Source organism: Mytilus galloprovincialis, chromosome 3 (assembly GCF_965363235.1).
Source record: "Mytilus galloprovincialis chromosome 3, xbMytGall1.hap1.1, whole genome shotgun sequence".
NCBI lineage: Eukaryota > Metazoa > Mollusca > Bivalvia > Mytilida > Mytilidae > Mytilus > Mytilus galloprovincialis.
In genome coordinates, this window is record NC_134840.1 from 100342020 (window position 1) to 100414108 (window position 72089).

Consider the following 72089-nt stretch of genomic DNA (forward strand, 5'->3'; position numbering starts at 1 on the left):
CTTTAAATTTATTCAAATTTATTTTTTATTTGTTTTTATATTCATTTTTGTATGTTTTTTGTTTCTTATTCTTTTAATTTCAGCTTGGTGACAATTTTGAATAGCAAAAAAAACAAAAAAAAGTTGAAGATAAAGTTATTGACTAGCATTTGAAAGACAACATATTTTTAATAATCATTTTTTAAGTAAAAAAATAATAAATGTACATGATGTTCATTATTCAATTGTTTGTTTGCATTATTTAATGAACTATTATTAATAATAACTAATAATCAAGCAAATGATATTTATAAAGAAACCATGAGGCTAGTAATTTTTAGCAAGCCGTTTTCTTAAGGTGGTACCTAACACTACAACGAGATAACTCTGTAAAATCAGTAGAACATTTTAATGATGTTGTGTTACTAAGGGAATAATAAGCTTCTCAATGATCAAAATAAGTTTGTCAAACTGCTATATAATCAGTGTATTTTTTCTGATTAAACCGTTGGTTCAAAATTTTTGATTCTTTTATATTTTTGTCAAAGGGAATACTTTGTCAAAATTTTAAGAAAATTAAAAGAGCCAAATTAATTTTAGTTGAGGTGTTGGGCACCACCTTAACAAAATAAACTGATCAGTAACAATCCTTTTACAATAAATTTTGATAACATCTATAATCATTCAAGAGAACTACAAAATCATTATACGGTTTAGGAAAAAACTATTTTTGTCTATCTTTATTTTTTTCAAATCTGATAACAGGAGTTGTGCATGAACAATTATTGTTGAAGAGGCTTATTTTCCAAATGCTAACCTAGTTATCATCAAATTTTGATAAAAACACATTAAAAATGCTAATCATAATGAAAAATGTTCCTATCTCTGAATAAAGTGAATCTAATGAAAAAAAATATTTAAAGAAAAATATTGTCTTGCTTTTTTAAACAACTATGAACTAATTAAATATGTTATCCACGGTTTGGCTAATTTCTGTCAGTTAAAGGCCAAAATTTGACAAAAGTACACTTATATAGATGGTGACACTTTTATGGTCTATTAATTAAATCTTTTTTTTTGTGAACATCATATTTTTGAAAGTGCTAGACTGGCATGATACATGTACATATTCTTGGTATACATTTGCAAAGAGTATTTCCGTCAACCCAGGCCTTTGAGATAAAGTTAATAATTGCAGAGACTTGAATGAATTAAACCTTTTTAAACCTGTTGATGAAAAATTAATTTAAAGAAAAATATAAGAATGTTTTTGAAAATAGATTTAAGAATAAAAACTTTGATAAAAACTGTATATACTCAAATGTGTCACTAAAGTAGAGAGTTAGTGGTCACAATTTAGAAATAGAAAATAGTGGACAATATATAATTCCTAGAAAGGATAGAATATGTAAACTGTGCCACTTGCTTGACAATGAAGAACACTCCTTCCTTAATGGTAAAATTAAAAAAATAACCTGAGATAATCTTTTTGAAAATTGTTTACCTTCTCATAATAAGGTCTCTTAAGAACAAAAAATGAAAGAAATGCTAAACCTCAATATATGAACATGTTTAAAATATTGGCTCCTTTATAAAATAGTCATAAATTAGAACTGAGGGCTGAAACCTAAAAAAACATTCCATGTGTTAATTTCCTATAGAATTGTTATTTCTTTGCATTATAATGGGTTTTTTGTCACAAACAATATGTTTATATGAAAATAAAAAGATTATGAAATTTTGTTGTAATGAATATTTCGGATATATTTATTCAATAGAGAAATAATGAATTGCCTAAATTTTATTTAGGATAAGTCATAAAAACATTTTTTAACTTTGTTAAACAGTGTTGAATGCAGATCAGTCTACAATGCTCTAATTATAAACCATTTTGAATTACGAAAATTAATTTGAGTAACACCTTTTCAATAGAAAAAGGCAGGCATTGGGAAAGTTTGCATTATATTAGAAGATGATACTCATTTATTCTACTTACCATTAAGTACATGTAAAAAATAACTTTTAAAATTGATTTAAAACTATTTAAAAGGTATATTGTCAAACAAATAGTCATGAGTCAATTAAAAAAATATAAAGCTATTTGTTCAAATAGTTTTATTATTTCATTTTGTTTTTGAATTTTCTTGACATAGTACTCTCAGATCTGTTCATTGTGTCTTTATGTGTCGGGATGTATAAGTATCCGGCCACGTCAACTTGTATGTTTGTCCATCTGATGAGTTGAGCCTTTTTCAACTGATTTTTATAGTTCGTTCTTATGTTGTACTGTTATACCACTGTCCCAGATTAGGGGAGGGTTGGGATCCCGCTAATATGTTTAACCCCGCCACATTATTTATGTATGTGCCTGTCCCAAGTCAGAAGCCTGTAATTCAGTGGTTGTCGTTTGTTTATATGTTACATATTTGTTTTTCGTTCATTTGTTTTATATAAATAAGTCCGTTAGTTTTCTCGTTTGAATTGTTTTACATTGTCTTATCGGGGCCTATTATAGCTGACTATGCGGTATGGGCTTTGCTCATTGTTGAAGGCCGTATGGTGACGTATAGTTGTTAATGTCTGTATCATTTTGATCTTTTGTGGATAGTTGTCTCATTGGCAATCATACCATTTCTTCTTTTTTTTTTATATATAATCACAGTTATTAAGTTTGACAAACACATATATGTATATTTTACCTGATACACATGACCTGTATGTTATATCATTTTAACACTTCAATGCACCCAAGATTTCCCTTTATCCTTGACTAGTTTATGATAAATACCTTGTGTATTGATTAAGCAACAGGGAGTATAATGATGGACATAAAGGGCCACCATGGTGGACAAAATGTTTAGGGCCACCATAAATAAGATAATGTCATAGGTAGTACTGTAAGAAGTAATTGCCCTTTAAAGACAAGTTTACACAACTTGCTCATCGTTTGCTAACATTTGAAAATCTTCTCCTCTGAAACTACTAGGCCTAATACTTTTAAACTTTAATTGAATGTTCCTTAGGGTATGTAGTTTATAAATTGTATCCGAAGTTTTGATCCATTAACAAACAAGGCCGCCATGGCTAAAAATAGAACATAAGGGTCAAATGCAGTTTTTGGCTTTTATCCCAAAAAATATAGCAGTTAGAGCAAAAGTGACATGGAGTTAAAGTGATGAATAAATCAAGATCTATCTGCTACGAAATTTTAAGAGCAATTGGAACACCCATTATAGGGTTACTGTCCGAAATAGTTTATTTTATGAAATTTTGCTTTTTTTGGTTATCTTAAATATTATAATAGAGAGAAAGAGCATATGGCAAAAATGTTCAGCAAAAAATCTTACGACTAAAATTGATCGTAAGTTATACTGAAATGTGTATGACGTACGAGTTTTTTTACTCTTAAGATTTTTTGTGAAAAGAGCCGCAGCTACATTTTAAAGTAGGATCTACATATATAAGTCAAATGATAGAAATAGTCAATTGACTCCTTAAGGAGTTATTGCCCTTGAAACGTTTTTTTTTTTACATTTTTTCGTGCAAGTTTGTTACTTTTTCAAAAATCTTCTTCTCTGAAACTACTGGGCCAAATACTTCCAAAAGGGCCACCATGGTGGACAAAATGTTTAGGGCCACCATGAATAAGATAATGTCACAGGTAGTACTGTAAGAAGTAATTGCCCTTTAAAGACAAGTTTACACAACTTGTTCATCGTTTGCTAACATTTGAAAATCTTCTCCTCTGAAACTACTAGGCCTAATACTTTTAAACTTTAATTGAATGTTCCTTAGGGTATGTAGTTAAATAAATTGTATCCGAATTGTATCCGAAGTTTTGATCCATCAATAAACATGGCCGCCATGGCTAAAAATAGAACATAAGGGAAAAAAACAGTTTTTGGCTTATATCACAAAAACTGCAGCAGAAAGAGCAAAAGTGAAGGGGAGTTAATATGATAAATGGACCATGATTTATCTGTTATGAAATTGTTAGACAAGATCGATAACTCTTTGTTGGGTAACTGTTGGAAATAATTTATTTTTATGAAATTTTACTGTTTTAGGTTGTTTTCTTTAATATTATAATAGATAGAGAGAAAGTATAAATGGCAATCATTGTTCAGCTAATTAAGATCTACAAATAAGTTAACATGATCCTGAAGGAGTTATTGCCCTTAAAACATTTTTTTTAACATTTTTTGTGAAAGTCTAATTACTTTTTCAAAAATCTTCTTCTCTGCAACTTCCTGGTCAAATACTTAAATACTTTAATGGAATGTTCTTTAGGGTATCTTATTCATAGATTGTATTCGGAGATTTGATCTGTTCAAAAACATGGCGGCAGTTTATAAAAATAGAACATAGGGGTCAAATAAAGTTTCTGGCATTTTACTTATTTGTAGATCTTACTTTGCTGAACAATTATTGCCATTTATACTTTCTCTCTAACTATAATAATATTAAAGAAAATAGCCTAAAACAGTACACTCGCATTAGCCTCTTGTTTTAATAAAAGAGGGACGAAAGATACCAAAGGGACAGTCAAACTCATAAATCTAAAACAAACTGACAACGCCATGGCTAAAAATGAAAATGACAAACAGAAAAACAATAGTAAACATGACACACCATAGAAAACTAAAGAATAAACAACACGAACCCCACCAAAAACTAGGGGTGATCACAGGTGCTCCGGAAGGGTAAGCAGATCCTGCTCCACATGTGGCACCCGTCGTGTTGCTTATGTGATTACAAAATTTTAATCCGGTAAATAGTCTAATTCGGTAAGTCACATTCATGAAAGGGAAGGGAATTGTAGTTACGACGTAAGAAACATATCCGATATCATTTGTGAAACGGTTATTCCATAACGGTCAACCAACTCGTGATGGCGTCCGTAAAATTTACGAAGGGATGATTTCAACTTCACCATTTGGAACTCTTGGTTTAATAGCTTCCTTGTGAGCAGTAACCCTCTATCAAGAAAATCATGATAGGAAATGCAAGCACGGGAATATCGTATCAATTGGGAGATATATACCCCGTATGCAGGTGCTGCTGGAAAGTTGCTACTTAGAAATGGAAAGTTCACAATTGGAAAGCTGAAATCATCTCTTTTGTCGTAAAGTTTTGTTTTCAACCCACCCTTATTGTCAATTTCTAGATGTAAGTCAAGATATGAAGCCGACTTAACTGTATCTTTAGTATCCTTTATCTCTAGTTCGATGGGATAGATGCGTTCCACATAGTCACCAAATTTTGAATTGTTTAGTGAAAGAACATCATCTATATAGCAGAAAGTAGAGTTAAAGGATATCGCTAACTTCTTATCTTTCTTCCTAAGAAGTTCCTGCATGAAGTCAGCCTCATAATAATAAAGAAACAAGTCGGCAAGTAGAGGGGCACAGTTTGTTCCCATTGGAATGCCGACAGTCTGTTGAAAAACACGTCCTCCGAACGTAGCATCTTGATAATATCAGTTTCAGAGAATTGTTTGTTTGAATCAGAGTGATTCTTTACAAAGTAGGATGTATCCCTCCCTAAGACAAGATCTACGTTGGCCATTCTTTTTTATGAAACAAAGTAATACCAACTCTTTCAATTTGTCTTTTAGTTTGGAATGTGGAATGTGGAATACTTGTGTAAAGAGAAGAAAAGTCAAATGTTTTAATACTGTTACAAGATGAAAGAGAGTTAGATTGTATGTACTCTAAAAGATCTTTGGAATTTTTAAGTATCCACATCTGATTCACGCCACCTCTAGAATAGGCAGTTTCACAATAACTTTGAAGCCCGTCTTTGATTGCTGATAAAATAGATGTTAATAATTTAGAAAGAGGTTTCGTGGAGCACTTGGGAGACCCAGCAATAAACCGTTGTTTGTAAGGACACTTATGTAGTTTAGGTATCCATTAATAAAGTATGATGTTTCGCTTCATAAAACAAGATATTTGTATTGAGTTGGCAATCTGTTTTTATGAAATAAAGCGGGACCAATTCTTCTAGGTTTTAGAGTTAGTACGAGTAATTCCTGTGTAAAGAATGTCGAATGTTTCAATATTGCATAACTAAAGGACCCATGATTGCATGTACTCCCAACATATCTGTTGAATTGTTTAGGGACTTTCCGTTTTGAATTTTCCTCGGAGTTCAGTATTTTTGTGATTTTACTTTTTAATATACACATCTTATATCTCAACATCCCGTGAGTAAGTAGCTTCTCAATGACTCTGAAGCATTTTTTATTGCTGATGAAGTAGACGCTAAATAAATTAAAAAGCGTTTTTTTTTTTTTTTTTTTTTTTTTTTGGAAAAGGGTTGGGGCGGGGGCATGTGGTAGACAAAATATAAAAAATCTAACCAACATGGTTGGTATAGGACATTTATGTTATTTTATGTGTTCAGTAAGGAAAGAAAAATTCAGCTCTTCATCTTTGGGAGAAATTCAAATTTTGAAACTCATAAATAATTTCATTATTTTTGCATAATAAAAAAACGCTTTTCATATCTTTCCTATGGAGATCTGATTTGTCTGTCAATGAACTGGTTTAAAAAAAATATGGAGAAATTTTACATACCAAAACCAAAGAAGCCGGTTGGTACCTATTTATTTATGAAATAACATTTTTGTTTGCATATTTTTACAGATAGACTGCAACTTTTGAAAAGAATTAGCAGTGCATATGAATTTAAGACAATTCTATCAAAGGGAACTTATGCTTCATATGAGAACCGGGTATATTTAGCAGGATCTGTTAAAACAGGCAAGAGCACTCTAGCAAGTGTCTTAATAGGTGAAAAAGTTCCAACCGATTGGAAGTCTACAGATGGCCTTATTATACATTTTGGAAAAAATGGGATTGATTTGACGGAAAGGAAAATGATTCCATTAAAAAAAGGTAAAGTTATATTTTACATTTTGTTGGTTTACCATAATATTTTCTTTAAGGAATCGATTAACTAAGGAACACATTTGGTCCAGCAGTACTGTTTGATGAAAATGTAAACCTCATGTTTGGCAACTGATTTTCAAATATAACAATGTAAATTAAGAATTTTAAATTGTTTTAAGATTCATACTCATTTCTGGTTTAAGACCACTCCTGAAAGATACCAGGCTTAATGTTAGATACATTAGACACACGTTCATATTCAAACTCACAAGTCGACAACAAATTCACAATGCCATTTCAAATAACCGAAAAACGACGAAAGGACAAACATAAGTATCCAAAACCCAACATGAAAACTAAATGCAACACGAAACTCACAAAAAACCGAGATTATCCCAGTTGCTGCGGAAAGGTAGGCAGATCTTGCTCCACATACGACTACCGTCGTGTTACTCCTATAAACTACGTTAACAGTTTAAAACGAAGAATTTTCATAATGAGTAACAACTGGCGCGATGCACATTTATTAGCTTGAAGTTGGCCTTAGATGGATTTGGCCATGATTTAGAGGTCCTCTCTTCCTCAGACACACTATTGTAAAATGTATTTAGAAATTCACCCAGCTTTTGATCTGTTGTGAACTTTGTCTGTGCAGTCGAATGAGCTGTGTTGGTTATAACGGCGTTTTTAGTTTCTTATTTTCTTATGCTTATAGATAGCTCGTTGTACCGAACTAATAAATTCGGTTGTTGCTGCCTTACTTCGCCATTTGTATGAGGCATATAATGTCAAGAATTGCATATTATGAATTGACTTTAATATAGTACGCCCAATTATACGTCAGTCTTTCGTTATATTAGAGCGTTCTTAAAATTTACAAAACAAACGTAAGACCTGTTGGAGGGACTTTTTTAAATTTGAATTCTTTTCTAAAATATGACATATTAATGTAATCTCATCTCGATCAAGGTTTCGCCTAAGTGTTTGCATATCAAGGACCATTGCATTGCAGACAACTACACAAGTTTGTTTTTTTTAAATCACAGTATTATTTAACAGTACCAAGGCAATTTTAATAGAGTAGAAATTTGGTCTAACAGTCAAAAAGTTGTGAATTTGCTTACATAAAAACATTGAATTCAGTGTTTCACAGTAGGTTGAACGTTACAAGTAAATCGAGACACCGAAAAACTCAAGGTAGTATTGAATACAACTACATGTTTAATTATGAAGTCCAATCATTGATCAATTCCAGTTTAAGCTGCTTTCTTGTACATTTGATTATCGTTGCGCATATAAAAGTAGGTGCTTGTTTTTTTAAGTAATGAATGTTACAATAGGCAGAAGGGATTGTCAAAGGATGAGGTATACCAGGGTTATTATTGTAATAAAAGATATTTGTCAAGGCCTTTCTCAAATGCATATTTAAAAATATAAAGCAAAAGACACTCTTAATCAAAATAAAGTTAATGTCATGGCTCTTATCTTAATCGCTATTGTAAAACTCAAAAAGAGTTTTCTTTGCAGTTGTTACTGTTGCATTTAATGCAACAACATATTAACCTTAATGCCAAATGTCTTCCATATTTGGTTTTCCTTTCATTGTTGTAGTCATTATCAGACCGCGGATTTTCTTTTTGAATTTTTTCTTAATAGGAGATTCGAATACTAACACGTATAATTCATATTTGTAGGTTCGGTGGTATGCGTTTTCATAGTGAAAGTTCATATGATGAGCTGTTATTGTTTGAATTGTTACTATTTGGTCTATGGATAGTTGTGTATTATAAGCACACATGCCACCTCTCTTTTTTAGTCCCCTTCAGACAAGGTCGAAGGAGACTGTATGTTTGCACTCTCTCTATAGTAAAGATCAAGTTTGAATTTTGTTCCGGTCTGATTATTTTGTGCAGAGTTATGATCCTTGAACTTAGAAAATTCACTCAGATATTCAGTTTTCCACATTTTTGTACGTCAGATGAAGATGTTGTTTTGATAATTGGTATATAGTTTTATTATGTTATATTATAGTTCGTTTCTGTGTGTTACAATTTAACGTTGTGTTTCCGTTGTGTCGGTTTTTTTTTTTCTCTTACTTTTGAGTGTGAATTCACATTACTATAAGACGTGTCACGGTACTTATCTATCCCAAATCCATGTGTTTGGTTTTGATGTTATATTTGTTATTCTCATATGATTTTGTCTAATGCTTAGTCCGTTTCTGTGTGTGTTACATTTTAATGTTGTGTCGTTGTTCTCCTCTTATATTTAATGCGTTTCCCTCAGTTTTAGTTTGTTACCCCGATTTTGATTTTTGTCCATTGATTTATGAGTTTTGAACAACGGTATACTTCTGTTGCCTTTATTTATGATGAAAAGTTACAGATCAAGTTCGAGTTTTGTTCTGGTCTGATTATTTGTACAGAGTTAGTAAATTCCCTGAAATAATCAGTTTTCCATACTTTTTTATCCTGCTTGAAGATATTTACGTGATATTTTGTATATACTAGTAGTTTACACCATGACAAGTTATAGATCAAGTTAGCATTTGGATCCAGAACAATGAAATTTAAAACCGTCAGGGGACTATGTATTGTCATGCAATACTCTCAGAATGCAACCATTTCTATTGTAAATTGTAAGATTAAGTTTTAAAAAACGGTCGTACAGTGTTGTGTCAATTAATTTATATTGACAATGAATAAAAATAGAAATGTTACAAATTATTATTTTTTTAATTCACTTGATATGTTTACAATCTAAAAATACAAAGCAAGAGAAAGGATTTATTTTTATAATTCATAGAATAATATTACACAGTTATTATTTGAATTGATCGTCATGATTGTAATAGTCGATCTATATGAAATCTGCCAAATAGTTTTAATCTTTTTACCAATAGCTTTCATTGCTGTTATATTTATATATCCCGACATTTTAATTTATGTTACTTTCTAATCTGTGTGGGTCCGGTGGTTCATTTTGTGTAGAGTTGTTGTCTCTTTATTCCGTTTGTGGTTTTAATTTATGTATTTTGGGAACATTTCAAATATGTCTTATTTGTCAATATAGTTATTTTAATTTTTTTTAAATTTAAATTATGTAAAAGTTTAGATAGAAAATCTACTTTTTTCGATTTATATGATTTTAAGATTAAAGCAACTATATGCACATGACTATTTTGTTTATACACAGTTTAGAAGAAAAACCGACAGGATGAGAAAATACGAATTTCCATTTTGATATTCTTGTCTTGGTTAGAAAATACATAAAATAACAACATTACACTCAATCCCAATTTAATATTCTTGAACGTGTCTATAAATAAAACAAATCTATTTTATTCATTTTTTTCTTAAAATGGCCTGTACCGAGTCAGAAATGTGGCAGTTGTTATCAAATAGCTCGTTTCTATGTATGTTGACGTTTGTTTTTGTTTCACTTCGGTGTTTTTATTGTTCCTTTGTTTTCTTCTTAAACATGTTTAAGTTTTAGTGTTTACCTCGGTTTTAGTTTATAACTTGGATTTGTTTTTTATCATCGATTTAGGACTTTTGACGGCGGTATACTACTGTTGGCTTCAATTATTTTTAAAGAATTTACCTGTTATAATAAAAACATCACAAGAAATATGTCCCTTTTTGTGACGTTGAATCATTCATGTGACTCACTGCGCAGTTTATATTTCATTTGTGGTGGTGTCCTGGTGTGCTGTCGTCAATTAATGGGAGGTGTCCGGTGTTATTCTGCGGTTTAATTTTTTATGTATTTCTCTGTGCTGAGTGTTCTTGCATTTGTTTGTACTATATTCCTGTCACGTGATCTTGTCATTTTAGCGTTTTTTTTACATTGCCATATAAGTTTGAGGTTGGGATAGCCATAAAACCAGGTTTTTATACGACCGCAAAAAAATTTTGGGGTCATATAATGCTATAATGTCGTCGTCTGCGTCGTCGTCGTCCGAAGACATTTGGTTTCTAGACATTAACTTTAGTTTAAGTGTATGGATCTCTGAGAAATTTTACCAAAAGGCTCAATACCACAAAAGAAAGGTTGTGATGGTCCCAACCGTTTTGGAATTAGGGGCCCAAAACAATATTTTTTCTAGTTTCAGGACAATAACTTGTGTATAAGTATTTAAATCTAAAATTGTATCAAGAGGTTACATTTTAATGTTTTGTTTCTGTTGTGTCGTTGTTCTCCTTTTATATTTGATGTTTTTCCCTCAGTTTTAGTTTGTAACCCGGATTTGTTTGTTTTTTTCTCAATCGATTTATGAGTTTCGAACAGCGGTACACTACTGTTGCCTTTATTCAATAGCACAAGTAAAAGGTTGGGATTCATTTTGGGGGTAATTGCCCAAACCGTTCTGAAATTAGGAGCCAAAGAGGGTCTAAAATAAGCATTTTTTTAGTTTGTAGACAATAACGTGTGTTAAAGTGTATTGATGTCTCTTAAATTCTACAACATTTTACAAAAAGAAAATTGTTTGGGGGGTGGGCGGTAATTTTTTTCCTCAAGATTTAAGAAATTCAAAAGACAATTTCTTCAAATATAATTTTTTTGGTAAAAAGAGGGGGCCAATTTTTTTCCCAAAGATTTAAGAAATTGTCAATTTTCCGAAGAAAAATTTGGGGTAACAATTTATTTTGGCATATTTTTGTATATAGTCTTAAAACATATTTACTAAGTATTGCGTAACACAAAAGCAACAAGTCTTCAATTGAATATAAATTCAAATCATATAACCAATTTCAAGTTCTTTGACTGTATTTATTCTGTCGCAGAAACCTATTATGTGTCAAATATTTAATTACAATCAAAATTCAGACCTGAACAACAATGTATCAAACTTGAAAATTGTGTCCATTTTTGCCCCAACTGTTCAGGGTTGGATCTCTGCGGTTTTATCCAGCTGCGCTCGGCGAAATATTATATTTTTCTTAAAATGTTATGTACCAAGTCGGGAATATCACAGTTGTTATCTTTAGTCCGTTTATATGTATGTTGGTGTTTGCTTTTATTTTAGTGCAGTGTTTCCGATGTTCCGTTGTTTTCTTCTTATAGGTGATGTGTTTTCCTCGTTTTTAGTTTGTTACCCGGAATTGTTTTTGCTTAATCGAAATTATGACTATTAAACAGCGGTATATAAATAAACTCATCAGAGATACCAGGACTAGATTTTGTATATACGCCAGACGCGCGTTTCGTTTACAAAATACTCATCAGTGACGCTCGAATCCAAAAATGTTAAAAAGGCCAAATAAAGTACGAAGTTGAATAGCATTGAGGACCAAAATTCCTAAAAGTTATGCCAAATACAGCTAATGTAATCTATGCCTGAGGTAGAAAAGCCTTAGTTTTATTTACTACTGTTGCCTTAATTTGGTTTGGTGACTCAATTAAATTATACTAAGTGGAAGTGGTACACTTAGGAGGTTGAACCGCAGTAAGCATAGTCAAAGGATTGGTTTAGAAAAACAATAAATTATAAATATAAAAGGCGTGTTAAAACATCTATCTAGTAGACATTTGTTTTGCCACAGAAAATAAATTGTATCAGATGAATTATCTGCGACTTATATATGCTGTGGGATTTAAAAGGAAAATATAGACAACCGTCAAACAGCAGTCAAAAAAAAAGACCCAGAAAAGATTTCTATTGTACATCACAAACCCCAACATTGACCTTACTTTAGGTACTTGAAGATCGAGTTTATTACCAGATACTGCTTTGGCAGTGGATATCTTTATGTAGTTCCTTTTGAATTAACAATACAAATCTTAAACAAGTCTTGTAAGTCTAGGTGGCAAATGACTTTTTATTATTTCAAAACCTAGTTTTAGAATGGCAGAATGTTATGTAATAACAGCCATATGTTATTTGTTTTAAATTCAACGATTCAGGTTTATAAAATTTCATCAAAAGGCTTAAAATTTGTCAGATCAACTTTTTGTCTGTAAACATGAAAATCATCAATGAAGCTTAATCACAACATTTGAAAACAAAAATGTTAATATAGGTAAAGTGCATCTAAACCCAAATCTCCAAAAATAGGCCAAAATACAATGGGCTACCTGTACCTTGGGACAAGCAGTCTTTGCTATTTCTACCCCGTGGTATTTAACATTTTATGAACAGTAAATTTACAGAAAATCACTCCATCAATTATATTTAACGAGAGCACGAATCTGCTGTTTACTCTGCTGATGATTCTGGTGAAACATCCGCTAGCCGTGGCATCGACCCAGTGGTTGTAAAAAGCATCACAGATACCTGAAGCATGATTGGTATTTCGTATTAATTTAATAAATCACTAACTGTTTAATTTTAGGTAGTGCAGGTCATGATGTGTTCGCCAAACTTTTTCGTGGAAATTTTCAACTTGAAGAACAGATTCAACCAGAGGCTTCGTTTAGCAGTAATTCATCCTATGTTGAAACAGAAGAAAGTGGCACTGCAGTCGTTCAGACAGGAAAGATAACAAAATCAGAAAAGTTGGAATTAGAATTTTCAATCCAGGAAGATATGCGCCAAGAAATATTAGAAGGAAATTACAAGATGGCTATTGCACCCTCTGACCTTGTTGATTTTGGAGGTCAAAAATCGTATGATATGACACATCAATTATTTATTCAATGCAAAGGAACCTTTGTGTTGATGTTTGATGGCAGATATGGTTTATACGATGCCCTGGTAGAATACAAACCGAAAAAGATAACAACTATGTGTATGTATAACTAAATTTGAATAACTTTTTTTTTCACTTGAGCATAATGGTGTTTGTCCTACGATTTCTCTAAATACTCGATATTAAGGAAGTTTGTTGCTCAGTTTCAAAATAAATATCTTTCCATAAAACAAGTATATATTGATAGGGGATTAATTGAGGAATAAAAAAAGCCAAAAAAATATAGGGGTCAATGTGCTTGTTTTCGAGATATAAGTCATTGAAATTTTGGCGGGAAAATGTTCTCTCTTGATTTTTCATAGCTTTATCATTGAACAGTTAAAGTTCTCAAAAACTATTAAAAAATAAATAAGATTTTATAAGACTTTTACAAATGGCTTATAATTAATTATACATGTAAAATATTTATAAAAAGAAAAAATGGGGGTTAATGGGAATTCAAATGGATAAAACCAGAAAATTACGAAAATCTGACAAAAATTCCTAAACTTGACAAGCAAACATCCTGAAACGAATTTTATTTAAACGGCTGTCAATCCGTCAGTTCATCGGTATTGTATTATATATCTGTCCGCTTGTCATTACAAAGTTACGGAAATTTGACACTTAGATTTTTCTTAAATCGGGCACTTACTTCGGTAATACTGATTTCCAGTTTGTCGTACCAGAGTTACGGAACCTTAATTGTGACTTTTCAGGCATTTTTTCAGAAATTGCGCACTTACTCTAATAATCCTGGATTGTTTTCCTCTAAACTTTTAATTTGTTCGGAGCGATTATTGAAAGAAGCTCTCTTTTCATTTTTGATATTTTCCGGTTTTTCGCTCAATTTTATTGGACTTAACTTGGGAGATTTGAGTATATATCTTACACATAATTGTTGGAATTGGTGCACATAACAACCTGTTCGATTAAAGAAAAGAATAGTATTCTCATGCATGTTTTTCTACGGCTATTGATTAAATGCCTTTAAAATATCCCATTATGTTCTTGCAACTATTTCAATATGCACAACAAGGGAGTATCATGCGTTCATTGTGCAGCTATTAGTGAGTCCCTAACAGGCAAATCAGTTTACCATACATTTGTTTCGTCATGCTTGACGATATTGATTTGATACTAAGTATGTAGTTTAAACCATGACAATTTACAGATCAGGTTCGAATTCTGTTTGGTGCGGATTGTTTTGTGAAAAGTTATGGTCCTCTGACTCATTTTTGATATTTGTTATATAGTTTAATTATAACAAGGTGTAACTCCAGATATCATTTTTTTCCAGTACAATGGATTTTAATCCGGTAGTGGACTATGTATTGCCATGCAATACCCTCAGAATATTTGTTTTTATACGACCGCAAACATTTTTTTGCGTCGTATAATGCTATGATGTCGTCGACGTCATCGTCGTTGTCAGCGTCGGGGTCGTCGGAAGACACATTTACTTTCCGCACAATTACTTTAGTTTCAGTGAATGGATCTCTGGGGGTAATGGTACCAACAGTTTAGGAATTCGGGGCCAAAACAAGCATTTTTGTAGTTTCCGGATAATAACTTGTGTGTAAGTGTATAAATCTATCTGCAATTGTACCACAAGGTTCCATATCACAAAAGGGAAGGCTGGAAATGAGTTTTGGGGTAACTGCCCAAAACGTTCAGGAATAAGAGGCAAAAAAGAGGCAAAAACAAACATTTTTCTAGTTTCCAGACAGTAACTTGTGTTTAAGTGTATGGATCTCTCTGAAATTCTACTGCAAGGTATCATACCATAAAGGGAAGGCTGAGATTAATGGATTGATTTTTTTTTCATAATTTTTTTTTCCCTTAAAATTTCAATTTTTCCATTGATTAATTCTGATCGATATATAAAAGCAAAAAAATACAGATATGGCAGGAGATACACACCAAACAGGATGTATGAATTGTTATATTTAGTATTGTGCAATAACACAGTATTGCTCAATAGCAAGAAATCTTCAATTGCATAGTATTGCATAATATCACAGTATTGCGCAATAGCAAAAAAATCAATTGCACAGTATTGCGCAATAGCCAGAAATCTTCAATTGCACAGTATTGCGCAATAGCAAGATATCTTCAATTGCACAGTAGTGCGCAACAGCAAGAAATCTTCAATTGGGTCAAGATGCGTATTAGTTTCTTCAAATGCGGTAATGGTAACGTTTTCTTCTGTTGTTCAGTCGATATCGTTAACTTGGATATATGTGATGGCTCGTTTCGAAGCTGAGACATTTTCACATATATGGTTAAATTTTTGGGGTAAGAAGTGAGATTACTTTTTCCCTAAATTAGCAAACCCCGAGTATCCTTTTGTGATGCGGCTCCTCGTGGAAAAAATTTCAATTTTTAACACAATAAGTTCTTTGAAAAATTAATACTTTGAACACATTTATTAGCTCCATAGATTTTACACATTTATTCTTTGTTCTCCTACTTTCTTAATTAACACAAATGGTTAAGCTCAGTCACTTGTTTATTATAGAAAAGTGTCAAATATCACTGCACAGAGATTTTTTGTTTACACGTGACTTTTGAGTTCCTCATTCCAAGGCGCATTAGTGATATTGTCCCAATTGCACAGTATTGCGCAATAGCAAGATATCGTCAATTGCACAGTTTTGCGCAATAGCAAGAAATCTTCAATTGCACAATAGCAAGTAATCTTCAATTGCACAGTTTTGCGCAATAGCAAGAAATATCTAATTGTACAGTATTGCGCAATAGCAACAAATATCCAATTGCAAAGTATTGTACAATAGATAGAAATCTTCAATTGCACAGTATTGAGCAATAGCAAGAGGTATGCAATGGCACAGTATTGCGTAAAAGCAAGAAATCTTCATTTGCACAGTATTGCGCAATAGCACAGTATTGCACAATATCACAGTGTTGCGCAATAGCAAGAAATCTTAAATTGAAAATGATTTCAAATATTTCAACCCATTTCAAATTTTAAAGATCTTTCACCAATTTATTTTGTGTCAGAAACCTATATGATGTCAAAAAAGTTATGACAATCAAAGTTCTGACAGTATGAAGCTTGGACAGTGTCTCCAAACTTGCACCAACTGTTCAGGGATCAACCTCTGCGGTCGTATCAGGCTGAGCTCGGTGAAGCATTTTATTCTTGTTATTTGCTAAAAGTGTCAGGTCAATGAGTGGCAAAAAAGTAGTTGACGTATGTTCAAACCACGTTACTCAATTTTAAATATGCGAACAAAGTGAAAACTACAGGAAATCGCAATAACAGGGTTAATATATGCAAAAGAAGTATACCGCTGTTCAAAAGTCATATATCGATTGAGCGGAATCAAATCCCGTTTACAAATCAAAACCGAGGGAAACACATCAACTATAAGGAAAACAACGGAAGAACAGAAACACTGAAGTGCAGCAAAAATAAACGCCAATGAAACATACATAGAAACGAACTACTTAATAACAACTGCCATATTCCTGACTTGGTACAGGACATTTTAAAAAAAACATGGTAGGTTGAACCTGGTTTTATGGCTAGCCAAACATTCCGCTTATATGACAATGTTAAAAATACCGTTAAAATGAAAACATTACGTGAATGGAATACAGTACAAATAAATGCAAGAACACTCATAGGGTGAAATACAAAAAACAAATAATAAATTAGTACATTTCGACATGTAAACCCAAAAATAACATCGAACACATAAAATTAATGTACGACAGTTCACAAATACAGCAAAAAAGAAATATATGAACAGTGCGTCACACAATAGTATCAACGCCACTACAAGTGACGTCGGATGTAAATTTCTAAAAATTGAATATAGAATCGGTATTAAGTTTGTAATTATATATTGAGTCACTGATAAGGTCTTTGCATCTGAAATAAACACATTTATTCTAAAACCAGTTGTTGGCATGATACGGGTTATGTTCGTCTCATATATTTTATGATGGTATGATACTAAACCCCTAACGGGAGGGATTATACTTGATTTTCATATGATAAAGACGTAATCTTTCAATCAGTTTAATTGAGGTCTGGAGCTGGCATGTCAATAACTGCTAGTAGTCTTTTGTTAATCAATGTATCATTGTCATTTTGCTTAGTTTCTTTTGTTACCTATTCTGACATCGGACTCGGACTTCTTTTAAACTGAGTTTTACTATGCTTCTTTCTATGTGTTTCTTTATTCTGCATTGGCTAGAGGTATAGGGGGAGGTAGAGATATCACAAAACATGTTTAACCCTGCCGCTTTTTTTGCGCCTGTCCCAAGTCAGGAGCCTCTGGCCTTTGTTAGTCTTGTAAGTTTTATTTTATTTTAGTTCATTTATATGTTTTTGGAGTTTAGTATGACGTCTATTTTTACTGAACTAGTACACAATTTTATTAAATGGACCAGCTGAGGCCCACCACCGGGTGCGGGATTTTTTTCGCTACGTTGAAGACCCATTGGTGACCTTCGACTTTATCTGCTCTTTGGTCGGGTTATTGTCTCTTTGACATATTCCCCATTTCCATTCTCAATTTTATTTGATGTATTTTCTAACAATTACAAGAATATTAATATAGCGTCTTGTTATGAACGATCACCCGCAATGGAAATCAAAACCCAGCCAAAATGTCACAATATTGTAGGACACAGTCGGTAATTTGACAGATCAGGTGACGTTTCCAGTATCGTATAAAATCAGTCTTTGGTGTTGGGAAACCGATAACTCTGAGTGTAAATTTTATATTTTCTTCCATAAAAAACTGCTTGAACAGTATGTGCCCTTTAAGTACATCCTAGTTTATAGAGTGTTGTGTATTTATTCATAATGTGAAGATGCATACACATTATCTATCAAAACTATAAGTTTGATACTACTAAGAAATATATGCCACTTCACATTAAATAACTTGGCAAGTTGTATTTTATATATCAGAACAATTGGTATGAATTCTGCTTTATTAAATAAAAAAAGTAGGCTAGTTGAGCTGCACAATTATTACCCGTTGAAATACAATTTATTTTATTAAAGTCATATAGAACGAGTTTCTTGTAATTTTCCTGAATGCACGGTTTTTTATACGACCGCAAATTTTTTTTTTCGGTTCGTATAATGCTATGATGTCGTCGTCGTCCGAGGACAAATTTGGTTTCCGGACAATAACTTTGGTTTAAGTGAATAGATTTCTACGAAATTTCACAAGAAGGTTTAAAACCAAAAAAAGGAGGGTTGGGATTGATTTTGGGGGTTATGGAACCAACTGTTTAGGAATTTGGTGCCATAACAAGCTATTTGTAGCTTCCGAACAATAACCTGTTTGTAAATGTATGGATCTCTCTGACATTGTAACACAAGGTTCCATATCACAAAGGGAAGCTGGGATTGAGTATGGGAGTGATTGCCCTAAACATGCAGGAATTGGGGGCTAAAAAGGGGCCAAAACAAGCATTTTTCTACTTTCCAGACAATAACTTGTGTTTAAGTGTATGGATCTCTCTAAAATTGTACTACAAGGTTCCATACTACAAAAAGAAGACTGGGATTAAGCTTGGGGGTAATTGCTCCAAAAGGGGGGAGCAAAAAAATATTGGGGGATGGGCTTCAAAGTTTTTTAAGGGGTTCATAAATTTTTTCAAAATTTTTCGAATTCACAGCATTGTGCAATAGATATTTAAGATCTTTGACCACATTTATTTTGTGTCAGAAACCTATATTATGTCAAAAATGTTATCACAATCCAAATTCAGACAGTATCAAGCTTGAATATTGTATCCAAATGTGTCCAAACTGTGCCGGGGTCGACCTCTGCGGTCGTATCAGGCTGCGCTCAGTGAAGCATTTTATTCATTTTTATTAGGAATCTATAACGTAGATAAACTTATAATATTTCATTCAGTGATTGTTAATCACAAGCTAATTAACTTTTTGGTTTACTGCTGAAGTTGAAGGATCATTACATTGATAAACAATCAACACAGAGCATGCGGAAGAGCATGCGGATCACGTGACAAATAAGTAAATTGATAGAGCCATGATACATTTTTAATATTTTCGATGCGTTCTAATTTTTGTTAATTAAACTTTTCCTTAACAGTTGTTAAATGATTTGCTGTATTCATTTTGTTCCTTAAGAATCAGTTACTACTATTTAATTTCCAGTGTTCATTTGTTTACATTCTTTAATCATGGCTTTCCCACTAGTATAGATAATGCACAGCAAAGGTGTGTATTAACTACCTCAGATATACTGCACAATTCAAATCTATTTTTACCTTTAGAAGCGGTTCCTGGATTTTGAAAGGGACGTTATTCTACAAAATTAAAAAAAAATATCACCGAGCGTAGCGAGACTAAAAGCAATATTATTATATCACTATGCTAAAACTTGATAATTTGTCCAATCCAAGGGTGAACGACCTATTCGCCCCCATTCCTGAATTCACCATATGCCTTAAAACTACGACAAAATTAAACTTTTTACAAACATCGTAGTTCCAAAATAGGAAAAAAAGAAAGGTCTCTCATTCCTTTTTTTATCTAAGCTTGGACATAAGATATTTCATCATATTTTGTGTACAATTCGTAAATCTTAAATTTAGTGTTTTAAAGTCAGAAAGATATTTCTGCCAAAAGAGATATGAATCTTAGAATATCCAAATAACAGAATCTGATTTGGATTAGTTTTAGAGTCAATGGAATTTGTAACGAATTTTTGAATATCTATTCATATAAAGTGACTATTTTTGGATCGAATTTAATGAGGATGGAAAAAGCTGGAGATCAATCAGACTTCTTTTAGATGGACGTGTCTTAAAAATTAATACAGTAGAAACAAAGAAATTTGTGGGGTTGAGGGAGTAAAAGATTGAAAGAGAAATGTATTTTCTGTTTATTTAACATTTTAAATTTAGGTATTATAACATCTTCCTCGGTTCATCATTCTCTAAGCATATCATTTAGGGAACGAAATTCAAAAGCAATTAATCCAAACTCAATAACCCTTTTGTAACGTGTCTGGGGTCCGTACCCGAGTTGATTCTCGAGATCTGAGACTTTTGTATATATTTTTTTTCTTTTGTTTATAATTCCTCTTTAACTCTCTCGGCTCATTAAAGCTCCTCCAGCTCAATTATTATTCAGCCCAACTGGCTTACTGACTCTAAAGGTAAACAAAATAGCAAGATCTACTTGCTCACTAGCTCTGTAGCTCCACTGGCTCACAATATTTCTATCTCGAATAGTTAACTCAAACGGCTCGCAATTTTGTTGCTCTTTCCGCTAGGTCGCTATCTTAATCAACGAAGCACTCTTAGCTCTTTAGCTCTTCCGTTTCTCTCGATGCAGCTCACTTATAGCTTAAGATAATTCTTCTGCTAAGTTTCAGTTATTGAAAAGACTTGAGCAGTGAATCCAATCAACCATGGACGAAATCCCCTTAATTGGACTGTGTCATATAGAGGATACCATAGTTGCAAGGGATGGCAATTAATTAAACGATTACATCTTATTTCAAGGAAGATAGTATGGTACCCGATGACCATGAAAATACCAATTATATTGGTATTGCATCTCACGCCGAATTCTTCATTCAAGTTCACTCAATTGCCAATTTATAAAATAGTCCGAGATATGCATACCCACTCGCATTGGAGAGTAGAATATAGTCTGAAATGATGCAAGTTATCAAATGATTAACCTCACTGTAACTTTAATAAAAATGTAACTTATAGTTTAAGGTAAGTATTAAGTCAGATAAAGAAATTCTAACTGTACCTTTTAATTCCCAATGTTTTGCTGTTTAAGATTAAAATACGAAAGGAGATAGTAACTACTTACTTCGCCCTTTTTAATGTATAGTCGTTCCAAAGCTATTCGTCACACTTTCAGTTATGATTTTTTTCATACACCGATCATTTGAAATTACACAATTTGTTAAAGTCTTAATCGTCACTAACTTAATAAAAATTGGAAATAAATTTAACAGAAACGATAAAAAAAAACTACCATTAAATCGCAATTTTAGAATAAGTCTAAATATAAAAAAAGAAGTTAATTTAATACTTACCAAAGTCGTATTTCCCCCTTCCTCTCATTACCCTACAAGAAACTTTCCTAGGATCCGTGGATTGCGGAAATCGTCCACACTTTTAAAACGTTCACGTAAATTGATTGCGTCATGTGTTAAAACAGTAATTGGCCAATCAAATCGGTATATACGATTTAATCTGCACGCTCTGGATGACCCTTTAACCCGAACTCCTACGTCGTTCGGGTTAATTTGGGAAACCAGAGCCTTGCAGATTAAATCGTATATACCGACTTGCTTGGTCAATAACTATAACTCATATGCCAGTTGTATTTTAAAAGATAAATGTGACTACTAGCTATTGAGAATCAAATAATGTACTTTTCTGCATTTATTCGTTTAAAACTATTGTCTGATCGGTTGTCAGGGGGAATTTTCCAAAGTTCAAAAACATTCTACTTAAATATTTAGTGGAAGGGCAGGCTACAATTTTTCAGAGGTTGAAGACTAACAACACTAGACAACATATACAAACAATGAAGTTTTGTTATGAAGTTGTGCATTTTTCAGATCTATTTGTGAAGTCTGTCGTCAAGTACTTTTAGTAAAAATTAGTTATGCCAACACACCTACTCTGTTTCTAATGACTCATTAGAAAGGTATTTCACTTGACCCATATATTTCATTTTAGTACTGTGAATTTTAGATGTAATTAAATCAACCTGTAGCCTAAATATATAAAAATAATAGAATCTAAAGCGAGATGCTGTCTTAAATATGTTTGTCATATATGTTTTCAAGACAAAGTAGTCATCTCAAACTCGCCTGAACAAAAACAAAAGGTGTACTCTTTTCGATGAAGTTATTGCCCATTTATAGGATTTTTTCCAAAAAAAAAACTCTCGCTGGGGGCAGATTTGCAATTAAATGCTTTGGAAAGATCAATTTATTATCTTTCTGTGAATTATTTTTTCAGCGGAATGTATGCTTATGCACATAACAGATCCACATGTTTTTAACACCTACCACAATCGACTGTTTTATGAAAATGTATCTTTGATTTAAAAGTTTACAAATATCTCTAACTCGTTACTATAATTCAAATAAGATGCATAAAATCCTAAATTATGCACCTTCATTTTAACTTTTTAAACGCACAGATATAGATGTAAACAAATCAGATATATCTATTTGACCTTTTTTATACGCCCGTCAAAATTTTTACGGGAGGTATCATGGTATACAAATGGTCGGCGTCCGTCTGTCCGTCGTAAACAAGTTGCATTGTAACATGGAACAACTTATCCAAATTACATGAAACTTAACATAGTTGTTTCTTATGATATCAAATGATCTGTATACTTTTTGGTGAAAATAAGATTAAAACTTTTTGAGTTACGGGACTTTGTAACTAAAACAGGGGTGTGTTTTTTCACATGTCTCAAAAACGATTTATGATTATTGCTTTAAACTTTACACACTTAGTTATATTAATCTAAAGATCTGTATACTTTTTGGTTTATTTTAGAGGTATTGAGTTTTTTGTAAAAAAAAAAAAAGGGGGGGGGGGTTCACATGTCGCGCCGTATCTCAGAAACTATTTATGATTATTGTATAAAACTTCACACACATGACGACGGGCGTATCATGCGCTCGTGGCGCAGCTGTTTATTTTATCTTCTCTAACAAAAAGTTCCATTTCTTTTGTTTAATTTCAACGGGAGCACTACGTTTGCGCGCATTTGGGGATTAAAATGTTTTACGTTTGCGCGCAGCTTTTGATTACATTTGCGCGCATTAATTTTACAGGTAAACTGAGGTAAAATTATCATTTTAAATTAAATCATAATTAAATAATAACTTTTCATTGACGGAAATTTCAGTTACTGTCCTGAATATTTTGAACAACTTTACACTTTTCATGGATTTAAATTGGGACATTATGTACCACTAGTATTTGCTCTCTTACCATCCAAATCAGAGGAAATTTACACTGTTTAGCTCAACATGATACCTTATCTTTGTTGTGTACAGACAGAAACATTATGTTTAAACCAATGATCGTGCATATTGACTTTGAAATCGCAATGCCCAATGCATTTAGATCTGTGTTTCCTGATACTAGAATAGAATGCTGCCGTTTTCAATTAAGCCAAAGTTGGTTGCGCAAATTCAGAAACTAGGGATCAAATTTATTAGTTCATAGTGTGTTAATTTAGGTTTTTTGATTAGTTACACCTTATATTTTATCGTGTGTTTTTCTATATTGTTATGTTATACTATTGTTTCAAAAAAGGGAGAAGCTTTGGTACCATTAAAACGTTTAATCCCGCTGCAAATGTTTGCACCTGTCCTAAGTCAGGAATCTGATGTACAGTACGTAGTTGTCGTTTGTTTATGTAATTTATACGTGTTTCTCGTTTTTTATATAGATTCGACCGTTTGTTTTCCCGTTTTAATGGTTTTACACTAGTAATTTTGGGGCCCTTTATAGCTTGTTGTTTGATGTGAGCCAAGGCTCCGTGTTGAAGGCCGTATATTGACTTATAATGTTTTACTTTTATAAACTGTTATATGGATGGAGAGTTGTCTCATTGGCACTCACACCACATCTTCCTATATCTACAAAATCCCACTTCAACCTCCTCGTCGGTGAGCAGGGGACTTAGACTAACGAAGGGGGTACTTATACTTGTAAACAGAACAATTTAATGAATAAATAAGTATTATTATCTGTATTTTACCTGAGTTTACCTGTCAAAAAAATACGCGCAAATGTAATCATGCAATAGCTGCGCGCAAATGTAATGGTAATGCGCGCAACCGTAATGCACCGATTTCAACTAGGTATCTGAAATTGGGGATTAATTGGGGAAGGAGATGTATAGAAATAACATTTTTTTTTTCTTCAAATTTTGGGAAAGATAGCTTCTCATTTAAAACATTGACAAGTTCGACCATCAGATAAATCTGAAATCGGAGACTTTTAAATATACTCAGTTTCTTTTATTTTGATGATTCCTTCATCAATGAATATATGAATATATTTGTCACTTTTTAAGATATATTGTACAGATATTGCTTTATCTAGTGTTTTGTATACTATTCTTTGTTGGGTTTTTCGCCATGGTGTTGTCGTTTGTCTTTGACGTATGAACTCTGATTCTACCTTTGATATTCACGGGTTGTTGTCTCTTTGACACATTCCCCATTTCCATTCTCAATTTTATCTTCCTTCTTTTTTAGATCAGTAAAATTAACTCTGAAATCAGTGTTTCACAGTCAAACCAGATAATAATTATTTTTTTGCCATTTCGGCCAAAAAAGAAGTGCATTTCAGAATATCCACATGAATATAATCTGATTTGGATTAGTTTCGTGCTTAATGGAATTTATTACGACTATTTATATATATTTATTTACTATGTGTGCCTTTTAGGTGACAATATTGAGATCGAATTTAATTTGTATCAAAACGGCGGAGGGTATAAGCCGCAGATCAATCAGATTTTGTTTAGATCCGACATGTCTTCAAAAATTAATACAGTAGAAAAAAAAACAGTTTGTCAATTTCTAATTCGTCACTTATTCATATAAAAATTGTGAATAAATTTAACATGTTTAACAGAACCGATAAAAAAAATATACCATTAAATCGCAATTCTCCAAATAATGTAACATTTTTTTTACAATTTAGGAAGAAGCCTAAATATGAAAAAAGTTAATAATTTAATACTTACCAAATTTTAACTACATAACAGCGTATTTCTCACTTTCTTTATCACCCAAGAAATTTCGTAGGAGCCGTGGATTGCGGAATGTCGTCCGTATATTTCCAAATGTTCACGTAAATGGCTTCATGTGTTAAAACAGTTAATCTAATTATTGAACCAATGCATGCAAATACACTTATTCTTCTGTGCACAATTTTATCATTTTTTACGCATCCATTTCGTATAATTGTCAAAAAAAATATTTCACTCGGTCAGTGTTGTGAAAATATGTCAGCTAATTAATTGTCGTGTTTTGAAGCCGAAGTTTATCGATTGTCACCTTTGTAAACAATCAACAAAAAAGCATGGATATTCAGGTAAACACGTGTATAACATGTATGATGAGATATAGGCCGTGTTCACATTGTCCTAAATTCGGTGTTGTGTTAGTGTAACTCACACGTAAACTAAACACAATTGCGTTCCCATTGATAAAACTCAATGTTTACATGTAGTTTAAATCATGTTTTATCTACACACAGTCAATAGTCAATGTAGGCCTTGTGTAGGTTAAGTGTACACAAAACTAGGCATTTAGGACATTAGTTTTACCGTGTATATATTTAAGGAGGAAACTATTTTTGAGTAAAATTGATATTGTTGATAATTATAAGTATTATAGTTCAATACAGAAATTGTTGTCTAAATTTTACAGATTTTTTTTGGTTAAAAAAAATAAACGTACTTTATTAACCCCTGATCCAGACTCAAAGCATGATTGCTGAACCCATAAAACAGCAACCAATTGATTTTCGGGGGGGGGGGGGGGGGGGGGGCTATTATAGTTGAGTATAAAACATAAGGCAAGGGGTGGGGGGAGCTATGGATAATGTTTTGGAAACAAAAAGTTTCTAGTTTTTGGCCCTGAAAAAAAATTTGTTTGTTTCACCCTCAGCGGCCACTATCCAGGTGTAATGATAAGTCGTTATCCTAAGGCTATTTTTTTCTTATTTTTTCTGTACACTTAGCTTTCATTTTTTATTACCATGCATTGTCAAGCTTGGTAACTAATAATTATTTGTTAGTAACTAAATGTACGATGCTGTCCCATACTGAAACCTTCTGACCTTGTTTGTTTACATTTAAATTTCAATGGCGTCAAAATCACGTGATGTCAATTCGTTCTACCCAATCAAATTGCTCTACTGTCAATTAGGGGATTTTCCAGTCTACGGCAATTACGTTATTTCTTTGTGGGATATTGCTTCAAAATAGTTTGCAATAATTTTGGGTTTTATTCAACAGGAAAACTCTTTTTTTGCCATCCCTTTTGACATCAATGGAATTCTGTATGAATATTTATCTACAGTCATGATGGTCAGAATATCGATCTTTTTATAATGAATAAAAAGAAAATTCTATGAAAAATAAATGTAAATTATTTTTCATTAACCTACTCTATATTCCTGTACAAAATTATGGCATGGGCATCGTTTTTTCAATTAATTTTCCTTTCATTTTGGTTGGGCTTTTTTCGCGGGAAAACCGCGAAAGACGTAAGGAGCATGTCATTTTAAAATTCCTAAAAATACGATTTGCTTGACCTGTATTGCCTGCCACAAGATTGATGACGCTGAATGAAATGTACACAAAGCAATGGAGGCCGGAAGTGGGATTTTGTGAAGTTCTAGAATGTTTTTAGACATTCGGAAGTCGGGATTGAAACGGGCATTAGAAATTTGGCATTTTTTAGCAATAATTGAAAACAACAATGAAAACTTACCTTCAGAAATGTTTTTTTATTCAAAAGTGCAGAAAAAACGTATTCTACATTGTTTTTCTACGCCGGAAGTAGCGTAGTGACGTCAATGCGGAGTTTCCCCGTGTGTTAAGTTCAAACACAAATACCTAACGAACTGACAAGATGAACGATTTTAGACTACGGTAATGCTAAAATTGATTTCGACTTGTTACCAACATTTGTCCTGAAAAAAAAAATCAATAACCCACGCCCCTACCCCCCCCCCCCCCTCTCCAAAAAATGAAGTTAATAGTTGCTGCCTGATTCATTTTGAAAAGGTCTTCCCGAATCGGCTTGACGTACTCATAAATATTCGCCACTGGTCTTTACTCAAACAACGATTCACGCCTAAATGCACGACTAAAAAAAGTGTGAGGTAAATGATACGTTTGTCTAGTTTCTCAGATCCGTTAAATAACACTTAAAATAAATTTAAAAAAAAACGTTACCCTATTGCTTTACCGAATACTCCTTATTAAATATCATTTGAAACAAACAGAAAAGATAAAAATGTAGTGATCCCTAATATCTCAATCCTTTTTTCGGCTGTAAGCACGATGCTGCAGCTAACGTTTTCTAATGCGTAATCAAGACATCTCTAGTATATTCAAACTACTGCAAATTATAAAAATGGCTTTCATAAAGTAGCAACCACTTAACTTAAAAAATGGGGGAGGGTTATTTTTTTTTATCTGAGTCAGATTTTTTTTTTCGCGCGAACGTTTTTATTCCTTTTTTTCGATGCTGGTGATCAAATACTTTTTTTTTAAATAACACTATAATGTATGGGGAAACTCTTGATTCAGAATATTTTTTTTATCATCTGTATGACCATTTTTTTTTTTTTTTTTTATCAAATTGGGGATCGGAATATTTCCATTCCCACCCCACCCCCCATTTTGAGTCAAATGATTGTTCCTTTACCGCAACAAAAATTGTCCCAAAATTTTGAATTCAGTTCTACGTAATGAACATTTAAATGACATATAGTTTACAAGTGGGAACAAATCTTATGTACAGGTAGCTAAACAAGGTGTATAGATGTGAACAAATGTAATGTGAAACCAGTGTACACTACACTAAACTAATTGTAAACATGTTTACTCTACACGGCGATGTTTACTTTTGTTGACTCTCTCTGAATATTTGGGTTCCCCTTCGCACTTGCGTATCGCGATTACGAGATTTTTACGAGAAAAGTCACGATGAGGTAACAGCATACGGAAAGTTTGGACAAATAAAGGAATTCACTTCAGAAAAAAGTATATGTACATAGGTTTCCATTTATCCATTTAGTTATAAAAACATATGCATCATTTTTTTTTAATTTGAAGTTTCATATGACTTTAACTTTTCATTAAAAAAGCTCATTATATATACAAGACTTCTGAATCAGTACGTCAGACCTGGGCTCCAATCAAACATTTGGATACTAAAGAAAACAAAATTCAAAAGTGTTTCGAATGACTTAGTTAATTTCTGATAATTACAGTATCGAGGATATTCCATGTCACAGAAACCATAACACGGTATATCTACAGTAGAACTTTGAATAGATTTATGTATTGATGATAGCATTATGATGAGATACATTGTATCTGTAGTTTGCAAAATGTTGTTAATATTGAATTTATTAGTCCCTTGGCAAGTCAAATATGTTATCCTAATTTCACATATAAATTAATACAAACTTAGGATTAAATAGGTTTGAAAAAGGTAGAACGAAAGCAAATAACAAATTAGTACAAATAAGAATGTTTAAAGGGGATAAAACTTGTGCATTTTTAATCTCCTCCTAATGTTTATGCAACATTGAAACAGATCGGTGCAAAGTTCTTATGCACTTGAAGGCATGTAGTAATAATTCTGCATTTGACACTTTTATAGTTGTAATACGAATGACTTCGCTGTTGTTTGAGTGTTTTCCCCCGTGCGACCCGTCGCTGGGGACACAGAAATATTGGGCCCTCCGTCCATGCGTCTGTCCGTCCGGTCTTATAAGAACTCCAATATAAAATTGAGAATGGAAATGGGGAATGTGTCAAAGAGACAACAACCCGACCACAGAAAAAAACAACAGCAGAAGGCCACCAACAGGTCTTCAATGTAGCGAGAAATTCCCGCACCCGGAGGCGTCCCTCAGCTGGCCCCTAAACAAATATATACTAGTTCAGTGATAATGAACGCCATACTAATTTCCAAATTGTACACAAGAAACTAAAATTAAAATAATACAAGACTAACAAAGGCCAGAGGCTCCTGACTTGGGACAGGCGCAAAAATGCGGCGGGGTTAAACATGTTTATGATGTACATTTCTTGCCTGATTTTCATAAACTTATAACATAGGTTAAGTCAGTACTGTCGCGGGCAAGTTCTTAAGATAGTGTCGATCAAATATTTATATATTATAAGAGTATGGTATGTTAATAAGTTCCCTACCAACGAACGAAAATTTTTGAACTCAGTCAGTCTGTCCATCCGTCAGTTCGGCAAATTAGTTTTCCACACTTTCTTTCTTCGTGCTTAAAGATATTAATCTGATATTTGATTTATATTTTCCTTATGACTTTTTATAGATCAGGGTTGATTTTTTTACTTTTTGAATTCTTAAACCAAAGTTATGGTCCATAGACTTCACTCAAATTTTCGCACTCTTTCTTGGTTCATGAAGATTATGATTTGATAATGGGTATAAAGTGTTACAAATCAAGTGCGAATTATGTACCGGCCTGATGAATTTGTGCAGAGTTTTGGTCCTTGGACTTGAAAAATTCACTCAAGTAAACAGTGTTCATACCCTTTTTCACCATGTTTGCCTTGATATTTGTTATATGATGAACTTCATGACATGTTACAAATAAAGTATAGGACTTTGTTCCAGTATAATGAATTTTCAACCGGTAATACTCGCAGAAGGCTTGTCGTTTGGAAAAAATAGCATTGTGCCCCGCGCACTGTGTTTGATTGGGTTTGGAGTATGGGGCTAAGAAAAATCAGGCGTCAAGGCGTCCATCTGTACGTGCGGTCGTGTTAGCGCTCTCGTGTGTACAATTCTTGCAAGATTTGTATAAAACTAATATAATAGTTCTATATTAGCAATGTTACGGACAAGTTCAAAATCAGTGCCAAATAACTATTTTGAAAAGATTTGTTATCCCTGGAAATATTAATGATATGAAATATTGCTTTCTTACCGCTCTCATGTGTACAATTCTTGTCAGGTTTTAATCAAGCAATATCATAGATTTTTTACCAGCAATGTCTGGGGAAATTTCGAATATCAGTGGCGATCAAATATTTTAAGAAGAGTTATGCAAGTGAACTTTGAAAAAATATTGCATTTGCTATCAAGACTTAAATATTTTATTAAAAGTTCTAAGGAACAAAATAATAAGTTATTTTTAGTTATTGTCCATGGACAGATACAATGTGTGCAACGCGGGGGACATAGTTATCCTGTTCCGTTATATAATTTAAGAATTAAGCTACAAATTTCGGATGTCTTTGAAAAATAAATCTACTTCTTCTAAGAAACTCATATAAAATTGAAAAAGGGGCCCAAATAAGCATTTTTGTAGATTCCAGACAATAACTTGTGTTTTAGTATAAATCTCTCTGAAATTATATCACAAGCTTGTATACTACAAAGGGACGATTGGGATTGACTTTGGGGGTTATGGCTTAAACCATATAGGAATTAAGGACAAAAAAGGAGGGAAACAAAGTTTTTTTCTGGTTAAAGGATAATTAAGACAACGAAGGCAGTGTAAGGGAGGCAATCCAAATTCATTTAAAGAACAATGTTGTGCATGTTTGATTACCACCCTTACAGTGCTTGTTCAATATGCATTAAGAAATGTTGAATTGTATTGAGGTAGTTAGCTGTCAATTCGCAACAGAATAGTGTATTGCACAAAAGGGAAAAAAATTAATATAAATTCAAATGATATAACCAATTTCAAGGTTCTTTGACTACATTTATTGTGTGTCAGAAACCTGTTATGTGTCAAACATTTAATTACAAAATTATATTCCAAATTCAGACCTGTATCAAATCTATCCATATTAAATTTAAACTCATAAACATGAAAAAAAGTTGAGATGAAAGTATTTGAATTCAGTTTCTTGGTGTAATATCTTTACAGCTATTCTGAAGCATTGGATTGACTCTATTTTGACCTACTGTGTAGATGTATTTGTTGATGAACACAAACTACCGAAGATATTATTTGCAGCAACCCATGGTGATGCCTTTCCTCGAGTAAGTTATAAAACAGCAGGTAGATGTTTGATTATATCAGTCTCGAACCAATGAGAGTGCAGCCCATCACACTATTCAACCACAGTGGTGGTATTTCCCTTCCCCTTTTTCACACACAACACAATTTATCAGTACATGTATTACAATAGGTACTAACTTACCCCTTCTGGCAGACTTTATGCCCCTGTCGTAGCGGAGGGGGCATATAATTTTACCCTTGTCCGTTTGTACGTACGTCCGTTCGTCCCAACGTTGGTTTCCGTTCTCTTACTTTAGTTTTTCATTTCCGTTCCCTGACTAAGTTAGCCTCACCCAAATGGTATGTGTTTTATACACAATGCATATTACCATAAAACACAGATCTTAAACAAAATTTTGAATTTTGTCTCTTATACTGTTCTAGAGTTATACCCCATTATAAATAGAAAACATTGCTGAGTTTTTCGTTTCCATTCTCTAACATTAGTTTCAACCAAATGTTATGAATCTTATACACAATGCTTATTACCACAAAACACAGATTTTCAAATTGCAGTGGAGTCACTTATACCGTTCGAGAGTTATACCCCTTACAAATGGAGAATGTTTCCGTTCTCTAATTTTGCAGTTTGCCTTAACCAAATGTTATGAATCCTATACACAATGCTTATTACCACAAAACACAGATCAAGTTTGAATTTTGATGGTGTCACTTATACTGTTCTGTGCCTTAATAACGTTATATGCAAGCGGTCATCATCTGTGTTCCATGGACAATTCTCCATTTATTTATTGTTTGTATTTATATAAAGCATTTATCAGTTAGAAATGTCTCATAGACAAAAAGATAAAAGTTCTTTCATCCCATTCAATTACCCACATTCAGTAAATGCTTACATCTCATATATCTTGTGTATCTCATTGTGGACGTCATATTAGAATATTTCATTTTATATCTAGTGTTAAAATTGTATCCAAGGATTTTTTTTACCAACACATATTATTACTGGTGCAACAAAATGAACACATGGGTAAAATGTTGTTTCTGGCTTATTTCTAGACAACTAAAGCAATTGCATGGGTAGAATTGATCAGGAAGTCAAGTCTTATATCCTGCGACATCTTTTTTTAGCTCACCTGGCCCAAAGGGCCAAGTGAGCTTTTCTCATCACTTGGCGTCCGTCGTCCGTCGTCGTCCTGCGTCCGTCGTTAACTTTTACAATAATCTTCTCCTCTGAAACTACTGGGCCAAATTTAACCAAACTTGGCCACAATCATCATTGGGGTATCTAGTTTAAAAAATGTGTCCGTTGACCTTGCCAACCAACCAAGATGGCCACCATGGCTAAAAATAGAACATAGTTGACCCCTTAAGGAGTTATTGCCCTTTATAGTCAATTTTTGTCAATTTTTCGTAACTTTTTGTTATCTTGTACAAAAATCTTCTCCTCTGAAACTACTGAGACAAATTTAACCAAACTGGTCCACAATTATCATTAGGGTATGTAGTTAAAAAATGTGTCCGATGACCCTGCCTGCGAACCAAGATGGCCGACATGGCTAAAAATAGCACATAGGGTAAAATGCAGTTTTTGGCTAAAATCTCAGAAATCAAAGCATTTAAAGCAAATCTGACGAGATTAATTTTTTCGTTAGGTCAAAGTCTATCTGCCCTGAAAATTTCAGACTAATCAGGCATCCCGTTGTTGGGTTGCTGCTCCAGAATTGGTAATTTTCAGAAAATTTTGCAGCTTTTGGTTATTATCTTGAATATTATTATAGATACAGATAAACTGTAAACGGCAATAATGTTCAGCAAAGTAAGATCTACAAATAAGTCAACATGACCAAAATTGTCAGTTAACCCATTAAGGAGTTATTGCCCTTTATAGTCATTTTTAACCATTTTTCTAAAATTTTTGTATTCTTTTAAAAAATCTTCTCCTCTGAAACTACTGGACCAAATTTAACCAAACTTGGCCACAATAATCATTTGGGTATCTAGTTTTAAGAATGTGTGACGTGGCCCTGCCAACCAACCAAGATGGCCGCCATGGCTAAAAATAGAACATAGGGGTAAAATGTAGATTTTGGCTTATAACTCTAAAACCAAAGCATTTAGAGCAAATCTGACATGGGGTAAAATAATCTATTAGGTCAAGATCTATCTGCCCTGAAATTGTCAGACAAAACAGACAACCTGTTGTTGGGTTGCTGCCCCAGAATTAATAAATTTTAAGGAAATTCTGCAGTTTTTGGTTATTATCTTGAATATTATAATAGATAGAGATAAACTGTAAACAGCAATAATGTTCAGCAAAGTAAGATCTACAAATAAGTCAACATGACCAAAATTGTCAGTATCCCTTAAGGAGTTATTGCCCTTTATAGTCATTTTTTACAGTTTTCATAAATTCTTGTAAATTTTTAGAATATATTTTCCACTGTAATTGCAGGGCCAATGTTCATTATAGATAGAGATAATTGTAGCAAGAAGAATATCTAGTAAAGTAAGATCTACAAACACATCATGATCACCAAAACACAATTTTGTCATGAATTTATCTGTGTCCATTGTTTAATATGCACATAGACCAAGGTGAACGACACAGGCTCTTGTGAGCCTCTAGTTTTCTTGAAGTAAAGAGGTTGCTCCTTTGAGAAAGTCATTTTGGATGATTTGCAGTAGTTTAAAGTTGTCTCGATCACGCATTAAAACGTAGGCTGCATCAGCGTGCTTACAGACGAAGAAAAAGAATTGCGATGTTAAGGATCCTTACATTTCTATATTTTCTGATTGTTTCAAATGGTATTTTTTCTCCAATGAGTATTTGCCAAAGGGAGGGGGTAATGTTTTTATTTTTCATTTATAATTGTATTTTAACGGATCTGAGATACTACACAAACAAACAATTAACCTCAACCTTTTTTCAGTAATGCATTTATGAGTGAATACTTGTTTTAGTAAAGACCAGTGGCAAATATTTCTGTCAGTGTGTACGTCCAGTCGATTCGGGAAGACCTTTTCAAATGAATTATGTGTTCGGCAATGCTGATGGATGAGTCTTGGTAAGGGATGTACCGTTAATAAGGCTACGTAAACTGTGTTTATAACAAATAAATATATCAGGTTTAGACAAGTATGTCTGTAAAGAACTTTATTAATAAGTGTTATAAGTATCAATTTTATAGAAATTGTTTCTTTTGTAAATGAACATGGGAAAATTAAAGTTTTGAATCCCTAGTTTTGTGTACACTTAACCTACACAAGGCCTACATCGACTATCGACTGCATGTAGACAAAACATGATTTAAACTACATGAGCTTTATCAATGGGAACGTAATTATGTTTAGTTTATGTATGAGTTACACTAACACAACACCGAGTTTAGATTTTAAAATGTGAACACGGCCTTATACTATAAGCAGTATGTCAACTAAATTTGGTATTTATAATTATTCTTAGGTGAGCATGTCTGCACGTCAATATTCATCTGACCTTGTCCTCATTTCAAGGTTCATTGGTTAAGTTTTCATGTTTATATCTGTTTCTCAGATGCTATATTACAATAAGCAATAAGTCAACTATTTTTGTTGTATGGATTGATTGCATAATGTTTATGTTGTATGGATTGATTCATCTGGCCTTGACTGCATTTTTATTGTTTGTTGGTCAATGTTTTACTAATTATGTCTTTTTATTAGTGTTGTCAACGGTTAACCGGTTAACCGTTTGAACGACCGAATACCGAATACCAAAAACGATAACCGGTTAACCGGACTTTTTTTCAATTTTGATAGATTTGATATAAATTTGTATTGAAATCATTATAGTTATGTTTTCTTTCAATATTGTCGTCGTGGTAATTAATTTGATAGATCAATTGTCCAGTATATTGATTGCTATTTTTAATCCAAAAAATATATAATTAATCAGAACTTTTCTCTCTGCTCGGGGCAAGATCTTAAGGAAACATAATTAGTATACATGTTTTTTAACAGTAACTTTAAATCAGTAATACGATCATTTTACGATTTACTTCATTATTTTATTTTTGTTTTTATATTGTAGACATTCGTGCAAGGCTTTGTCATACTTTAAACGAAATGCTAACTCAAAAACTGTGAAATGCAAACCAATATGAATATAATCAATGTATTTTTGATAGTACGAGTAACAAGCTTTGGCTTAATCATTTCAAACTGAAACACTCCACATTATTTTCGGATACAACAAGAGAAAATGAAAGAATCATCGGTTTAAGAGATATTAAATTCTACGGGATCAAGGACTTTTTTTTATATTTTTCAATCTAAAGTAAGAACAAACGCCATAGTTGATACGGTGTATTTGATTATTAAAAGTCAAACTTCGCCAGGAATCTTCACCGACAAGCCTTATAATACCAAAGGACAAACTTTAATTAATCGCATTTTAAAAACGTAAATGTATGACTTGGATGGAAGGTTGTCACATTAACACTCATACCACATCTTCTTATATCTATGTGTAGGGTACTATAGATAAGGCCTTCAAACATCAACTTAATCTACCGGTTAAAAGTTTTTATCTTATGCTTTAAGTAATATACTAACTACTTGTATATTATGTGTAAGGTATGAAATTAAATTTGTTTCTTTGCCCCACCTAGGGGCATTATGTTTTTCGATCTGTGCGTCCGTCCGTCCTGTCCCGCTTCAGGTTAAAGTTTTTTGTCAAGGTATTTTGTTGCTGAAGTTGAAGTCAAATCAACTTGACACTTAGTACACATGTTCCCTATCGGATTGTAAATTAGAATTTTAACCCAATTTCACGGTTCCCTTAACATAGAAAATGATAGTTCGAGTGGGTCATCCGTGTACTATGGACACATTCTTGTTTCTTTGTTGACATAGATGTTCTTTTTATAATGATTAAGATTATAGCAAAATGTTAACTGCTGTACCCCAGTTGTTGACATTTTTACCTTTTACTCAAACATTTCTAATCGGATTTTGCGAAGATCAATGGTTTAATGATTTGTGGATGTACGGCGGGAGGCTGCCAACGTGTCAGTTTATTAATATGAAAACGATTAGACGAAACATTTTCAAATTTATATATGTTTTTTTTCTCTGACTGAATTAAGGTCAGGTTTAGTTTAAACGATTTTAGCTGTTCTCGTTGTTGATTTGTTGAGTTGTAGACCAGGGCCGTAACTACCTATTGTAACGAAAATCGGTCATAGCTTATTTATTTTTATGTGAATCACCAGTTGTCTTTCCCTGTTAATTGTGTTTTATATGTATATAAGTTTCTCCATAGTTGGAGCACCATGTATTACTTAAAACACCCCTAAAATTGGTATAGTCTTGATTTTCACCCCTTCAAGTATAATGGACCGTTCCATATGGTAGTATATAAGCCAGCTCAAGACAGAGAAACTTTGTCAGTTATATGTGGACCGTTGAAGTGTTAACATCAGGATTAAATATTCCAACTGGTAAGTAGAGTGAAATAAGTGATTCCAAAGGATATATAAATAGTGTTCGGATTTATATGTGGATGTTGCAATAGTGATTGTGATACAATGTATAAAGTGAATCTGATATATATAAGTGATTTGTATTAATGGGAATACAAGGTGTATACTTGCTGGTGTTGCAAGTTGTACTATGTGGAAGTGTGAATACTTCATAGATTTGTATTAGTGAAAATACAAGATGTTTATTTGCTGGTGTTGCAAGTTGTAATATTGTGGAAGTGTATTCGTGAAAGTGCACTGTGTTAAACCTTACCAGTTGGATAATATTCATTGTGTGGGAACTCAAAAGGATAATTAGTGCGTGAGTTCAGCTGTGTTTATATATATATTCCTTGTGAATTAAACATTGTGCAAGCTAGTGTAATTGTGTCATTGTGTTATTGTGGTTAGTTACAGACTAACAAGGTGATACTACATATGTGTGGATGTTGTAAATAGAAGTTGTATATATGTGATTTTGTGTTCATACGTTTTATGTGATACTTACTTGTTGATGCATGTTGCAAAGTAATCTGTTGGTGACATGGTGTTATAAAGGGCTGTATTCATGTTGCATAGTTATATATTAGTGACATTGTGAATAAATCGGTCTGATACATGTTGCATAGTGATTGCAAAGTGACATTGTGTGTATATATTCTGTAATGAGGCAGTGTGTTTATGCATTGTGAATGAGTTACTTCACCTTGCATTTTGATTCATGTGCATTGTGCTGTGTATATAGTTTTTGTTTTGAATCAATTTAAGGATGTGTTAATTGTTTTGAATAGGACAACTGGTTGTGGTGAAAAATTGAGCTGAACACTTGAAATCCTGATTTATTCAGATACGGATCCATTGATCGCCCGGTTACACGTTACAAATTTGGTGGCAAGCGGTGGGATTTCATGTGTTGATTTCGTTACTGTAAATACTTATATGAACATGATGAATGTATGATTGAACCAGTTGTAATATTTCAAAGTTATTTGTGTGTTGTGTTTGTAGTCAAAGTATAGTGCATTTTTTTTAAGTGAGAAGTAACATTAAGTCAGACTGTCAGTTGAAATTGAAATGGGTAGAAAATCTGTTTGATTTGGAAATTGGACATTTATCAAGTGAAATTGAAAAATTGAAATATTGTTTCAGACAAAGTTTTGACGTGCAAATTCATCCTCTTATTCTTTGAATACAAAGGGAAAATGATTCAGGAATTAAAGATAGCGTTTAATTAATAAGAGATACTGTACTGTTTAGAAGAAAGTAATCGTGAGCCTGAAAAGAGGAATCATTTCGTGGTAAAGGATCAATGTATATGTGTATATAGGTAGTTTTGTAGTTTGGAAGTGTATATAGTGTACATAGTTAAATTTGAGTCCGTCGGATGGGGACGTTAAATCCGAGGTCCCATGTACAGGAACGTGTCACGCCCTGTGCATGTAAAAGACCCCTCCTGCAGATTTCGTTAAGAGTAGGCTCCTTGGGGCCGCTGCAGAGGCAAAATTTGTTCGGGACCTTTTAAATTAATCTTTGGCAGTGACGCTCAAAATTACAGACGTTAATGAGGAAGGAGGTTAATGTTGGAAACAAGGATATTTTGAAATAGGAAGTTTTAAATTGTTTTATTCGGAAATTAAAGAGAAATACTGTGAATATTGTTTGTGCATAGAAGAAAGTTCAATATGTTTGATATGGCTGACTGGAATTAGGACATATGTAGACTTTGTTTCTACGGGTTGTGCCTTGTGATGTCATCAGTTAAGACCTGATGGACAAAAGGGTAGCCTGACGTTGTGGTCAGAAGATATGTCCAATGGAAATAGTGACTGCACTATGGTAAGAGTTTGGGTATGAAAAATGACCACTTTGATAGATGATTTATCAGCATGTCAGATATATTCAAGGAGTCATGCGAGGACGCATGATTTTTAAGGCGTGGGTGGTGTAACGAAAATCGGTCATAGCTTATTTATTTTATGTGAATCACCAGTTGTCTTTCCCTGTTAATTGTGTTTTATATGTATATAAGTTTCTCCATAGTTGGAGCACCATGTATTACTTAAAACACCCCTAAAATTGGTATAGTCTTGATTTTCACCCCTTCAAGTATAATGGACCGTTCCATATGGTAGTATATAAGCCAGCTCAAGACAGAGAAACTTTGTCAGTTATATGTGGACCGTTGAAGTGTTAACATCAGGATTAAATATTCCAACTGGTAAGTAGAGTGAAATAAGTGATTCCAAAGGATATATAAATAGTGTTCGGATTTATATGTGGATGTTGCAATAGTGATTGTGATACAATGTATAAAGTGAATCTGATATATATAAGTGATTTGTATTAATGAGAATACAAGGTGTATACTTGCTGGTGTTGCAAGTTGTACTATGTGGAAGTGTGAATACTTCATAGATTTGTATTAGTGAAAATACAAGGTGTTTACTTGCTGGTGTTGCAAGTTGTAATATTGTGGAAGTGTATTCGTGAAAGTGCACTGTGTTAAACCTTACCAGTTGGATAATATTCATTGTGTGGGAACTCAAAAGGATAATTAGTGCGTGAGTTCAGCTGTGTTTATATATATATTCCTTGTGAATTAAACATTGTGCAAGCTAGTGTAATTGTGTCATTGTGTTATTGTGGTTAGTTACAGACTAACAAGGTGATACTACATATGTGTGGATGTTGTAAATAGAAGTTGTATATATGTGATTTTGTGTTTATACGTTTTATGTGATACTTACTTGTTGATGCATGTTGCAAAGTAATCTGTTGGTGACATGGTGTTATAAAGGGCTGTATTCATGTTGCATAGTTATATATTAGTGACATTGTGAATAAATCGGTCTGATACATGTTGCATAGTGATTGCAAAGTGACATTGTGTGTATATATTCTGTAATGAGGCAGTGTGTTTATGCATTGTGAATGAGTTACTTCACCTTGCATTTTGATTCATGTGCATTGTGCTGTGTATATAGTTTTTGTTTTGAATCAATTTAAGGATGTGTTAATTGTTTTGAATAGGACAACTGGTCGTGGTGAAAAATTGAGCTGAACACTTGAAATCCTGATTTATTCAGATACGGATCCATTGATCGCCCGGTTACACGTTACACTATGAGGCAGGGGAGGCAACTGCCTCCCCTGAATTTTCTACACCAAATAGAATAAAAATGAAATATAGACAATATATACACGAAGAACTTGAATTTATATTATAAACAACACTAGCTTACAGTTTTAACATTGTTATCATGATACGTGATATGTCTGTCATTTTCCGGATTTTTGATCGAAAGTAAACCGTTTCAGTATTTATTTATTTTTTTTTTTCGTGTGGCCGTCCGTCTGTTATTCAGTATTCGTACAATAACACATATGAAACTTTGCTATCGACAATTTTGAATAAAACATAACTATTCACATTTATCTAGGGGCTCAATTAAGCAGAGGAAGTAACCTTTGTATTGTGAATCTTTTAAGATATCGGAAATTCATTACCGGCTGAATCAGCTGTTGGGTCGTTTTTTAACGTCTCCCGATCGTACGAGAACATTATGGTCAATGCCTCCCATTTGTTGCAGCAGGGATTTTCTATACTAAGTATATACTAGCATAGAAAGTACCTGGTTGTAGTTATTAACATGTCTGTTCAGCTTTCAACAATATTGAAATTCAAGGTCCTCGATAAAAAAAAATCTTGCGTTCTTTAATCTTGCTTTATATGTTTTTTTAACTTACCAGTTTGATTTCTAACAAAAATATCTTTAAATACAGATAATAATTGTTTGCATAAAAATTGCTCCCAGGATCCAGCAATACTGATGTTTCTTATAGTCACGGTCAGGAAATCGAAGGAAAACTGGTTATTTTTAGCCATTTTACTAAGAGAAAAAAATCGGCGGCCACGATGAATTTTAATGTTAATAATTATAAGTCAAAGTACGGCCTTCAAGACGGAGCCTTGGCTCACCCCGAACAGCAATCTCAGCTTGTTTTTGCATAAAAATTGCTTCCAGGTTCAAGCAAAACTGACGTTTCATAAAGTAAGGAAATCGAAGGGAAACGGGTCATTTTTAGCCATTGACTGAGAGAAAAAAAATCGGCGGGGGGCTGTGCCCCCAACCCCCCTATCTTGGGGGCCTCAATCGGCGGCCCCCAAAACCCTGCCTCCCCTGAATTCGAACCCCAGTTACGGCCCTGTAGACCTATGCAGTAGCAAAAGTGCTTATTATTATATAAAATTTAGCACTTCATGTTGTGATTAACCATCTTTGCCGCAAGATTATTATTTTCTACTTAGTATCAAATTAATATAGAGATCTATTTTGTTACACCTTGTGGTCAAATTATTTGTCAATCGTCAATGATCCCTCTACAACGAAATTTGTTACATGTACACGTATAAAATTGCGGTTTGTATCCAACGAAATCATAGGTTTGAACGTTGTTTTAAATGTAGATTTGTTTATATATATATATGCCGTATATATTATGTACTGTATTACGACGGTAGATTAAAACTGACGAGGAAAGGTAACACCCGGCTACCGAAAGCTTCAATTTTGTGAAACCAATGTTGTCGAGTGGTCTAGCACTTCGGATACAGCGCTGGTGATTTTAGGTGTCACGATATCTCAGTAGCTCGAATCCCGGCGAGGGAAGAATATTGGGCTGATGTTTAGACGAATAATTTTGGGCTCTTTTATCAAATTGGTTCACATTGAGGTCCGAAGGGTCCTAAATTAATATTTTGTTTGATTTCATCAAAATTGAATTCCTGTTGGTCTTTGATATGCTGATTCTAACAATGTACCTAGATTTTGGATATTTGACTATAATAGGTATGATGTGTCTAATATTCAAACAATCCAAATTCAGAGCTGTTTTATGCTTAAATGTAGTGTTCATACTAACACAACTGTTCAGGGTTCGACTTCTGCAGGAAATCCGGTTTGCTTTCACTCTGACTACCTCCAGTTGTCAATATAATGGATTTTTTTTGTAACTGTCATACGAGTGAGATGTTTCGCTATTGAACAAGGTTTAATCCACCATTTTTTGACATACGGAATTGCCTGTACCCAGTGAGGAACATGACAGTTGTTTCCATACGTTTTATGTGTTTGATTTTTTGATTTTGCCCTTTGATAATGTACTTTCAGTTTGATTGTTGAGTGTATTTGTTATTTAACGAGTTTTCATAATAAGTAAAGCAGGGGGGATATTTAAACGTGTGGACTCTTGTTGTTTAATATCTTGAAAACTGTAACAAATAGAGAGAACTTTTGAATAGGAAAAATGACTTGGAGCCCTCAATGCTCGCCAACTTCGTGCTCTCTGTGGTCTTTTTAACTTTATTTATTTGCACGTCACTGATGAGTTATTTGAAGTCGATATTGCGTATGGCGTACACAATTCTAGTCCTGGTGTCTATGGTGAGTATATTAATAAATTTAAAGGAAAATTGAGGTAGTTACTATCATGACTATGTTGAGCCCAATCAGTTCTGAACATGGCCTGGATGATAATTTTGTTTACCTTTTTGCCCATTTAGTAAAAAACTATAGTGGAAAGAAAGATACTCCAAGGAAAATTCAAAACGGAAAGTCCTTTATCAAATGAACAAACATTGCTACTAAAGGTAAAAATAAATATCAAAATGGCATATTGAAGCAAGTTAGCGATTAATGCTCTAGGGGTCACCTTGTTCTGATTTGAATGTTATTTGGTCTTTAAGTAACCATAGTTTCAATCTCTACTGTTGTCTAAATAATATATATATTTATGCATTTGCTAACTTGGCGCAATTAATTTGTATCATTACAGGATGACCGTGATGAGAGAAAAGCAATGTTCATTAAAGAATTGACAAAGATATTTTCTTCATATGATCTCAATGAACATATAATCTACCATACTATATTTTTCTTTGATGCAAGAAACCAATATGACCCTGAAATGCAAAATCTAACCAGGTATTTGGTTGACATAGCATTTGAGCAACCATCCTGGGGTCAGCAAATGCCAGTAGCATGGGTTCCTTTGGAGTTACAGATATCAGAGATGAAAACAGTCGAGAGAAATTTTGTTAGAAAATCTGAACTACAGAAAGTCAATGAACAGAATGGTGATCTGGCTCTAACTGATTCTCAGTTTGAACATTTTCTCAGAATTCAACATTCCCTTGGAAAATTGTTGTATTTTGGGGAACATGGTATTAATAACTTTATAGTTGTTCAGCCATCAGCACTTGTAAATGTTATGCGATCTTTTGTCACTGATGAAATGTTTTGGCCAAAAGATGATGACATTAAAGAAATTTTGCCAGTATTGAGTAGGACTGGAGTAATCCGTAGAACAGATCTTTATAAACTATGGGAACAAACTCATTTCAAACAACTTGTACCAAGTGATGACCTGAAAAAATTCATTATTGAAGTCCTAATTCATCTGGACATACTTGTGGAACCGAAGCAATACAATGGCACCGAAAGATCAACCGAGTTCTTCTTAGTTCCATGCATGATTAAAGAAGAAGCTCCAACCGCCTTCCTCAACATGGAGGAAATGGCAGACAAAATGATATGTCTGTCATATCGTCTGAAAAAATCTTCCATACCAGCAGCCCTCATATTCAAGCTTATTGGTTCAGTATTGAATGTTCTTCCCATAAAAGAGCAAGATGGACGACAATGTCTATACTACCAAGCAGCTGCATTTTCGATTGATGATAACAACGAGTGTAGAATGCACATGAAAGGCGACAGAATAGTTATAAACCTGATTAATAAGGTATCCAGATTAGAAATATCCCCAGACATAGCAGCAAGCCTCCAAGAATGTCTTACATTTGCTCTAACAAACGTTCTGCAATTTTACTATGCCTGTATTGGAAAAGATATTAAAAAAGTTGACATTTTGAAATTGTTTGACACAGAAGTTGGGGTCCTTTGTTGTGATGAAATTTGTTTTATAACTCTGAATGAAGTAAAGAAAAGGAAGACATGGACTTGTGAGAAGAAGATAATCCACGAAACGCACCTCTACTGGATACTAGACGAGGTTTGTAGTTTTACATTTTTCTTTAATGAATGTTTACATTCCATATGTAACATCAACCTACCAGTTGATATGAAGTGTTAACGTCTTATTAATCAAGAACTAAGGCCTTTCCATTTTGATTATTGAGATAATGGGTGGCACTAAATTTTATTGAACTGCATGGAAAAAACAAGAATAATCGTCTTATTTGTGCATTCAGTCTGTGGTCTGTCTTACAGACATTTCTACTTCAGTTTCAAGTTTGTATCATACTACATTGCGCCAATATTACATACATGGTACAATAATCAAGAGCTTCATTTTCTGTCATGATTTCTTTAAATGATGTTAACCTTATAACATTTGTGTGACTGTTATAAATTATAAAATATATTGTTATTAAAGAGTTACGGATTTTTGTTGCACTCCCTTTTTTTTTATCTTTTGTTAGTTCATTTTTCAAGGATTAAAAGGGATGGGTTTGAAAAAAAACTCTTTCAACCCTGCTAGAATGCTTATGTATTTGTCCTTAGTAAGAACATTGTCATATGGTTTCTTTTGTTATTGTATAAAAATAAGAAGATGCTTCTAAAACTTTTCTTTTCTTAATTTATATATTCAGACTATTGGACAAGATGAATGCCCACCTGAATGTGAAGGTAAAGTATAACTAATGTGTTCTCAACTAAAATTTGTAATTCTCATATGCTTAAAGAGAATTTTTTGACAATTTTTGAATTTTTATGGTAAAATTATGTTGTATTCTACTAAATTTTTCAATGTCCAGAGAAAATGTTATGGCCATGTTCCATATTTGGAATATTTCTACTATATTGCATTTGTTTAAGTATCAACATATGCTCATTTTACCAAAAATCATACTGATTCATTTATTTCTATGAATAGTAGATGCTACATAATGAATTTTATTGGGTCTTAAAGATTATGGATGCTCTCTCGATTATATTAATAACTTTTGTAGTTGTGAAATTGTTTTGTATAAAAAGCACTTCTTATTTCTGTACATAGCATATTTCAAAAAAGTGTCTGCGGATAATGAAGAAAACGATTAAAATTGCATCTTCACCTTTGATAGATGCTGATGTAATTCTTTTAATTTCATATTGAATACCTCAACGTTTGGATGCTGGCTTCCAATTATTTATAGATTCTGGCATCCCAACATATCCGGAAACTGACATCCCAACATATCTGGATGCTGGCATCCCAAAATATCCGGATGCTGGCATCCCAATATATCTGGATGCTGGCATCCCAAAATATCCGGATGCTGGCATCCCAATACTTTTGGATGCTGGCATCCCAATATATCTGGATGCTGGCATCCCAAAATATTGGGATGCTGGCATCTCAATATATTCGGATGCTGGCATCCCAATATATCTGGATGCTGGCATCCCAAAATATCGGGATGCTGGCATCTCAATATATTTGGATGCTGGCATCCCAAAATATCCGGATGCTGGCATCCCAATATATCCGGATGCTGGCATCCCAAAATATCCGGATGCTGGCATCCCAAAATATCGGGATGCTGGCATCCCAAAATATCGGGATGCTGGCATCCCAAAATATTCGGATGCTGGCATCCCAAAATATCGGGATGCTGGCATCTCAATATATCTGGATGCTGACATACCAAAATATCCGGATGCTGGCTTCCCAAAATATAGGGATTCTGGCATCACAACCTTGCAGACATGTACCATTTTTCATTATGACACGAATTTAAATGCTGCTTTCTAATCAATTGGATTTTAGTATTAATCCACCAATATATCACACAGTACATTTCCTAAGGTTTTGATGTGTGTTTAATGCACATGAAAACAATCAAGTAAACATAAAAAAAAAGCTACTGATGAATGCCGGGAAGATTATATTTTTAGTCTTTGTTCATGTCCAGTGGCCAGTTTAATGCATATTGAGAATGTGACATCATAGGTCAGAGTGTGAAATGTATACTTGACCAACAAACTGAGTCTGAATTGTAAAGTGCTAGTTGACCATGTGAATGCTGATGTCAACAATTTATATATTTATAAAACTATGTCAATGTACTACCGGTAAGTTTCCAATAATTAGCCAATTTTAATGTTATTTTTCTGAATTTGAATACCATTATGTAAGACATGAGGTATACATGTTATTGACTATTGTGGTCTCGAGACAATACATTTATATATGATGACATCAGGACTATAATTTTCAAATCTGATATGCTCATGTTTCGAATGTTCATAGAATTTTTTTTTTAAATAAGCTTAATGCAATTGCCAGCTGAAATCATATCAAGTTTAGTAGTTTCCAAGGCTTTCAGAAATCAACTGGACAAAATTAAAAAAAAATGCTGCTCATCTTGTATGGCATTTTATCAATCAAACGAATTTGCCCAATGACCATCAACCTTGGGAATTTCTGATGAACTAAGTCATCCAGGACAAACACTCTACAAAACGGATTGGTGACTGTACCTTTATTAAAATGCTAAATATGAGGTGCGTTATATTTAAACCTGCATAATAATTTTGTTTTGTGTCTATGAGAAACCCCATTGGCATCCAATGTATAAATTAAGGAGATTTGTTTCCCGCAATTGCCTGTATACAATAAAACGTGTACCACAATGCAATATTTAAAAATAATCTATTATTGATACTAGTGCACAGTGTCTATGATCTGTACGTACTGGATATTGTCAGTATCTCTGGACTTGCTGTATACATCTTCCAATGAGTCAGTACATCATGTCAGGATCTTCTAGTACTTGAGCCTTTCATTTTATTAACAAAACTTACATTTTCTTTATTACAATCATTATTAAACTTGTATCTTTTTTCTGTATTTTAAAATTTCAATATTTGTTAATCATTTAATCAAATCAGTTACACGAACTGGAACTTTCAAACTTTCTATTATCATGTATTGCTAGTGATCTGAAATCAGCTGGAATCACAAAAGATCTGATGCTGTTTGGATGATTCGTCGTCTGAGTTTAACCTGTCCAATAACTATAAAGTGTTGCGATACATTAATACACAACACATGAATAGTAACCAGAAAGATGAAGCCACTTCTTTACAAATGCTGAAAAGAGAAATAAATAATTATATGAAATATTATCAACAATAAATTTTCGTTGTAACATCACACCACTAGGGAACGAAAAAACGCATTATTATTCGAAGAAAACCTTCATTTAAACTTCTTTTAAATTAAGTTTTCCACACCAATATATGCCTGTTGTTACTATTCAAAACACAAACATTTGACATATGAACCACTTAGTCTAGTTCAATTGATTTTTTTATGGAACAACATCCAGGTCTATACTGTACATTATGAAAGGGAGAAAAGTGTTTTTTTTAGAATTACATCCTACATGTATTTAGCGACTTTCGTGAAATTTAATTCCCATCTAAGGGTGTATTCGGTTAACAGCTTTTTTGAATTTGTGTGTTGTTTTTTTATTTAAGCCTAGTCCTGGAACACAAAACTCTTGTAGCGATATTTACATTTTCCTTAATTTTCGTATTTTCTTTTCATTTATTTTGCAAATTTGCTATATACATGTATATGCATTGCTTTTATTATCAAGCTTCCACCGAGCTTCGTTTAAAAAAAAAGTAATAAATCACTAAAATATCAGCTTAAAATCATTTATGAAAAGATGACTCCGAGGCATATTTGTAAGACTAGCTTGACCCATAATACTATACATATTAATTCCTGCCAGTAAGCTAAGTACAAAATGTATATATATTAGAGTAAATTTATTTTGAAATCGGTAAATCTGTTATGTATGATAAGCGTTTCTTTCTTTTAAAACATAGTATTTCAAATTTTACATTCAATCTGATTCATATATATATGACTATGCAGTATGAGTTTTGTTCATTGTTGGAGGCCATATGCCGACATTTAATTGTAAACTGCTTAGTCATATTAGTGCTACATTATTTGGTCTCAGTCCGGTGGAGAGTTGTCTCATTAGCAATCATACCATTACTCAAATATTACTCGGACTCCAAACGGCTGTTTTGCAAGACAAGCTAGGCCCATGAGCGTAGGAAGTCAAGACTCGGAGTAATCTCGGACGGGCACAAGTTAACTGGTTTTAGACCCTTGCAAAAAAAAGGCAAACACATTCAATTTTCTAGACCGAAAATCAATCTGAAATTAAGTTTTTCATACTTTATTTTTCTTGAACTCAAAGAACTCTTACCAGTGATGCATTTTAATGGTTTTCTTATAGGTTGTCTAGGGGTAAACAAATTAATTTTGCGGACCCAATATTTTTACTGGCCATGGCTATATTGATGGTGGTTAATCGTCTCGGTGGGGTTTATGTCGATAATATTTTTGTCAAAACTATTCATAACTTCATGAAAAAGTACATATTTCCATAAAGCAAAATAAAAAAAAATGTATACTGCACTCCTTCTATTTGAGCAGTCAAAATGTGTTGACTGTATATTTCTATGTCATATACAGTCACTGACCCGATCAGTGGCGGATCCAGAACTTTTCCTAAGGGGGGCCCGCTGACTGACCTAAGGGGGGGGGGGGGGGGCGCTCCAGTCATGCTTCAATGATTCCCTATATAATCAACCAAATTTTTCCCACGAAAGGGGGGGGGGGGCGGGCCCCCCAGCCCCCCCCCCCCCCCCCTGGATCCGCCTATGCCGATATCACTTTTCCTCATGAATATTTAAATAGAAGTTCCCGAAATAATATTTGATTATTCATACGACCTCTTTAACCTGTTCTTGTTTCCAATGCATACAACGATGCGTGGAACGACTCAACCTTGTTTCTTTTGCAATGGAAAAACATATATCATTTGTTAATATCTTTTGTTTGCAACCTATTAATCATTATGTTTTATGCTTATGATTGATATTTTAGTCCATACTCAAACGATTTCGTTCACCATCGAGTGTGGAATTCAACAGGTAAAAATGTACATTTCAATTTGTGTTGTATATTTCTCCGCGAGCATGATATGAGGCCTTTTTAAAGGGGATTTTCCCAAATATTTAAATCAAATAAATAACCTAAACGCATTAAACAACAATTGAAATGTTGTTTTTCTTTAGATTGCAGTATAAAGACAATAATAGTGCATTGACTTGACATATCAACGATATAAGGATTCGGCCCGAAACGGGGAAATAGCTCGGCACAGCCTCGTATTTCCCCGTTTCTAAGCCTCATCCTTATATCGTTGATATGTCAAGTCAATTCACTAATATTGTCTATATATGTGTATTTCCTATTTCCATACCTACCCTAATATAGAAATAGTCTTCCTTCAAGTTTTTTGGTAATTTGGCACTAAGCACTGTTACAGTCATAATTTCTCTCTCATAGACTCGATGTAAAAAAAATGGTAAAAACTCTCATGTAGTCATATTAAAGTATGTCTGTCTCGGAGGCTCATCGCTACCATAGGCGGATCCAGCCCCCCTCCTTTTTCGTGTGAAAAAAATTGGTTTATTATACAGACTGAGGTAAACACTAAAAGATGACTTTAGCGGGTACCTTTGTTATGGCAGTCAGTGCCCCCCTCCCAAAATCCAATTTATAGAAAGTTCTGGAATCACCATTGGCTACCACAAACGGATCGAAGTGCAACGGCCTCCCCGACAACATGGGAGAATCTGGCGACTGACATTAATCATTGTTGCCTAACCATTTAAGCCTGTAATTCCTTCTGGAAGTAATCAGAATTATATGTATATCCGGCTGGCGTATCAAGTCACTGAAATGCGTCCGAGATTGCTCGGACTTCAGCTGTTTTGCAAGACAAGCTAGGCCCATGAGCGTAGGACGTCAGAGTAATCTCGGACGGGCACAAGTCAAATCGTCTCCTATAGAAAAATTCGACATCTGATAATATATATATTTGAAACCATTACAGACATACAGTTGTCGAGTTGAGTAGAATATTCCTTATAAATGGCTAAATCTGAGAAATCTCGGACTACGAAGTGCATGTAAAATATAAGCAAATCTACTTTGTCTTACCTGTATGAGTAGCGTTCTATTGCGTACATGTTTCTGTTATATCAAAATGACAATAAATTGCGGCATACTGGCCAAAGAAGTGTTTTTCGTCCTTCCCCTTGCAACCATGTCCACTTCGCCGATTTTAAACATTCTTTTTACATGACGTCATGCGGGTGGGATTTGCCGCAATAAGCGTAGAAAAATAGTGCAAGCGCTTTCAGTATTAAACAAAAGAAAAACTAACAAATAAGAGAATATTAAAAGGGTTACCTGTTTTTATTACTTTTCAAAAAATATTTATATCGGTATAAGTGATTCTTGAGATTTGATTTCTTATCATGTTTACTGTCTCTGCATGAATCTCTACGCATGATGGTAAAACACCTCTTACGTCATAATATCCCTGACGTCATTAGATAAAGTGTTGGGAGGAAAACAACAAACGGATTTTTGTTGTTGTTTTATTTTTTGCATTACACAAAATTATGCAATGGAGAAATTCGGCCAACAGTATATCAAACAGAACTTGTAGGATTACTGCATTAGGATATTTTGCGATGTCTGCACTCCTACAGTTTTGGATCCCAGCATCCAGCTTTTTCGGGATGCCAGCATCCCAATATAACGGGATGCCAGCATCTCAATATAACGGGATGCCAGCATCTCAATATAACGGGATGCCAGCATCCCGATAAAACGGGATGCCAGCATCCCAATATGACTGGATGCCAGCATCCCAATAAAACGGGATGCCAGCATCCCAAAAGAACTGGATGCCAGCATCCCAAAAGAACTGGATGCCAGCATCCCAAAATAACTGGATGCCAGCATCCCAATATGACTGGATGCCAGCATCTCAATAAAACGGGATGTCAGCATCCCAATATGACTGGATGCCAGCATCCCAAAATAACGGGATGCCAGCATCCCAATATGACTGGATGCCAGCATTTCAATATATAGGAAATCCAGCATCCCCAAAAAATAAAAAAATATTTAAAAAAAAAATATGCAAAACTAGCATCCTAGTAAAAGTAAGATGCTCCAGTACATTATTATTTTAAAAACAGCATCTACATCAAATTTTAATGCTGGAAGCATATAAAATCAAACAGACAGCATATGTACTATAAAAAGATGCTACCTTATACAAAATATTAAAGCAATAAAAAAATTGAGAAATACTTTGACAAATTATTCAAAATTAGCATCTTTTCATTGACATATGCTATTTCCTAGTTATTTCACGGAATGTATGAAAAAAACTGTACATGAGAATTTGAAATTTTAGTTGAGAACGCATTAACTTTAAATCAAATTGCATGTAAGAATTTTGATGACAGCATGAACAAGGAGAATTAGAAACAATACTTTTTGTAATGCAGTTTGCATGTTTATTTAAGTATACCAATTGTACCCCTCTTATTACGGATTTGTTTCTTTATTATTACCAGGCTGACTCCATACAGGAACTCCTTATGAAGAAAGATATAAAGTTAGCAATATTCTTGAACTTTGCGTTCCGCTATAACGGTGATGATCTCTCATAAATAATTCAAAATTTGGTGACTATGTTGAACGCATCTATCTAATCGAATTAGAGATACAGGATACAACAGATTTAATTAGGTCGGCCTCATATCTTGACTTACATCTAGAAATTGACAATGAGGGTCGGTTGAAAACAAAACTTAACGACAAAAGAAATGATTTCAGCTTCTCAACTGTGAACTTTCCATTTCTAAGTAGCAACATTCCAGCAGCGCCTGTGTACGGAGTATATATCTCCCAATTGATACGATATTCCCGTGCTTGCATTTAAATGGTGAAGTTGAAATCATCCCTTCGTATATTTTACGGAGTTGTTTGACCATTATGGAATAACCGTTTCACATGTGATATCGGATATGTTCATTACGTCGAACTGCAATCCTCTTCCCTTTTCATGAATGTGACCTACCGAATTAGACTATTTTCCGGATTTGTTATCACATAAGCAACCCGACAGGTGCCACATGTGGAGAAGGATCTGCTTATCCTACCGGAACACCTGAGATCACCCCGAGTTTTTGGTGGGGTTCGTGTTGCTCAGTCTTTAGTTTTCTATATTGTTTGTTTTAAACTATTATTTATCTGTTTGTCTTTTTCATTTTTAGCCATGACGTTGTCAGTTTATTTTTGATTTATGAGTTTGACTGTTCCTCTGGTATCTTTGGCCCCTCTTTTGCAATATGAAAATAAATTGGAGTATGGTGAAAAAGCTTCCGTTTGTATAACAGGGGGATTATAAGTCAATCATATGATATTTTCAAAACGTTAAATGAATAAATAATTAAATGAATGATGTATAATTTATCTAATTGAAATAGACCAACTACGATTTCGAAAGAGACACTTGCCGCAATACGTTTATGTCGTTGATTTCCATGCTTTCTTTGTTGACTGGGTATTGAAGTACAACGGCCTACGCAAGTCCTGTATAAGGTTTTAAAAATAATAAAAATTGTCAATTGCCTGTTGATGTTTGCGGCTACGGCGGCGGAGGCGGCGTTAGCTAACTTCTTAAAAGCTTTATATTTTAGAAAGTGGAATACCTGGATGCTTTATACTTAGTATAAAGATACCTCATGTTACGAAGTTGTCAGTGCGTAGCTTGCAAGGTCCATACGCCAGTCAGACAGTTTACACTTGACCTTGAGCTCATTTCATGGATCAGTGAACAATGTTTTTGTGGTCAAGTCCATATCTCAGATACTATAAGCAATAGGTCTCGGTCGATGTATGAAAGGACTGTGAGGTGTACATTTCCAACTGGCAGGTGTCATCTGACCTTGACCTCATTTTCATGATTCATTGGTTATAGTTAAGTTTTTGTGTATTGGTCTGATTATCTTATACTGTAAACAATTGGTCAACTATATTTGGTGTATTGAATGATGGTAAGGTGTACATGTCCAGCTGGCAATTGTCATCTAACCTTGACCTCATTTTTATGGTTCAGTGGTCAAAGTTAAGTTTTTGAGTTTTGGTTTTTTTTCTAATGCTATATTCAAAATGTCAACTATATTTAGTGTATGGAATTATTTTATGATGTACATGTCAGTCTCGCAGGTTTTATTTGACCTTGACCTCATTTTCACGGTTCATTGCTCAGTGTTAAGTAAAGACAAGAAGTTAGCAATATCCTTTAACTCAACTTTCCGCTATATAGATGATGTTCTTTCACTAAATACTTCAAAATTTGGTGACTATGTGGAACGCATCTATCCAATCGAACTAGAGATAAAGGATACTACAGATACAGTTAAGTCAGTCTCATATCTAGACTTACATCTAGAAATTGACAATGAGGGTCGGTTGAAAACAAAACTTTACGACAAAAGAGATGATTTTAGCTTTCCAATTGTGAACTTTCCATTTCTAAGTAGCTACATTCCAGCAGCACCTGCATACGGGGTATATATCTTCCAATTGATACGATATTCCTGTGCTTGCATTTCCTATCATGATTTTCTTGATAGGGGGTTGCTGCTCAAAAGGAAGCTATTAAACCAAGAGTTCCAAATGGTGAAGTTGAAATCATCCCTTCGTAAATTTTACGGACGCCATCACGAGTTGGTTGACCGTTATGGAATAACCGTTTCACAAATGATATCGGATATGTTCCTTACGTCGTAACTACAATTCCCTTCCCTTTCATGAATGTGACCTACCGAGTTAGACTATTTTCCGGATTTGTTATCACATAAGCAACACGACGGGTGCCACATGTGGAGCAGGATCTGCTTACCCTTCCGGAGCACCTGAGATCACCCTAGTTTTTGGTGGGGTTCGTGTTGTTTATTCTTTAGTTTTCTATGTTGTGTCATGTGTACTATTGTTTGTCTGTTTGTCTTTTTCATTTTAAGCCATGGCGTTGTCAGTTTATTTTAGATTTTGAGTTTGACTGTCCCTTTGGTATCTTTCGTCCCTCTTTTAGTGATTTGGTCTTATTTTCTTAATTAAACTATAAGCAATAGGTCAACTATATTTGTTGTATGGAAGAGTTGTAAGCTGTAAATGTTTGCCTGGCACTGTTCATCTGACCTTGACCTCATTTTCATGGTTCCTAGGTGAATGTTTAGTTTTCTTGGTCAAGTCTGTTTCTTAAAAATTATAAGCAATAGGTCAACTATATTCAGTGTATTGAATGAGTGTGAGGTGTACATGTATTTCTTGTTTGGTTTATATGACCTTGACCTCATTTTGTTGGATCATGTTACGTTTATGCGATAGTTGTAGTAAAGCTTTATATTTAGGAATATCAACATAATATCAATGATAAGTAATTAAGGCGAAACATTTCAGCGTGTGCACTCTTGATACATTTAAATATGTACTGGTTTATACATCTTGTAGGATTTCCCGCTAAAGATTTAAGTCAAAGTCCAAATGATAAACATCTAGTGAGACTTGCATCAGAATTGAATATCTCACACTTCAATGAGTTCCTCTTGCATCTTGGACTGAAGACCAAAGACTGGGAGAAAATTGAGTATAACTGGGGTCGGGCAGAAGATGCTATGGTTGTTGCATTGTTGCAATGGAAGGAAAGCAATCAGAATGTGACATTTAAGAAAATCTTAGATGCCCAAGAAAGCATTGCGGACAACCGGCATCATTTATGTCAGGTAGGCAATACTTTTTTTCATCTGTTAATTTGAATTCTTTTTCCTATTTTTAAAGAATAATTTCCGTATTTTAAAGCCATTGCAAAAGTATTGAGCAAGATGTTAAATAGGTTCCATAGTGTTCAAATCCTCTGTGTATTGGGTATCTCTCTTCTTGGATTTCATACGAATCTTTAAGTTAGCTCCCACACCCAACTGATTTGTTTCATTGAAAATTCATACACTGTTAACTACTGTTTCTAAATCTAATTTGACCGCACTAAAAAGTAAGAGCAAGAAGATAAAGTATACAAATAAGTCAACATATTAAATAAGATTATTGACCCTTAATAGAGGTAAAGACCTTTTGATGAGTTTATGTTCGGTTTTAACACATTTTATCGATTCATATGTTTGATTGTAATCAGCAAACTGAGATCTTGAAAAGAGTTCATTTTACTGCATTTGATCACATATCATATGAGTAACTAATTGAGATATCTTGAATCAACATCATCAGGTTCAGTTTTACAAAAAAGTTACAAGTTAGCTTCAAAAAAGATTTGTTTTAAAAGCCGAAATGCTCAGAAAAAAAAATTCTTTCTTAGATTGTATTTTAAAAAGGCTCATAAATCAGCACATTTCTGACAAATTGTCAAACATGATGTTGTGTTATTTACCCAAAAATATCCAAGCATATATTGGCTTCAACCTTTAATCTGTAACCAACATGAGCTGAGGTTCATATTAAATCCTTTAACATTACAATTTTCTCGTGCGGTGCGGCCAAAGATATCTAACCTAATAACTGTTATAAATTATGACAAGTTGGACCCAAAATGATTTTTAACATAAATTTTTCATAATTTAGGAGCAATTACTTCATAATTAATAAAGTGATATGATCAAAGAAATTACTTTGTATAACTAGTGTTATCACAACCATTTCTATATAAGATTTGTAGCAAGTTTTCTAGGTTATAAACAACGAAACCTAAGGAACACATGAAGTTTATAACGTGTTGTGTTCATTGTTAACCCTTCGTAAACCAACTGCTTTGTCAATCGAATTTTAATGAAAGCTTTTGTCCTTGAATAAGAATTAAAAAAATAATAACCCGGTTTGTACTTTTGCATGACTTTCATCTTAAAAATTATAGTAGAAAGAAAAAAGTAAAATCTCAAAAATACTGAACTCAGAGGAAAATCAAATCGGAAAGTCCCTAATCACATGGCAAAATCAAATGACAAAACACATGAAAAACGAATGGACAAAAACTGTCATATTCCTGACTTGGTACAGGCATTTTCAAATGTAGAAAATGGTCGAAGAAACTGTCTACACAGAAAACATTACCTAATTACTTCATTTTAATTATTATCAAACATCTGTCATTTCATTTACCTACACTGCAGCATTAGTTTCAAATGAGATGATTGAGTATAAGAAGAGATACAATAATCAGTTGCTAACTTGTATCCATGAACTAACTGAAAGTTCCAAATAAAATACAATTTACAATGTGTCAAATAATTATTAAAGGTAATAAGTCATCTGGTACGGAGCAACATGAATTCCGGCATGCAACAATAAAAACTCCAGAAAGACGAACTTCAGAAGTCCTTAATTTTCAGTACTTTAACAAGACATTAAGGTTTTATATCAATTGCATCATCTATAAGAAAAAAACGATAATGAATGTGATATATACAGATGACAGATTGTGTTTTTGTTTTTAAGGTATTCAAGGGACAACCAGGATTACTTGGTAAGACATTTATTTAACAAACGATTTATATTCAATTCTGTTGCACTCTCTAAGCCATGATACAGAAATCCAAAAGCATTACTCTTCCAAAAGAAGCAAAACAATGTGCTTCGGCAGGATAAGCGTCTTCTGCAATGCATCTACTGGTGTATTGTCTTTAAGGAGAAATGTATCTTGCTTTGTTAATAACCATTCTGATTCAAACACAAAATTAAGGTTCATTTTAACTTGACTTACGTCTAGAATTTGACAATGAGGGTCGGTCGAGAGAAAAAACTACTTAAGAGATGAGTTCAGCTTCCAAATTGTGAACTTTCTATTTCTCTGAATTAATATATGTTAGAAAGTGCTTACGGTAATTTAATATTGTATAATGCGCTGTTATGAATATAGTATAAAAAGAATAATAATAATAAACACAATCTTTCCTAACATTTGCACTGATTATATACAGATTCTTGTGGACTATTGGTTTCCGAATGTATATTCAATTAAGAAGTCTGTGCTTTGGTATAAACTTGATATATAACATACCTTTTGATACATATAGAAATCATTAAGAAACTGAGGTTCAGTGTCCCTCCGACAAAAATGACCTTAGGTATAGTTTGGCTTTCATATTCATTTCACTTATGGTCATATAATTTTGGCTTTAAGCTTACCTGGTGAATCCGAGGTTAATCCATAAAAGCGTTTAAGACACAAAAGAAATTGTTATTTTCATTATCTATGGTAAAAATGTCAGTTAATTTTTTACACGAGAAAATGGCATCATTCGAGCAATATGCATATGTTATTTATTTAGAATTCACTAAATGGGCATGTCTTATCCAGTATTTTCCGCTGGCAATTTAGTTTAGTTTTTTTTTTTTTTTTGCATCCAGTTGATTGTCCAATGATAAGTAATAGTCAGGGTTTTTTTTTTTCTTTTTTTTTATTAGCTCACCTGGCCCAAAAGGCCAGGTGAGCTTTTCCCATCACTTTGCGTCCGGCGTCCGTCGTCGTCCTGCGTCGTTAACTTTTACAAAAATCTTCTGTGAAACTACTGGGCCAAATTAAACCAAACTTGGCCACAATCATCATTGGGGTATCTAGTTTAGTGACCCGGCCAACTAACCAAGATGGCCGCCACGTCTAAAAATAGAACATAGGGGTAAAATGCAGTTTTTGGCTTATAACTCAAAAACCAAAGCATTTAGAACAAATCTGACATGGGGGTAAAATTGTTTATCAGGTCAAGATCTATCTGCCCTGAAATTTTCAGATGAATCAGACAACCTGTTGTTTGGTTGCTGCCCCTGAATTGGTAATTTTAAGGAAATTTTGCTGTTTTTGGTTATTATCTTGAACATTATTATAGATAGAGATAAACTGTAAACAGCAATAATGTTCAGCAAAGTAAGATTTACAAATAAGTCAACATGACCGAAATGGTCAGTTGACCTCTTTAAGAGTTATTGCCCTTTATAGTCAATTTTTAACCATGTTTCGTAAATCTTAATCTTTTACAAAAATCTTCTTCTCTGAAACTACTGGGCCAAATTAATCCAAACTTGGCCACAATCATCTTTGGGGTATCTAGTTTAAAAAATGTGTCCGGTGACTCGGCCTACCAACCAAGATGGCCGCCACGGCTAAAAATAGAACATAAGGGTAAAATGGAGTTTTTGGGTTATAACTCAAAAACCAAAGCATTTAGAGCAAATCTGACAGGTGTAAAATTGTTAATCAGGTCAAGATCTATCTGCCCTGAAATTTACAGACCAATCGGACAACCCTTTGTTGGGTTGCTCCCCTGAATTGGTAATTTTAGGGACGTTTTGCTGTTTTTGGTTATTATCTTGAATATTATTATAGATAGAGATAAACTGTAAACAGCAATAATGTACATCAAAGTAAAACCTAAAAAGAAGTCAACATGACCAAAATGGTCAATTGACCCCCTAAGGAATTATTGCCCTTTATATAGTCATTTTTTAACAATTTTCACAAAATTTGTAAAATTTTAATAACATTTTCAACTGTAACTACTGGGCCAAGTTCATTATAGATAGAGATAATTGTAAGCAGCAAGAATGTTCAGTAAAGTAAGATCTACAAACACATCACAATCACCAAACCACAATTTTGTCTTGAACCCATCTGTGTCCTTTGTTTAATATTCACATAGACCAAGGTGAGCGACACAGGCTCTTTAGAGCCTCTAGTTGTTTAAAATGATCTAAGTGTTCCTAAATGTTTTGGAAATATATATGCCTTCTTCTTCAGAAAATACTAGCTTTGGGTTTCAAGATACTCCCGACGACAGATTTCTCTCTACATTATCAAGAAAGTTAGGGAATTGTGTGATTCAGCTAGGCATTGAACTTGGTTTAACATTTTCTGACATAGAAGCAGTTTATGTTAAACACCCGAAAGATTTGTTCTCGCAAATGTATGAGGTCCTGAAGATATGGAAACAGAAGACACCCGAGAATACATACCTCAATTTGATGCTTGCAATTCAGCGTGTTAGAGGAAAACAATTTCTCAAACGAAATTTCTGTTGTGTTATCTGAGATTTGTTACACCACTGTGTATATGAATTGGTGTAAAGATGACTTTGTATGAAAAAAATAGATGTGTACAGTGAAAGTATATGAACAAATCATTTACAAAAACAATAATGTTAAATAGATTTTAAGATAAAATTGAAAAATTACTTTTCAAAACAATATAGTACCTTTTATGATAAATTTGACTTGTCTATTCAATGGGCATAGGATTGTTTGCCTTACAACTTGACAAAATTAAACGAAACAATAACAAATATTAAACACATTACTTTGCATTAACTATATAACTGAAGTTATGTTCAAAATATACAAATTGTCTGCGGTTCTAAGGTTTTGTGGAATGGACAAGTTATAAATAGTTAGAATTTTATACAAATATCATCACAAACTAATTCATTCAAGAAACCTGAAATGTTTTAGTGGCATCGGGGTTTGTTTGGTTTTGTTTCTGCTTTTTTTTTGGGGGGGGGAGGTTGTTTTTTTTCTTTCCTTTGTTATAAACTTTTAACATCATTGTAAATATAACATCATTGTAATAAATATAACATCATTGTAAATATAAAGAAATTTGATGAGACGACTGTCGTACAAATTGAGAGGTTTAGCGCTATAAAACCAGGTTTTATCCACCATTTTCTACATTTGAAATGCCTGTAAGAAGTCAGGAATGTGACAGTTGTTGTTCATTCGTTTTTTGTGTGTTTTGTCATTTGATTTTGCCATGATTAGGGATTTCATTTTCCTCTGAGTTCAGAATTTTTGTGATTTTACTTTTTATTTGTTAACAATACTTATCAATACATATATGTTGCCAACAGTAGATTACTAATGTTACAACCATTGCTATATTTTAATGTTGTATTAACAAATTATAACGTATTTGTATATATTGCCTTTTCCTGAATAAATATTATTATTAATGTTAAATCTCATTAATTGATTACGAAGGAAAAATTGAATTACAAAAATTAAAGGATTTGCTTCAAAAGGAGTGAACAGTATGAATCATTAGGGTAATGTAAGTGTCTCCTACAAATCAAGACAACACATTTAATCGAAGGAAATCCGAATGGTATGAACTCCGGAAGACATATTATATAATTAATCAGAAAAACATTCGATTTGGTTTCAAATGTTAAAAGGAAGCAGACAATACTAAAGTTACATGCAAACCGTTTGCGTAAAAGTCGTAAAGAAACTGACAATGTCCTGGCAAATAAGGGGGAAACGTCGGAAAGAACAACTGCTGTCTAGAAATCACTACATACAATAAAAAGGAAATCTTTTCGGATTCATTTGATTAAGTCAATGTGCGTTGTTTGACAAAAGAAAGGATCAGTTAAACATATATATATATATATAATCATTATAACGGTATAACATATTTTACCGCACCAGATGTGCGTTTTAACATTTCATCTTTTTAGTGATGCTCGAGTGCAAACTCTTTAAAAATCCTAATCCTAGTTAAACTATGAAGAGCTGAAAGAGCGATGAATGGTTTGTTCCTTTTGTCCAAAACAATGAAGCTTCTCATACAAGGTGGATTTAATCATTTACCGTCCTTGTCATAAAGCTACTCAATGAGTATATGTACACCTGTGGCTTTCAAATATTCCTGATGCAGAATTATCCATAAAAGCGCTTCGGACGAACCACATTTATAAAGTTATTTTCACACAATGTTTATGTGTATCTACATTTGTTAATAGTTGCACTGTAATGGTGATATAATCTACATGATATTAGTGGGATTTAGAACCTGGATTCGTAAATTGCGTATTCCAAGATATGAACCTGTTTTCTGTTCACTTCAGTGTTTCTGTTGTTTTGTTGTAATTTCCTCTTATAGTTGATGTGCTTTCCTCGCTTTTAGTTTGTAACCCGGATTTGTTTTCTCTCAATCGATTTATGACTTTCGAACAGCGGTATACTACTGTTGCCTTTATTTATAGTAAATGCATTTGTTGCCTTATATATTTTAAACACCATGATAGATAGAAAAAATCTTACAGTGGACGAAACTGCTCAGAAACATCATGATTGGCTAACTCTTGTATTTCTAAAGTTATCGGATGACTCTTTCAGGAGCAATTACCCTTAAAAGAGGGACGAAAGATACCAAAGGGACAGTCAAACTCATAAATCTAAAACAAACTGACAATGATAGCAGTTGGTATATTTTCATTTGCCTACCTATTTACATCCGGAAACTATAATAATGGATATGTAAAAAAAACTATAAAGTGCAACACTGATCAGAAATACAATGTCAACAAAAATGTAAAAAAACAACTGAAACCATTAAATGGCTTATAAAGGAGTTATAGCCTAAAACAAAGATTTGGAATAATTTTTGGGTCCATTATAAAGATCTGCAAACTTTCTCAGAGATCGTCACGGACTCTACTGAACCAAATTCGGCACTGAATAAATATAAGGGCATATGGTTTAAAGTTGGGTAGTCATGGATACAAATATTGCATAAGGGTAATATCTATCAATTATTTTATATCTGATAACCACATGAAAAAATAGATATAAATAAAAAAAAAAACATAAGGGTAAAATGCATTAATTGTCATTATATCTTTAAACCTACAGTTGACAGAGAAAACCCAATCGGAGGCAAAAGTTATCAAAATGTTCAACCTTCTTCAGCTTTGAACGTATGATTATCCGTCTCGTTATATCTACGTTGGTCCTTTTTTATTATGACAAAGTAGGACCAATTCTTTCATATTTTTTTATGTTTTGAGGAAGTAATTCTTCTGTGAATGCAAGCATAAAATTACATTACAAGAGGAAAGAGACTTAGATTGTGTGTATTTTAACATCCAGACATTGACATACATAAGTATGTATAGACAGAATGACTAGGAATATAGTTTTTAAAGGTACCAGGATTATAATTTATAAAAAAAAATGTGGTATGATTGCCAACGAGACAGCTGTCCACAAGAGACCAAAATGACACAGACATGAACAACTATACCGTACGGCCTTGAACAATGAACAATGAACAATGAGCAAAGCCCATACCGCATAGTCAGCTATAAAAGGCCCCGATAAGACAATGTAAAACAATTTAAACGAGAAAACTAACGGCCTTATTTATATAAACAAATGAACAAAAAACAAATATGTAACACATAAACAAACGACAACCACTGAATTACAGGTAGTACGCCAGGCGCGCGTTTCGTCTACATACGACTCACCAGTGACGCTCATATCAAAATATTTATAAAGCCAAACAAGTACAAAGTTGAAGAACATTGAGGATCCAAAATTCCAAAAAAGTTGTTCCAAATACGGCTTAGATAATCTATGCCTGGGATAAGAAAATCCTTAGTTTTTCGAAATATCCAAAGTGTTGTAAACAGGAAATTTATATAACAATGACCACATTATTGATATTCATGTCAACACCGAAGCACGGCTTTGATTGCTGATGAAATTGATGTTTAGAGTTTAGAAAGTGGTTTGGTTGAGCATTTTGAAGATTCAGCAATATAACAAAATAATGAGTATTGACATTTATGTATCCAAAAAAGTAAAATGACAAAAATACTGAACTCAGAGGAAAATCAAATCGGAAAGTCCATAATCACATGGCAAAATCAAATAACAAAACACATCAAAAACGAATGGACAAGAACTGTCATATTCCTGACTTGGTACAGGCATTTTCAAATGTAGAAAATACTATCAATACAGTAAATGCTTGTAATTATTCAGGCTAATCTTTTTGGTAAGTATTGTGGGTGTACATATACTGGGTTTCCAAGTTCAATATCGAATTCTTTAATCAAGCTGTATTTGTATTGTTATTTACACACAAAACGATGTTGTATAGGGGTTTATCTGGTTGGAATAAAACATGATTGTCATGGATTTAGTACAGGTTTATTTTTAGCAACATGCATTTTTGTCATTAAAGATAGATGAAGCATGTATACTAGACGGCAAAGTTTGAATTTTTTTTTCAAAACTTGTGGTACATGGTACTTGTGTATGTAGTAAAAAAGAGTGTTCTTTTCCGGTCAGACAACAAACAAGACGACTATGGCTAAACATAGAATATATGGGTAAAAGGTATTAAACATTTTATGTCTTGAAAACCATAAAGGATAAGAATGTCTGACGAGAAAAATGCTGAGAATGTAGAGATCTGCCTTCCCCCTATTCTGCTATTTTCGCCAAATGATTTTGTTGCGTTGTCAATTGATATTTTAAAAAATGCAAGGAAGGCGATACAAGCTGTATGTTCATAATAAATTAACAAAATTTGAAACCGGTAAACTAGTATTGGCAAGAATGAACGTAATGAATAGGGTTGTTTTTTTTATTGGAAAACATTTAAAAGTTGATTAAACATTGAGTGTAAAGCCAAACAAGTACAAAGTTGAAGAACATTGAGGATCCAAAATTCCAAAAAAGTTGTTCCAAATACGGCTTAAATAATCTATGCCTGGGATAAGAAAATCCTTAGTTTTTCGAAATATCCAAAGTGTTGTAAACAGGAAATTTATATAACAATGATTTAAAAATGCAAGGTAGGCGATACAAGCTGTATGTTCATAATAAATTAACAAAATTTGAAACCGGTAAACTAGTATTGGCAAGAATGAACGTAATGAATAGGGTTGTTTTTTTATTGGAAAACATTTAAAAGTTGATTAAACATTGAGTGTAAAAAAATTCCTCTTTTTTGTATTTATTGAGAAAATAATAAGATGATGTTGAATGAAGTCGGGAAAAAAACTGTTGGTAAGCGATACAAGCTACAACATATGTTCATAATTAATTAACGAAATTTGAAAACCGGTAAACCATTATTGGCAAGAATGAACGTAATGAATAGAGTTGGGTTTGTTTTTATTGGGAAACATTTAAAAGTTGATTAAACATTGAGTGTCAGTAACATCCTCTTTTCTTTTTTTTGTGTGTATTTTTTGAGAAAATATAAGATGTTGTTGAATGAAGTCGAAAACAAATTTGTTGGTTTCGAGGAATAATAGTCCCCAATGAACCTGATTCGTTCTCCTGGTAAAATACAAAATTGAGAATGGAAATGGGGAATGTGTCAAAGAGACAACAGCCGACCATATAGAACAGACAATAGCAGAAGGTCACCAACAGGTTTTGGTATTTATAGGATTATTTGTTGTTGCAATCAATTATATTTGGCGTTCGGTGTTTATCGTTTATATCTAGCTATTTATGTTTTGGAGCTAAAATGTCATATAATGGTAATAAATCCTGTAACTAGTGCGATAATTTTGCAATGTTGACTAACTTATAGATCCTATTCTACCTGTTTTGTTTTTTTCTTGTTTTGTTTTGTTTTTAAAGTTTCGCTCTTATTCGTTTTTTATTTACAGATATGCCAAAAATAGACTAAACTGATCAATCAGGGGAAATAACTTTTATAAGGAGTTGGGTGGCAATTCTGGCCATGATGAATTAGTTGCAGATCTATATTTGCTGTATAATTTTGGTCTTTAAAATTACAATCTATGTATTACAATATCTGAACATACTGAATAAATTAGTCTTTCAAGAGCAATAACTCTTATAAGAGGTCAATTCACGATTCGCCCATGTTGACTTATTTGTAACTCATATTTTGTTGAACCTTTTTACTATTGAAAGATTCTCTCTATGATCTGTACAGTTTCCTTTATAAAAAAAACGCAAAAGGATAAAATCCTCATTAACTCATATAAGTTGATATATTTGTAAATATTATACAAACTAAGTTCAAAATGGTTCCAACTTTCAAAAATTCCCATAATTAATTAAAATAGAAACTATTTTTTGATAAAAAAAAAAATCCAAAAGTAGTTCTTGACCAAATGGAATGATTGTTTTCCCATCAAATACAGAAATGTCTCCAGTTTCTTGCAGTAACAGTAGTGGGGAAACTACCGGTTCTGGCGACTTTTGTCTAATGTTAACCCTATGGGGAAAAGGTAGCCTCCTAAGAGGTAGCCTCCCGATGTGAGGCTAATTTTAATGACGTCAATTTAAGTATTCTGACATTAATTAATTGTTTTTATTGGATAATTTATAGATGTGTGTGTGTGTGTATGTGTGTGTGTGTGTGTAGGTGTGTGTGTGTGTGTGTGTGCGTGTTTGTATGTATCGATTCAAAGTTTTGCTTATGTAAATATGAACAAGGAATTATCCAAATTGATTCTCCTTTTGTGTGATTGTATTCCTTTAAGTTTCGGCTTCTTGGTACCACACTTGTAATAATAATAACAATAGTATGTACAATATTTAATATCCCCGTCAATTCAGACAACCATGGGTCGGAGAGCCATCCACATGGTGCCTTTACAAAATAACAAAATTATATATAACTATTTTATACATCAAAATAAAAGGATTAGAGAATCGTCTACCACTCAACAGTATCTCTAACCTCACGAAAGGGCCAACAGTATGCTATCTTTCGTGCAGGGGTGTAAACTGTCGAGACTTGAAGTTAGTCTTTCCGGGATAGTTAACTCTCTCAAATATCAGATAAATCGCGAGCTTTAATCCAAGAGTTGAATTTCTTTGGCCAGTGTAACCATTTCACATAATATTGTTTGTTGAGTCCTCTGCCTTTTGTTTTGAGGATTTTTTCAAGTTTCCACATATCGTCTTCCCGAACATCCACTTTCTGAACTTCTGATTGGTAGAAGGTTCCTGAAATTTCTTCGTCTTGAAAATCAATAAGTCGATAAACTGGAAGCCCACCACGTAATATTCTTTGAGATATTTTAAATATCTCTCCGCTCCATTTCTCATCGTATTCCCTGGTAAAAGGATTTCTTATGTATGTAATCCGAACTTTATCACCGATTTTGAAACGGAAAGGTTTTCGTGCTTTCTCTGTCTTAGGTTGTAATCTTTTCGGCCAATACATTTTCCACCACAGGTTGGTCTCTTTAGATATGTTGACTTTATCTGGTGCCATGCCAATCGTTCTATGGAAGGTCTTATTGTAGCTGTTAGCAAAATTCTGTAAGTTATCCACATAGTCATATGACTGCTTACTGGTGATAAATCTCATGATTTTTGATTTAATAGTTTTAATAACTCTTTCAACGTAATTAGCTTTGATTTCTGTATTTTGTGCAAATAAATGTTGGATATTTTTCTGTTTTAGGAGAGATTCTACTAATCTTGATCTGAATTCTTGTCCTTTATCCGTTCTTATTCTGTTTGGTGATCTTCCTTCTGATAAAACATGTTTCAAAGCATTCGCCACGGATTCGCCTTTCTTATTCTTTAGAGGTCTTAGCCATACATATTTAGAGAATATGTCAATCACCACCAATATGAAATTATATCCACTGTTAAATTTCGAAAATTTAGACATGTCCATCAAATCGACATCCCATTGGTCGTCTATTCCAATAACGATGACTCTGTTCCGCTGAAACGACCTTTTTAATGGTCTTTGTAAACTGTATGGTTCCTGTCGTTGTAGCCATTTTCTTATTTTATATTTACTGAGAACGAATTTTCCATCTGTTCGAACAAATCTGTACAGTTTATCAGGCCCTGCAAAACTCGCTGGGTTAGCTGGATTGTAATAAATATTCCTCAAGTACTTTTCCCAAGAGGCCATCTTTACACATGGAATGATGACTATAGAATAATATACAGAGTACAACGTTCTCATATTTATATAGTTGAGCTTTCATCGTCTTCATCCTCCTCCTCCTCCTCTTCCTCTTCATCGTCATCATTGCTATTTTCACTTTCAGAACCATCAATATTTGTTTCGTTATCAATAGCTTCATCTAGAAAACTTTCCAACATAGGTTTATATTTCCTGATGGCTATTTTAATGGCTTTCTCGTAGTCCATGCCATCGTTAACTAATCCTGTAATCATTTTCATGACTTTGCCATGCAGTTTACCATTTTGCAACTGTATTAAATACTCAATTAAACTACTATATCTGGACAAAAACTGATCCATATCCTCGTCTTTTAGTTTGCGATTAGCCTTACTCATGGCTTGGTCTTCTTTCATGTCACCATCCATGTATTTATCAACTTTTTCTTCCCATATATCTGCATTTGCCTCTGTGGCAAGTTCAGCTAATTTTATAAAAGCCATATCTTCTCCATCTTCTATATCAATTTCGTTTACACGAGACTTCTTTGAGGGTATATCTTCATCCTCAAATTCCCTTTTTCTTTTTAAATCATTATTTTCCGGGCACCACTTATTCATATGTCTAGCTAAATCCGGAACGTTTTCAAAGACTACACCACAATCATCACATGAAGGCATGATTTCTTTCTCGTCCGGTAAATACGTCTGTTCACTTTGAAATGATTCTTCAAACTGAGGTGGTTCTAGTTCTTTTCTGCTGATATACTCTTCAGAAACACCTCCACCAATCATATTCTTGTTTTCAAATATATTAAGTTTTAGTCTGTCGTCTTCCGGTGTATTCTGTTTCAAATCAATGAATAGACTCCCATATGGTTGTTGTGTCCCCTCTTTGTACTTATTCATGAATTTCTTCGGATTATTAGGATACATCTGTCTAGCAAATATGGCTGGCCCAACTTGATCACGTGGGTTTTTGAATAGGACTATATACTGGCTATTGATGCTCATGGTTCTACTCTCCTTTCCCTTCGAGAACGCATTTTGCAGTATACAAGCTACACTTAGGTTTCTGTGATGGCTGCCCTCCACAAAGAGTTCACAAACATCTTTACTATTGGTGACGTCTCTCATTAAATCGTCTAGGATGATTAAACTTGGATATCTAGAGTCAATGAATGAGTCATCATTCAAATTTTCAGGTAAACCTTGAACAAATAAAATGTTTTTAATGGTTTGTTGCAGTTCACTAAATAATGGCTGCCACCGTTTATAACACCAGACAATCCTCTCAGGTGATGGTGTAATCATAGTCCGTGCTCGCTCCAATAATGTTTTCATCCAAAACGTCTTACCTGAACCAGTAGGTCCAGCCAGCATCATAGTGAACGGATGATGTAGTATCACATTCTTTGGCGGCGGCGGCGGCGGCGGCGGTGGTGGTGGTGGTGGTGGCGGCGGCGGCGGCGAAGGTGGTGGTGGCGGAGGCGGCGGTGGTGGTGGCGGCGGCGGCGGTGGATATGCATCATTGACCTGCGGATATGGTTGACTGATTCTATGTTTGTTTCTTTGGTGTCGCAACATGACGTCTTTTCTCGAAAATTCTGAACCACAATCTGGACAAGTATTCGACATCTTTGAGAGTTCTTTAAACACGTCCACTTCTCTAATGACAGACTTAGAGTGATTAAAACATTGATTTTCATCCTTTTTATATTCTCCAATGTCCATAGGCCAAACTTTGTATCCCATCATCTAGTAGGTATCTTTTATCATCATAAGGGGATAAGCCCAGTTTGTTGATTGATATATTATATAACGTATGGTCATATGAACGGATCTGTGTCATGGTAGACATGTGGATTTCTTTGTTGAATAAACTTTGTTTATAATGTTCGTGTCTTGTGTCATGTTTGATCACACTCTTCTTTATACCCTTCGCTGTCTTCTTCTCGCATAGTTTTTTATTCTCTTCATATATCAATGAGTACATCTTTGACTTGAGACCAACAAATTCCTGTATGGGAATACCATGAGTTTCGTCTTTCATCTTTCCTAACACCTTTTTATTTAAAGTGCTATAAAGACGATGTTCAGGGTTATACTCTGACGTATCAAACAAGTGTTTATCCTCCATCATATCTTGATATATATCATCAGTGTTGATGTTGTAGCATAGCGAGTCAGTGTCCGTAAACAAAAGTGTTGCTCTAGATCCATATTTATCCTTTATGTAATTATAATGGAAATCATACATAAGTGTCTTTGACAAATCGAGTATAGTGAATCCCACGTAGATGGGTCTGTTTAAGTATAATCGTTGTTTCAGCATGTGAACAGCCACCAAGTCGTCGTTGAATATTTTGAAGGCATGAAATGTTGGTTTACTGATTAATTTTCTGGCCTTTGATTGGTCATTCAAAAGTTTTATATCTGTTCTCTTCCTTAAATTTTCCATCGTCTTTCCAAAGACTGCATTATTCATGAGTTTGAAAAAGTCCTTTTCGAACTCATTTGTTGCAAGCTTTCTCTTCTCTGTGTTGAAATCGATATATGTCTTTAGCCAGGGTCGTTGTTCAAATGTCATGACTCTATGGATCTTTGTTAGTTTCATTCCAAGTGATAAGTAGAGCTTTAAATTTCTGTAATGTACCACGTATTTTTGCTTTGGATGTAAATTTGGTATCAATTTTTCTGTCGAGGTACCTTTTAAGCTTAAATCGTCCAATAGCTTTTTCGCATAGGGTGATAACATATCATTTGTGACCTTCAATTTTTCTGGAGCAAGTGGATATTTGTTGTGGTCGTCGTGTAGCTCTCTTGGATATTCTAAGTCAACTTCTAATATATAACCATTTTCACTGTCGTCTGCAATGTCACATATGTTTAGGTTCTCAATTTCAGAATCGTTGATCCATCTGAAACCTTCAACTGGGAGTGCCTGTGACATGGCCCATCCGTATAAGTTGTTGGCATCTAGGTACATCACGTGATTAATGGGTTGATTTTGATCATAGCTTGGTACATGTTTATTGTTAGCTTTGGCATGGCGATGGGATATCATTGATATTCCACCTCTTAAACCTTTCTCTATAAACAAATGCATGTCTATGTCAGTGAGTAATTCCAACTTAACACCTGTCATTTTCAAGGCAGCTTGCCAGGCTAAACCGGGTGATGTATAAAAATGTGCAGCATCCAGTCCATAGTAGTTGAGACAGATCTCCCGGAAATTTTCAAAGACGTCGGCTAATGCAAGAACATCTGATAGTACGTATAGATCGTGGTACTGTCCGAGATTCTGTATGTTAAACAATTGCCATACGTGTTGTGCATGTGCATAGTCCAGTGTGGGTATACCTTCTCCCGATAATGTACTGTAAAAAGATTCAATCGGTGGAAGTTGAGATTCTAAAAACTTTGCCTCGGAATCAAAGTACTCGTATGGGTATACTTGTTTACGCAGAAGTAGGCTTATCCGTTCTTCTCCAAAGTGGCTGGTCATGTGTCTAAATTTACTCGAACCTTCTTTTGCAAGGTTTTCCACGAGCTTTTGTAATGAGGAAGACATAAACTGGAGCGAGTCTATAAAATCCATACATCCTAATGAAAAAGAAATATACTTTTCCATATTATTAGCGATACAATTCAGCTGCTTTCCTTCAACTTTTCCAATAGCTTGCATAATCAAGTGACTATCATATCCCCGAAGGTTATGAAATACCACTGGAATTCGACCTGTAAACTTATAATTGATATTACAGTCGTTATGAGCTGCCCCTCGGAATTTTCCGGTCACGTGACAATGATCGCGAACTCTAATGTCTGCTAGTTCTTTTTTACATATGTGACAAAGAGTTGCCTTCTTAAACGATTGCCAATCACTCCCTGTCATGATCATGGGCTCGCAATGTTTAAATCGTTGTTCTATTTCTTCCTGTTCATTTACCATACACTCCACAAATTTATCGGCAGCATTTGCACCCCGATATACTACTGGTTCATTTGACATTTCAGGTGTCAGACCTACCACTTTGTATGCAAAACCACATGGAATGTGTTTTGTAGTCTTTTTCGTCTTTTGATCACATTTGTTGCTATCAACAATAGGTTCTTGAAGACATTCAAAATCTGCATATATAATATATGGTACCTTGAGCTGTTTGCGAATATCTTTGTAATGTAACCACTTATTGTCTTCAGTAGGAAGTTCGATTTTCTGTGGTCCGTAGGTCTGGCAGTTTGGTAGATGATTATTTAATATTCTTTCTTTTGTAAATCCATGCAAGCAGTATGGACAGTAAAAATGCTTATGTTCAGAAGACTTTTGATCGCCCAATAATCGATTAAGATTTTTAATCCAGCAAAAATGTGACTTCTTGTTGTCCGATATCATGAGTAGATTAACATGTTGTTCAAATCGATGTTTTGAAATGTGTATAGGGAATACTTCGCCTTTGTTAAACCCAAACACGTTGATCGATATTTCATTCTGCTTTTCGAACTTTGGTATGTCGGCTAATTTCACAGGAAACATGATGGTATCAAAGTTTAAGCTTGAAGTGTGTTCCTTGTATTTCCAAACTCGTTCTGCATCACGTTTTGCTGGGTATAATGCTGCCAAAATCGACCACATGAAACATTTGCTGTCTTTGTTTTTGACATTGACTATTGCATGTTTAGATCTGAGTTTAATTGGAAGAGGAATATAACTTGAGCCTTTTAGTGGTCTGTACCTTGCCATATGTATGGTAAGATCCACCACTTTATCCACCGTCCAATTGCTCCCTTGTCTCTGGTATTCAATGAAAGATGTATACATCTTTTTGATAGATTCCTTTAATCCGGTATCGATATCCTCCAATTTTAAACTGGTCCGGCATTTCCCCCGGAAATGCGGCTCTGCAGTTTCTATGGCATCTTCTTTTCGTCTGCTCATTTTAACTTTCATGGATAGATACCACTTCAATCCACCTCTTTCTTTAATTTTACGCTTGATGACATTTTTAACAACATCATACTGGCTTTTTAGGAATGACATTGGATCAAATTTATTCAATCCTTTTGCATCGATCGTATGTGTTTCAACTGTTCCATTTAGCGCTTTAAAGTTGCATGGATCCGTGTTTTCATTTGTTTCTGTACTAGTCATAGTAACACCAGCACCACTTTGGACTGGTTGTTTATCATGGTTTCGCTTATGGCGTTGGAAGTTGTCCTTTCTTGAAAATACCACATCGCAGGTGGTGCAATGCCATTTCGTTCCAGTATGAACCGATCTCTTATGGCGCATTAAACTCTCTTTATGGGAAAACGATTTTCCGCATACACCACATTTGATTGGAGATTTTGCAATCTTGACTTTTTTCGACGCTGGTTCCATCTTTTTTCTGAAAAGTGAAAGTGTGCTCAATACTTTTATTTTTATTATTCATCATAATATGATATGGACAACCAGTTATTATTCATTTCAAAGGAGCCTATCGCCACTGGTACTCGCCCACGGGTCGGAAAAACGACTCCTCAGTCTACCGACCGTATGGGTTCCCAGTCTTGAT

At 33.7% G+C, this 72089-nt stretch overlaps 1 protein-coding gene across 1 annotated transcript; it reads left to right on the forward strand.

Moving 5' to 3' along the window:
- The first annotated feature begins 6635 nt into the window (after positions 1–6635).
- Positions 6636–59085, forward strand: LOC143069527 (uncharacterized). The gene is made up of 8 exons (XM_076244206.1): positions 6636–6881; positions 13211–13606; positions 31250–31365; positions 42685–43920; positions 44522–44558; positions 54331–54602; positions 56323–56350; positions 58619–59085. The coding sequence occupies exons 1-8, from the start codon at positions 6863–6865 to the stop codon at positions 58906–58908; spliced, it is 2394 nt and encodes a 797-aa protein (XP_076100321.1). The 5' UTR covers positions 6636–6862; the 3' UTR covers positions 58909–59085.
- Positions 59086–72089: the final 13004 nt, after the last annotated feature.

Coding starts and splice junctions, on each gene's coding strand:
- LOC143069527 (XM_076244206.1), top strand. Junction 43,921..44,521: donor TCTACTGGATACTAGACGAG/GTTTGTAGTTTT, acceptor TTATATATTCAG/ACTATTGGACAAGATGAATG. Junction 56,351..58,618: donor GGGACAACCAGGATTACTTG/GTAAGACATTTA, acceptor CTTCTTCTTCAG/AAAATACTAGCTTTGGGTTT.